Source organism: Entelurus aequoreus, linkage group LG13 (genome assembly GCF_033978785.1).
Source record: "Entelurus aequoreus isolate RoL-2023_Sb linkage group LG13, RoL_Eaeq_v1.1, whole genome shotgun sequence".
Taxonomy (NCBI): domain Eukaryota; kingdom Metazoa; phylum Chordata; class Actinopteri; order Syngnathiformes; family Syngnathidae; genus Entelurus; species Entelurus aequoreus.
Genome location: NC_084743.1, coordinates 45,040,820 through 45,103,901, shown reverse-complemented (window position 1 = coordinate 45,103,901; position 63,082 = coordinate 45,040,820). Strand labels below are relative to the sequence as shown.

General features: G+C 43.2%; 2 protein-coding genes and 1 pseudogene across 2 annotated transcripts; 2 read left to right on the top strand and 1 right to left on the bottom strand.

The window, feature by feature from the left end:
* LOC133664066 (5S ribosomal RNA) overlaps nucleotides 1-36 on the bottom strand; it is a 119-nt pseudogene extending 83 nt beyond the window's left edge.
* Nucleotides 37-33,367: 33,331 nt separating this feature from the next.
* Nucleotides 33,368-35,789, top strand: LOC133663021 (uncharacterized). Its single transcript, XM_062067202.1, has 4 exons — nucleotides 33,368-33,547; nucleotides 33,653-34,258; nucleotides 35,596-35,721; nucleotides 35,769-35,789. Exons 1-4 carry the CDS (start codon nucleotides 33,467-33,469, stop codon nucleotides 35,787-35,789), a joined length of 834 nt encoding a protein of 277 aa, XP_061923186.1. The 5' UTR covers nucleotides 33,368-33,466.
* A 96-nt stretch (nucleotides 35,790-35,885) lies between these two features.
* LOC133663868 (uncharacterized) lies at nucleotides 35,886-38,446 on the top strand. The gene is made up of 2 exons (XM_062068581.1): nucleotides 35,886-36,511; nucleotides 36,798-38,446. The coding sequence occupies exons 1-2, from the start codon at nucleotides 36,230-36,232 to the stop codon at nucleotides 37,857-37,859; spliced, it is 1,344 nt and encodes a 447-aa protein (XP_061924565.1). The 5' UTR covers nucleotides 35,886-36,229; the 3' UTR covers nucleotides 37,860-38,446.
* The last annotated feature ends 24,636 nt before the right edge of the window (nucleotides 38,447-63,082 follow it).

Sequence of the window (63,082 nt, the reverse complement as noted above, 5' to 3'; positions counted from 1 at the left end):
GAGATCGGGCGTGCTCAGGGTAGTATGGCCTTAAGCCGAGAAATTGGCCTCAAAATCAGATTTATAAATGTGACAAGCTGGTTGACAGGACCTTTCTGCAATGAGCAACGTGAAACAAAAATCACTGCTTGTTTTCTCAGCCTGTCTAACTCTTTGGACTTTTGCACCACTGTTAGCACTGAAGCGCCTTGAGGCACATGTGTCACTGTTGGCGATACTGTAAATCTTGCTATCAATCCCAAACCGAGTCAAAACTAAACAAACACGTTTTGGGTAGAGAGCAGCGTTTTGTTTGGATGAGCAATACGTAGCTGTATTGTCAAGTATGGCAAGTACCTATAGACGTTGTGACAAAAGCAAAAGGGGGCAAGAGCGCCCTATGCTGTGAGCGTCGCCAAAAGCTTACAGCAACTGGTATTCCCAAGCAGTCACCCATCCGAGTACTAACCAGGCCCGACCCAGCTTAGCTTCCAAGATCTGACGAGATCGGGCGGGCGATACTACAAATCTTGCTATTAATCCCAAACCGAGTCAAAACTAAACAAACATGTTTTGGGTGGAGAGCAGCGTTTTGTTTGGCAATATAGTGTATCTTGAAGGACATTTATACTGAGTTTCATTATATGTCAAATTCTAATAATCTGTCAGTAGTTAACATGGAAAATAAATACTTCTGGACTTGCAAATGACAGCCAAGGGACTTCATGTTAGATCCAGCAAGAATAAGTTGACAATGTAAAAAGGAGGTAAGTAAGGTCACTGGCATCTAGTTGGAGCTTTGAAATGATTCATATACACTACATGAGCAGTTTGAAAGTTGAATTAGCAAATGAGTGAATCATTGGTTCCATTATGTGTAATGTAAAACATTCGGAGTGCATGAAGTAAAAGTTTTGTACTGGCTTTTGAAAGACACAAAATATTTGATTTAGCTCATTAGTGGGTTCAATGTGGTGTAAAAATACACAAACATGACACCATCAATAAACTACATGTGAGATTTGGGGAAGAGACCAATAATGTGGTCAGGTGCTTTAAAAGCACCGGTTGGGACTTTAGTAACCATAATGTAATGTTTACAAAATATTAAATTTTTCTCATTTTGAAACAAATTAAATATCAGTACATCATTGTAACAATTAGGCTAATCCAATCCATAGTTTATTCTAATTATTTCAGTGTAGTGATGAATAAAATGTCATCTACATACTGATAGATTTCTTTACATCAAATTTTGTTTGCATTAATTAATCCCATTGATCATATTTTACTTATTTCTATACATTTATTTTCAGCAGTTTTTAAATTTTTTGTATTGACGTATTGTCTCTCCAGCTTCACTTTGGTTTAATACACGCTTTACTTCCGTTGACGTCACCTTGTAGCGGCGTCATTAACTTTAAAGGGGCGCGAATTATTGTGGGCAGGGCCGCAGCTAGATATACTTGAACGTGGGCGATGACAAGTAAGCTAGCTAGATGATGCCAACTATGCTAATTAGAGAGTTTGTTTCGGCGGTCTTAATTGCAACTCAGTGTGGCGTTTAGGCAAGAGAATCAGCGAGTACCTGCTCCTTAAGCAAGCGTTCAACACATTTTTTTAGACCTCTTCGAGTGGGTTTACATAATTCACCCACAAAACTTTTTTTATTGTTGGAAATTTCTAGGACGGGTCGGACAGGTTTTGAGGGGACAGATTTCCGGTGTTGTGTGGCGTTGCTGAGGTTGCCAACCGTCCCTTGAAAAACGGAATTGTCCTGTATTTAGAAACAAAAGTATGCGTTCCGTATTGAGTTGTCAAGGGAAGCACTTTGTCCCGTATTTTTATTAACTGACCAACAGAGTCAATTAATTTGTGTTCATGTCCCAGAGTTGGTTCACCCTGTATAGAGGAAAAATATTAATTTGTGACATCACACACAGAGCAGTTTCGCTACAGCAGCCAACACGCACCAAACAGGCATCTTGTCAGTACAGCAGATAACTAAAGTAAGAGTATAAAAGTTCAAATACAATTGCTCTGGTGTCTATGGTTCCAATAAGCGCAATATTTACATGAGCTTGCTATTTTTGTCACTTGATGCAGTTGGTCCTAGGTCAAGCACACGTCATTCAATGAGGATATTACACATTCACCTTACACCCTTTGATGGGCAAAGAAATAGGGCTTGTGTCATTTCTTCCAGATTAGTGAGCTATGAGTGTGTGTAATGCTATTTAATGACAAATTAAATAATTTCCTTTAATAATTAAGAAAAATTTAAATGTTGCCAGTCAACAAAATAGATATCTCACCTCTCTTTTTGTCAGAGTAGTTCTCATAGTGATGAAAGTTGGAGACCAGGGGCCGTACTTATCAAGCTTCTTAGAGTGCCATTTTACACTTAAGTCCTGAAAATTTGCAAAATTTAGTCCTACTCTCAAACTTAAGAATAAAAGCTTTTTATCAACGTTCTTAAGTCTAAGAATCACTCCTACTCTCCACGATATTTAAGAGACCTTCAGAGGTGTCTTAAGTGGTTAGGAGTTGCCAGCAGGGGATGGCACTGAGGCGAGAGAGACGTGCGCGAACGTTCAGGGAACGGAACAATGTTTTGTTTTTTTTGATGACAAGCAGCTGATCAAACGGTATCGTTTAGACAGAGCGGATACTATTTTTGTCACAGATTTAATACTTTTCGATTCCTTGTTGATTTCTGCATGTGTCTGCAGTGGGCTAGTATATATAGAGCCACCCACACCAGTTTCAAATTAGTTGCCTAATTAATGAATTGGAAAGAAAATGTTATGACAGTAGCGTATGTGTGTGGCCGTGAGGTGAGTGACGTCAGTGAGTGTGTGGGCGATAGAAGAGAGGGAGCGGTAGCGTGAGTACCGGCGGGGACTAGTTTGTTTTGTATTATTTTGTAGTTTATTGTCAAAATATACACTCCCATTGTCCACTTAAATATTTCCAAGATATTTCTTTATTCTTAGACAACGGATTCCCTTCCGTGATTGGTCATTTCTATGGACACAGAAATGACGTCACCTAAAATTCCGTTTACGGCACATAGTAATGTCGTAATTCAGCTCTGAGTGTGACACTTAAGATTCAGTCCTACACTTCGCTGAAAGTGTGAGTAAGACGTTTGATAACTAACTTTTAAGTGCAGCTTTCAGCGAATAATGTATTTACTCTTAAGTCAACTCTTAGCAGACTTCTTAGGAGTAATTCTAAGAAGCTTGATAAGTACGGCCCCTGGGGCCGTATTTATCAAGCGTCTTAGAGTGCCATTTTACACTTAAGTCCTGAAAATTTGCAAAATTTAGTCCTACTCTCAAACTTAAGAATAAAAGCTTTTTATCAACGTTCTTAAGTCTAAGAATCACTCCTACTCTCCACGATATTTAAGAGACCTTCAGAGGTGTCTTAAGTGGTTAGGAGTTGCCAGCAGGGGATGGCACTGAGGCGAGAGACGTGCGCGAACGTTCATCTTTGTTTGATGACGAGCAGCTGATCAAACGGTATCGTTTAGACAGAGCAGGTATTATTTTTGTCACAGATTTAATAATTTTCGATTCCTTGTTGATTTCTGCATGTGGCTGCAGTGGACTAGTATATATAGAGCCACCCACACCAGTTTCAAATTAGTTGCCTAATTAATGAATTGGAAAGAAAATGTTATGAGTGTAGCGTATGTGTGTGTCACACACATACGCTAGGTTACAGCATGTGAGGTGAGTGACGTCAGTGAGTGTGTGGGCGAGAGAGAGAGGGAGCAGTATTGTGAGTGCGAGCGGGGACTAGTTTGTTTTGTGTTGGATTGGCTGTGTGCAAGCAATCAATAAAGCAAGATTTGCAACTAATCGCCGGACTCATCATTCACTCTAAAGTCGTCCGCTGTGGAGACCCACTGTCGGGTAAAGTGAAGGGGTTGCCCCGAGCATACATCCTAGAGAAGTGTCTCCCCTGCCTCTTTGATTACGGTCTGGGAGCAGGAAGCAGGAAAGGTGCAACAAAAAGGAAACATTTATTTTTGATTCATTGCCAATATTGTTTGTTTGTTTTGTATTATTTTGTAGTTTATTGTCAAAATATACACTCCCATTGTCCACTTAAATATTTCTAAGATATTTCTTTATTCTTAGACAAGGGATTCCCTTCCGTGATTGGTCATTTCTATGGACACAGAAATGACTTCACCTAAAATTCCGTTTACAGCACATAGTAATGTCGTAATTCAGCTCTGAGTGTGACACTTAAGACTCAGTCCTACACTTCGCTGAAAGTGTGAGTAAGACGCTTGATAACTAACTTTTAAGTGCAGCTTTCAGCGAAGAATTTATTTACTCTTAAGTCAACTCTTAGCAGACTTCTTAGGAGTAATTCTAAGAAGCTTGATAAGTACGGGGCCGTACTTATCAAGCTTCTTAGAATTTTTTTTTTTGATGACGAGCAGCTGATCAAACGGTATCGTTTAGACAGAGCGGATATTATTTTTGTCACAGATTTAATACTTTTCGATTCCTTGTTGATTTCTGCATGTGTCTGCAGTGGGCTAGTATATATAGAGCCACCCACACCAGTTTCAAATTAGTTGCCTAATTAATGAATTGGAAAGAAAATGTTATGACAGTAGCGTATGTGTGTGGCCGTGAGGTGAGTGACGTCAGTGAGTGTGTGGGCGATAGAAGAGAGGGAGCGGTAGCGTGAGTGCCGGCGGAGACTAGTTTGTTTTGTATTATTTTGTAGTTTATTGTCAAAATATACACTCCCATTGTCCACTTAAATATTTCCAAGATATTTCTTTATTCTTAGACAACGGATTCCCTTCCGTGATTGGTCATTTCTATGGACACAGAAATGACGTCACCTAAAATTCCGTTTACGGCACATAGTAATGTCGTAATTCAGCTCTGAGTGTGACATTTAAGATTCAGTCCTACACTTCGCTGAAAGTGTGAGTAAGACGCTTGATAACTAACTTTTAAGTGCAGCTTTCAGCGAACAATTTATTTACTCTTAAGTCAACTCTTAGCAGACTTCTTAGGAGTAATTCTAAGAAGCTTGATAAGTACGGCCCCTACAAAATAATACAAAACAAACTAGTCCCCGCCGGCACTCACGCTACCGCTCCCTCTCTTCTATCGCCCACACACTCACTGACGTCACTCACCTCACGGCCACACACATACGCTACTGTCATAACATTTTCTTTCCAATTCATTAATTAGGCAACTAATTTGAAACTGGTGTGGGTGGCTCTATATATACTAGCCCACTGCAGACACATGCAGAAATCAACAAGGAATCGAAAAGTATTAAATCTGTGACAAAAATAATATCCGCTCTGTCTAAACGATACCGTTTGATCAGCTGCTCGTCATCAAAAAAAACAAAAACATTGTTCCGTTCCCTGAACGTTCGCGCACGTCTCTCTCGCCTCAGTGCTATCCCCTGCTGGCAACTCCTAACCACTTAAGACACCTCTGAAGGTCTCTTAAATATCGTGGAGAGTAGGAGTGATTCTTAGACTTAAGAACGTTGATAAAAAGCTTTTATTCTTAAGTTTGAGAGTAGGACTAAATTTCGCAAATTCTCAGGACTTAAGTGTAAAATGGCACACTAAGAAGCTTGATAAGTACTTATCAAGCTTCTTAGAGATTCAGTCCTACACTTAAGATTCAGTCCTACACTTCGCTGAAAGTGTGAGTAAGACGCTTGATAACTAACTTTTAAGTGCAGCTTTCAGCGAACAATTTATTTACTCTTAAGTCAACTCTTAGCAGACTTCTTAGGAGTAATTCTAAGAAGCTTGATAAGTACGGCCCCACGATATTTAAGAGACCTTCAGAGGTGTCTTAAGTGGTTAGGAGTTGCCAGCAGGGGATGGCACTGAGGCGAGAGACGTGCGCGAACGTTCATCTTTGTTTGATGACGAGCAGCTGATCAAACGGTATCGTTTAGACAGAGCAGGTATTATTTTTGTCACAGATTTAATAATTTTCGATTCCTTGTTGATTTCTGCAAATGGCTGCAGTGGACTAGTATATATAGAGCCACCCACACCAGTTTCAAATTAGTTGCCTAATTAATGAATTTGAAAGAAAATGTTATGAGAGTAGCGTATGTGTGTGGCACACACATACGCTTGGTTACAGCATGTGAGGTGAGTGACGTCAGTGAGTGTGTGGGCGAGAGAAGAGAGGGAGCGGTATTGTAAATGCGAGCGGGGACTAGTTTGTTTTGTGTTGGATTGGCTGTGTGCAAGCAATCAATAAAGCAAGATTTGCAACTAATCGCCGGACTCATCATTCACTCTAAAGTCGTCCGCTGTGGAGACCCACTGCCGGGTAAAGTGAAGGGTGTTGCCCCGAGCATACATCCTGGAGAAGTGTCTCCCCTGCCTCTTTGTTACGGTCTGGAAGCAGGAAGCAGGAAAGGTGCAACAAAAAGGAAACATTTATTTTTGATTCACTGCCAATATTGTTTGTTTGTTTTGTATTATTTTGTAGTTTATTGTCAAAATATACACTCCCATTGTCCACTTAAATATTTCTAAGATATTTCTTTATTCTTAGACAAGGGATTCCCTTCCGTGATTGGTAATTTCTATGGACACAGAAATTACGTCACCTAAAATTCCGTTTACGGCACATAGTAATGTCTTAATTCAGCTCTGAGTGTGACACTTAAGATTCAGTCCTACACTTCGCTGAAAGTGTGAGTAAGACGCTTGATAACTAACTTTTAAGTGCAGCTTTCAGCAAAGAATTTATTTACTCTTAAGTCAACTCTTAGCAGACTTCTTAGGAGTAATTCTAAGAAGCTTGATAAGTACGGCCCCTGGGGCCGTATTTATCAAGCGTCTTAGAGTGCCATTTTACACTTAAGTCCTGAGAATTTGCGAAATTTAGTCCTACTCTCAAACTTAAGAATAAAAGCTATTTATCAACTTTCTTAAGTCTAAGAATCACTCCTACTCTCCACGATATTTAAGAGACCTTCAGACGTGTCTTAAGTGGTTAGGAGTTGCCAGCGGGGGATGGCACTGAGGCGAGAGAGACGTGTGCGAATGTTCAGGGAGCGGAAGGATGTCCTGGCTTTGTTTGATGACGAGCAGCTGATCAAACGATATCGTTTAGACAGAGCGAGTATTATTTTTGTCACAGATTTAATAATTTTCGATTCCTTGTTGATTTCTGCATGTGGCTGCAGTGGGCTGGTATATATAGAGCCACCCACACCAGTTTCAAATTAGTTGCCTAATTAATGAATTGGAAAGAAAATGTTATGAGAGTAGCGTATGTGTGTGTGTGGCCCTTTAATAGGTGACAGCATGTGAGGTGGGTGACGTCAGTGAGTGTGTGGGCAAGAGAAGAGAGGGAGTGTGGGCGGGGACTAGTTTGTTTTGTGCTGGATTGGCTGTGTGCAAGCAATCAATAAAGCAAGATTTGCAACTAATCGCCGGACTCATCATTCACCATAAAGCCGTCCGCTGTGGAGACCCACTGCCGGGTAAAGTGAAGGGTGTTGCCCCGACCATACATCGGCCCTGGAGAAGTGTCTCCCCTGCGCTCTTCGACTACGGTCTGGGAGCAGGAAGCAGGAAAGGTGCAACAAAAAGGAAACATTTATTTTTGATTCATTGCCAATATTGTTTGTTTTGTATTATTTTGTAGTTTATTGTATATTTTGACAATAAACTACAAAATAATACAAAACAAACTAATATTGGCAACGAATCAAAAATAAATGTTTCCTTTTCTTTCCAATTCATTAAATAGGAAACTAATTTCAAACTGGTGTGGGTGGCTCTATATATATACTAGCCCACTGCAGCCACATGCAGAAATCAACATGGAATCGAAAAGAAAACCAAACTGGCGAGCGTAGGAGACACTGTTGTTAGTAGAACTAGTCGAGGAAAGGAAGGTCATCAGTTCAGCCCGACGCTTACCAGCCATGACAAAAAACAGGCATGGGAAGACATATCAAATCAACTAACCGCCTCTCAAACCTTCAGCCATCGGTCACCAGCTGACTGTGAGAAAAAGTGGTATAACGTTCTCTCGAAAAGCAGAAGTGAAATCGCAGCTTTCAAGGCCTGCTCCATGCGCACTGGTATGTAGTGCTACTTTTTCATTTGCTTGCATGCCACCTTATTCGCTCATATCTAATTAATTCATTTGTATATTCTTACGCAGGCGGAGGACCACCTGGCAAAGATTTGAGCGCAGTTGCAGAAGTTGTGCAGCGCATTCTTGGAGAGGATAACCCCAGCATCTCTGGGTTGGACGGCGGCCAGGATCCAGCTGAGATGAAGCTTGAGTTGCTTTCAAAAGGGTGAGTTCACAAATTATTGCTGTTGCAACCCTATAGGGATATTGCGCTGCAGCCTAGGTGCGTTTTGGTGAGAGATACGTGCGTGATTGTTGTTGGATATGTAGGCTACTGTTAAGTAAATATCTAAAATGTGTTTGTTCACGTCATAACAACAACAACAACAACAACAACAACAACAGGACCATTTCTGATATTTCAGCCATATTCTTTATGTTTCAGTTTGGATCGAGATGCATTAGAGTCTCCTGTGTCCCCGAGCATCTCCGACGCACACTCTCCCTCTGCCTTTGACGCGGTGCAGCCAGGCCCAAGCACTTTGTGTGAGGCAACAGGCAACAATCAAGTGGTGGGTGAAAAAGAAGAAATCAACTTAAGTTTATCACATCTTGAGCATGCCGTCTCTTTTGTTTTTCAGGCCGAGGTGAGTGATCGCGACTCAGCAGAGGAGACGGATGATCTGCAGGCACTGCGGAGACAAAGAATTAAGCTGCAAATTAAAGTGCTGCAGCTCCAAGAGGAGTACTACAGCTTGGCTTTAAAAAAATGAAAAGATACAGAGTGACTAATAAAATTAATTGATAAAAGCCACTGTATCGATGATTTATTGTTCTTACCCAAAGTGGAGGTTGGCGAAGTGTTGTCTGAAGGCTGCCCCATCACATGGATGGATGTTGCCAGGGACGCTCGCGTCTCCATCTCCTCCCTCATCGTCATCAGCGTCTGCTGGTGGGAGTGGGACATTGCGCTCCTTACAAACGTTGCGCAGTATTGCACATGCCATAATGATACGGCACACTCTGTCTGGAGTGTGCCGTATTTCTGAATGCAGTACATGAAATCTGCGTTTCCACTGGCCAATCCCCCTCTCCACCACACTTCGTGTGCTTTTGTGTGCCCTGTGATAAGAATGAACCCTCCTATTAAACCATATATGATGTATATGTTTTTAATTTAAAACAATTAGGCATTTTGTTTGGCTTACCTATTATAGTTAATTTGTGCTCGTGTCTGTGGCATCTGAAAAGAATATCCTTTATCCCCAATTAGGTGACATCCAGGTGGCACAATGTGCCTCTCAAAAAGCTGCTTCAGACCACTTTCATTTAGTATCCGTGCGTCATGGGTGGACCCAGGCCACTTGGGTACCACATCCAAGATTTTATAGTCTGCATCGAACACTACTTGCGTGTTGATGCTGTGGTACCTCTTCCTATTAACAAACACACTCTTGTCCACACTTGGAGCGATGATCCTTACATGTGTACCATCGATTGCCCCGACCACTCCAGGGAAGCCAGCTACCTGCATGAATGCAGTTTGCTTCTGCTGAATTATCCGGGGTGTAGTTGGAAAGTCAATGAAACACATGACGAGGTGAGGAGCAGTAAGGGCCATTATTGTTTCCATAACAATTCTGCTTACTGATGGTTGTGATGGCTCCAAATCATCAGCGTTACCTGTTGCATTTTCCCAGTGGCGAGACATCGAAGCATTGTGATGACCTTTAGTTCTGCTGTGAATGCTCTGCTGCGTGAATTTGCTGATGAGATGACGCCCCTTATTAAATCTGTGACAAAAATTATACTCGCTCTGTCTAAACGATACCGTTTGATCAGCTGCTCGTCATCAAACAAAGCCAGGACATCCTTCCGCTCCCTGAACGTTCGCGCACGTCTCTCTCGCCTCAGTGCCATCCCCTGCTGGCAACTCCTAACCACTTAGGACACCTCTGAAGGTCTCTTAAATATCGTGGAGAGTAGGAGTGATTCTTAGACTTAAGACAGTTGATAAATAGCTTTTATTCTTAAGTTTGAGATTAGGACTAAATTTTGCAAATTCTCAGGACTTAAGTGTAAAATGGCACTCTAAGACGCTTTATAAATACGGCCCCTGCTCTATCATAAAGCTGCACACTGAATTTAGTCTGTTTTAAGTTGAGCAGGATAGACTTCTGTTAAGCAGGAAATATTTCAATTGAAGACAAAATATTGTATTCTGTTAATTTAGTGATTTTTCACATAAAATGTTAAACAATTAGTTTCCCATGTATTCATATGAATTCAAAACCTTGCATCTAATTGAATTCTTGTTGGAGTCAAATAATATAAAAATATGTAAATTGTCAGACATCAGGTCATACAATCCACAATGGTTGAATGGAAGAAACTCTTTAATATCTTACACAAGAGTCCAGTTGCCTCCATTCAACCTTTGTGGATAGTTTAAAACTAATTTCCCAGAAATATAAAAATGCCAAAAAAATTAGGTCGACCTATTATAAGGTGTCCCTTATTCTTTTTTCAGGGAGTTGGCAACCCTAGTCAATGCGCTGAGAAGCCATGAAAGTATAGATACTGCTCGATTGCTGATAAGAAAACAAAGTCTGAACATCGTTAACACAATTAGCTCCATCTTTTGGCACTCCTTTCTCGATGACCATGCTCTCACGATACAATGTTTCATTTAAAAACGTGGACATGAAATTTTGACACAAAAGTTAACGTTTAAAAAACGCAGATTTCCGCAAATCCACAGACATTTCCACTGAAATTTGGTATTCATCCAATACAAAGTAGGTAGAGGAGCAGGCTGATTTTCAGGATAATCATATTTATAACTTTAATCACAATTATGATCAGACAAAAACACAGGAGGCGGTGTAACAATATCAATTAAATATTTCCTTCTTTGCTCTGATATTTTCCTAAGTTTGTAAACAATTAAAATGTTGTGTTTGGGTTGCACGGTTTAGCAGTTGTTGATTCTTAATGCAGGTAAAATGATCATTTATTCTCCAAATGCAAAGCAAAATAACGCAGAAGGTTGTGCCACTGTGAACCTTGAGGCTAAATTAGTATAGCAAAATATAGACAATTGAAATAGTAGCCCACATCAACAGTCACATGTAGCGAACAAGACTGCCAAACTGAATGAACAGTGAGGCAGGTATATATAGCTCTCTGATTAGTGATCAAGAGCAGGTGAGCATCTTGACCAGTAATCAGAGGCAGGTGCAAGGAATCTGTGTCCATGGAAACTAACTTAACTAAAGAGGGTGCTTAAAACAGAAATAGACAATAAACTAAGGATAATAAAAACTAAACATAACTTGACCCGGGCAACACAAAAAGATGACTAAAGATTTTATGATATCAATATCAATCTAATCACTTTAGTATCAACTATTTACTAATACTATACTTGCTATTGTTATTTTTGATATTTGTATTGATCCACCCAACTCTGTTAACATGCAAGAGTTTTACCTCCGCTTAGCATGATTTATTCTAGGATTGGGCAATTAATCGAATTTCAAAATATACATTTACAAAATAAATGTTGTTTTCGCTCAGAATATTATTCAAAAAGCTCTATCGTTGGACTATTTAAAATATTTTATATCTTAAAACCCTAAAACAAATATTAACATACATAATATTAACAAATTGACGAAAGGCACATCATACCCCAGAGTCAACTTGTCAGGTACTTTGGCCCTCTTAAAACCGCTCTGGCCTGACAATCTTCCTTGAACTTGGCCTCCTTAATGTCTTCTCAATCAGAAAAGGTATCACATTGCGAGTAACCCGCATGGCTGCGGCGATTGTGACGTAGTGATGGGATCGGCAGTTCTTTTGACTGTACTGAATCACTAGAATCAGTTCCTTAAATTGATTCGTTCAAAAAATTTGTTTACTGACAGTGACTGACAACGCCACACGGTGGCCGCAGTTCATTACGTGTACCGAATCTCTTCTGCAGTTCTTTTGACGGTACGGATCACTAGAATCAGTGACTGACAACGCCACACGGTGGCCAGTTCAGTACGTGTACCGAATCTCTTCTGCAGTTCTTTTGACAGTACGGATCACTAGAATCAGTGACTGACAACGCCACACGGTGGCCAGTTCAATACGTGTACCGAATCTCTTCTGCAGTTCTTTTGACAGTACGGATCACTAGAATCAGTGACTGACAACGCCACACGGTGGCCAGTACAGTACGTGTACCGAATCACTTCTGCAGCAGCAGTACAGTTTAATTGCAAATCAGCATTATTATAATGATGATGATAGCTACTAAACAACAACAACAACAACAACAGTTGCAGTAGAATGGATAATAATAATAATAATAATATGAATCAGAATTGATCCCCAAGGAGAAATTTATTTTTGTTACAATAACTGTGTAAATAATAGCCTATGTATGTTTACATACATTAGTTATTATTTTTATTTTAAATCTTCTCAAAACAGCCTGCCCTACACGTTACCCTCCGCCCCTCCCCCTCGCGTCACTGCTGCTCAGCCTGCACTGATTTTCTTTAACTTTATGTGTTGAGATAATGGGGACGTGTGTTTGTTTTCATGTGGCTTGAGTCAACATTAGCCGTTAGCTTGGAGAATGAATGGAGAACAAATGCCAATGGCATGAAACATATCCCCGCGACGGGGGGAGAATCACTCGCGGCATTGGGGCAAGCAGAGCAGAGAGCGAGAGCGTTGACGTTCACTGAGTGATTCATGTCGTTAATCCGCGGTGAACGAATCGTTCGCTCAGTCCCTCCCCCCGCCCTCTCATTGGCTGTGTCGTTCACCGACGTCGAGGGTTCAGTGAGTCACAGAATGCGCCAGTTCCACTCATACCGGCATGGTCGCGGCGGAGCTCAACTGAACTGAGAAAGGAACGAATCAGTTCATGAAGTGATTCGGTTCAGTACGTTCACTCAAATGATTCGTTCTTTCGAACGAATCGTTCGCGAACGACACAACACTATTGTGACGCCAAGATGCAGGAAACAGGAGAACGACGTGCAGGTAAGAGTCTTTATTATACTCAAACAAGGAGGAGAAGTCATGCATCCAGCAAAACGTCCCTAACATAGTCAATCCTCGAGCTCTGACGAACAGGCGAGGCAGGCATAAATAGCCACCTGATTGGCAACTGCAACCAGGTGTGCCAAACTGCCAATCAGGGACAGGTGAAGGGAAACGAGCGCTCAGGGAGACATGCAGGGAAGAGGAACAAAAATAAGAGCACAGACAGGAAACAAACACCAAACAAGGAACCACTTCCAGAAGTGAAGTGACAGATCGTCACACACATCTCAGGACATTAGCTGTAAGACAATAGCATTAAAATCAGGTATGAATAATTTGACAAAAAGACGTGTGTTTATAGGGCTGGCCGATACAACTGAACACTTTATTATGATATGTTTTTATATTGGTCGATATCGATAATTATTGACATTTTTATGACTTATGGAAAATATGGACCTGGAGAAAAACATAATAAATAAAAATAAATAAACATTTTCATTTCAAATGTAACCTTCCTGATTATATTTCCCTCAGCTATCAAGGGAGAAAGGAAATTAAATATCAATACCAGCATGGAAAACAATCAATCAATGTAAACTAAATTCTCAAATCACAAACATTTAAAAATAACCCTTTTAAGGGTGAAAATACAAGGAATATGCAAGAAATGCTTAATAAAGTGTAACAAAATAGTGCAATGTGTGAAAATGTAAACTTAGAGAAACCTGAGAAGAACAAGTATTTGCAGGTTTAGTGCCAGGAAGTTACCGTATATATTTTCCGGACCATAGAGCGCACCGCCGATGAGAGGGTCTATTCATGCCTATTTTCATACAAAAGGCGCACCGGGGTAATTTTATGATTTTTTTCTACATTTAAAACACTTCCTTGGTGGTCTACATACCATGTAATAGTGGTTCTTTGGTCAAAATGTTGCATAAATTATGTTTTGCAGACCATCTTCAAGTCACTTTCTGACCTTCGCTTCAGGATGCGCCGTTTTGTTGGCGGCAATGTTCCCTCTAATTGTTCATGTGTGTGAGCAAACACAAAAACTCCCTGAGCATTCAGTGGAGCACATGTGAGCAACATCACACGTGGCAATACCAGCAGCACACCTGTCTCAAACCAATCTTTTATAATAACACTCAAATGACATTTTGTAATATTAGTGATTTGGCCCACTTGTAATGAAAATAAAAGAAATCTTGTTTTTCATAAGCTATGGATTAGTATTGTACAGTATGTCTGGGTGGGGGTCCTGCTTTGGAAATCATTTGTACCCCTTTCAGAGATCACATTTAGTTCTCCTTAAACATCCTCATGTTGCACAATGAAATGTAAGCATAGGATGAAGTGTGCATTCCTGTAACTTTCTCTAGTAACAGCATTCCATGATTAATATCAATAAATTAACATTAATAATAAATGACAGTAGAATAAGCACACGTATGACTGAGGAGTCATAGTGTGGTGTTTGAGTTGTCCGACTTTTTGTGTGGCCATAAACGCACTAGTGGCTTGGTGCGATACGTGTTGGTGACAGATGACAAGTCGGTTTTGGCCTGGTTTGTACGGCAGAAAATGACTAGTTTTTCGAGATAGAAGTTTTTTACTCGTGTTTTGGTGTGGTTATGGCCGAATATAAACAGTTTTGCTCAATAAAGTGATCGATATAATTCCTGTCCTCGAAGCATCTCGATAGACATTACAATAATTGAACGGTGTTCAATTGAATGGTGTTGACGAACACCGTTAGGGCCGCTTGTTGTCACTGTCACTCAGAGTCGCATTGCAAAATTACACAGAATAAATTTGTTTATTTTGTTTAGAATTCAGATGGGATATATTTGCTGTGCGCAGAGGACGCTTGAGCAGTGCGCAATTGCGCAGGTGCGCACCTTAGAGGGAACGTTGGTTGGCGGTATTATTTACGTGGCTCCGCTTCGACAGCGTCTTCTCCCCGTCATCTAGCGTGCGAGGACGGGAGTCGAAGAAGCGTCAAAAGATGGAGCTAACTGTTTAATGACATTCAGACTTTATTTAGGTCAACAACAGAGCAGAATCTCCTCATCCCTGGCTCATTAGTGCAACAACTCCAAAAATGAGTCCCGTAAAAAACTGTCCGGCTGAAAGTCTCTAATAACTAAAGTTCCGTGGGTGAATTATGTAAACCCACTACACAGGCAGTTTTTAGCGTTTTCATAGCAAGCCTACTGACGGATATAAATTAGAACTGTATGCTACTTTATATTAGAAATGCCAACAGGGGAGGATGAATGCCCCATAACAAGAAGATAGAGAAAAAGAAGAATACAACACGGACTCCAATGGCGGACGTGCGCAAATTTTCAGGACTTATGCAGATCCCAAATACACATCAGCAGGTATCAGAAGGTAAGAAAAATTGATTTTGCATAATATTGCAAAACAAAACGGTAGATGATGTGTCTGCTTACGGGTGCCATTTTGCGGTCCTTATACACACACCATAATAATACTTGTATGTCTGACTACGGTAGCCGTAATGCGCCAACAATCCATCAAGCGGTGCGGCTTCTTAGCTTACCAAAATTGTACTAACACTTTTTACAGATTTTTTGGCACCGTGTTTAATGTTCTATATTCTCAATGGAACATTTAAAGTTTTGGTGTTGTTTAAAGGCCTACTGAAATGATTTTGTTTTATTTAAACGGGAATAGCAGATCCATTCTATGTGTCATACTTGATCATTTCGCGATATTGCCATATTTTTGCTGAAAGGATTTAGTAGAGAAAATCGACGATAAAGTTCGCAACTTTTGCTCGCTGATAAAAAAAAGCCTTGCCTGTACCGGAAGTAGCGTGACGTCACAGGAGCTAGTATTCCTCACAATTCCCCATTGTTTACAATGGAGCGAGAGAGATTCGGACCGAGAAAGTGACGATTACCCCATTAATTTGAGCGAGGATGAAAGATTCGTAGATGAGGAACGTTACAGTGAAGGACTTGAGAGGCAGTGATGGACGTATCTTTTTTCGCTCTGACCGTAACTTAGGTACAAGCTGGCTCATTGGATTCCACACTCTCCTTTTTCTATTGTGGATCACGGATTTGTATTTTAAACCACCTCGGATACTATATCCTCTTGAAAATGAGAGTCGAGAACGCGAAATGGACATTCAGTGCCTTTTATCTCCACGACAATACATCGGCGAAATGCTTTAGCTATGAGCTAATGTGATAGCATCGTGCTTTAAGTGCATATAGAAACAAAAAAAATAAACCCCTGACTGGAAGGATAGATAGAAAATCAACAATACTATTAAACCGTGGACATGTAAATACATGGTTAATGCTTTCCAGGCTGGCGAAGGTTAACAATGCTGTGCTAACGACGCCATTGAAGCTAACTTAGCAACTTAGCAACCGGACCGCACAGAGCTATGCTAAAAACATTAGCTCTCCACCTACGCCAGCCAGCCCTCATCTGCTCATCAACACCCGTGCTCACCTGCGTTCCAGCGATTGGCAGAAGGACGAAGGACTTCACCCGATGCGTTTGGCGGCCCGGAGACGTAGGAAGTCAAGGTGAAGTCGGCAGCTAGCGCGTCTGCTCTCCAACAAAGTCCTCCTGGTTGTGTTGCTGTAGTCCGCTGCTAATACACCGATCCCACCTACAACTGTCTTCTTTGCAGCCTTCATTGTTCATTAAACAAATTGCAAAAGATGTCCAGAATTCTGTTGAATTATGAAATGAAAACAGAGCTTTTTGTATAGGATTCTACGGGGTACCATAACTTCCGTTACTCTGACTTCGTCACCCGCATACGTCATCATACCGCGACGTTTCAGCCGGATATTTCCCGGGAAATTTTAAATGTCACTTTATAAGTTAACCCGGCCGTATTGGCATGTGTTGCAATGTTAAGATTTCATCATTGATATATAAACTATCAGACTGCGTGGTCGGTAGTAGTGGGTTTCAGTAGGCCTTTAATGGCGTCATATTGCCATCTACACATATCTCTTAGATGTGACTACCATCTACTGGTCACACTTATCATTACACCATGTACCAAATAAAATTGCTTCGACATCGATAATCACAACAATAAATATTTGGTTGGTTTATTTAGCTCTTTACCTTCAAAACTAGAGATAACACTGGAGTGTTATTGGAACCGGGGTTGTGTTACAGCCCTTGCATTGCAAAAGTTGCTCCGAGCCTGCATGGTGAGTGGTTTGATACCTCACATGACCCCTGAGCTCCAGGTTTGTATTAAAAAAGGGTCTTCAAAGTTGCCTGGCGAGGCCGTACTGGCACGCAGACAGTTTCTGGCCCTAGACCGCGACAGATCTAAGGTTGGAAAAAAATTATGAAAATTGCAAAATATACAAAAATAGGCTTCCAAGAAGACACAAACATTTGTGAGTTCTTGGAAAAAGTAGTGGGGAGAGAACAGGCAGAAGAAGAGTGTTTTGGCTTTACTATAGCCGTGTCACTTTGCCTGTTGAGCTGAGGCAGACGCTTTAAAAGCAGTCTACATGTTGAGAAGCAGTGCCCGATACATGCCTAAAGATTTGAGACCTCTCATAGAAAGTAATGAGGAAAAGTGTGAAGTGAAGTGAATTATATTTATATAGCGCTTTTCTCTAGTGACTTAAAGCGCTTTACATAGTGACACCCAATATCTAAGTTACATATAAACCAGTGTGGGTGGCACTGGGAGCAGGTGGGTAAAGTGTCTTGCCCAAGGACACAACGGCAGTAACTAGGATGGCGGATGCGGGGATCGAACCTGCAACCCTCAAGTTGCTGGCACGGCCGCTCTACCAACCGAGCTATACCGCCCTAAAACAATTAGGAAATGAGTATGTGGGCCTTCTTTTTTGAGCGTTGGCAAAACGATGTCATTAGAGGTTTTATTTCGTGCCACACACTCTATAAGCAGTACACGTGTTGAGGCGCACTCCCTGATGTGATCTTGACAATTAGAGAGCTCTAGGGCAAAGGTTCTGTGTCATATTGCAGAAACGGAGACATAACTTGTCTCTGGTCAAAGGTCACCATCCTTCATTCAGCCGCCCTGCAGGCACCCTTTGACCGAAGGCAGCCCACATTTTACACATAGGTTGTGCCTGGACTCCTCTGTGAGACGATGGTGAAAAAAAGACAGGCCAACGACATCGGAAAATGTTCTCTCAAAACCTCTTTCAAGAAACTCTTCTAACCTTGGAGTCGAACAATGTCTTTAGTGGCTGTTTTGAGAAAGTGCCAACAAGTTGTGTATGTTGTTTAAGGCTTTAGGACGAGTCGTTTAACGCCAGTTTGGTGTCGGTGGGACTTGTACTTTTTGATTGGCGGGCTGTTAAGCGGGGAACTTGGCCATTTTCAAAATGTTGCCAGACGGACACATATTGAAGAAGTTGGTTTAAAATCGGTACAAAAGTCCAAATGAAGGTCCCAAACAAGATTTTTGAGGTCAAGAGTCTCTATGTGTTTTTGTTAGTTACATAGCTTTAGCAACATGCTATTAAGCGGCAACAAACATTTCTTTAATTGGTCTCCTCTCCATGTGTCTCCGATGTCTGAAGCTGCCAAAGATCTGGCGTCGTGCCAAGGTGATCACTCTGATGAAGCCAAACAAGCCTAGTGATGACCCTAAGGGATACCAAACCATCTCACTGCTGTGTGTTCCATATAAGATCTTGGACAGAAGTTCAGTGACTATCGGATTAAACAAGAACAAACATTTGTGGACTTTGCCAGAGAGTTAAGCGTTCGTTTTGACAGGTGGCGCAAAGCGAGCAAAGTCACTGATTTTAACTCTCTTCGAGAACTTGTCCTACTGGTGGCTTTTAAAAAGTGTGCTCCAGAACGATGTGTGGTGTACCTAAATGAGCAAAAGGTTACCACAGTGAGAGATGCATCAGTTGTTGCTGATGAGTATGTTCTGACACATAAAACTGTGTTTGTGCCATCTCCTGAGGAGCCTCCTGTCGCTCAATCCTTTTACCCATCACAAGCCAAATCTGGAGATGTGTCTCCGACTCGTGCTAAAGAAGAACGAGAGTGCTTTTATTGTCATAGAAAAGGTCACTTGGTTGCAAACTGTTATGCTGCAAATAAACATGCTAAGCCTACAGCACTTGTCCAAACTCTGGACCCAGCAGTTGGGTGGTCGGGGAGCAGCTCGACTGGTTATGAGCCTTTCCTGTTGGAGGGCGTTGTGTCAATGGGTGGGGAACCTGAAACCTAAAAGCGGGTCCAGGTATTGCGTGACACTGGTGCATCACAGTCATTCTTACGGGCAGGGGTCCTTCCCTTAACTGATGCATCAGCTTGTGGGGCTGATATTCTGGTGCAGGGAATTGAAATGGGAATTGTTAGGGCACCATTGCACGAAGTGCAGTTACGCTCCGATTTAGCAGCGGGTCGTTACAAGCTAGCAGTGCGTACTGTGCTTCCAGTTCCTGGTGATATTCCTGCAATATCATTCTAGGAAATGATATTGCGGGTGGCAAGGTGTATCCTGCCCCTGAGGTTTTAGATAAACCGGAAGTGTCGCCATTGTCTCCCCCTGATATTTTCCCTGCCTGTGTGCTTACCAGAGCACAAGCCCGTAAGACGAATGAAGTAGACTTGTCCGATTCCTTTCTCGTCATGCCCTTGACAAACGACATTACTGTACCTGAGAGCATGGCTAGAGAACAAAAGGAATGGTTATTGGAAATTCCTTCAGTAAACCTGCCAATTATACGAGCACAGCTTATTGCTGCTCAGAAAACTGACCCCTCGCTTAAACAGTGTTTTAAGTTAGTGGGACCAACTGGACAATTAAAGAACTGTGATGTGGTGTTCTTTCTGGACAATGATTTATTAATGAGGAAGTGGTCTTCACCTGTTGGTAATAAAATTGGCTGGGAAGAGGTTGTCCAGGTAGTTATACCTACCCCCTTCCACCAGCAGGTGTTGGCATTAGCCCATGAAAACCCTTGGTCTGGTCACTTGGGAATAACTAAAACCTATAGAAGGCTGTTGCAGCATTTCTTCTGCCTCAGTTAAAGTCATCTGTGACTAAGTATTGTAAGTCTTGTCGTGTGTCAAGTAACGGGCAAACCCAACCAGGTCGTTCCCCCTGCCCCACTTCATCCGATACCAGTAATGGAGGAGCCATTTACTCATGTAATTGTTGATTGTGAGGGACCGTCACCAAAAAGCAAGACGGGGCTTCAGTATCTGCTAACCCTTATGTCATACTTGCCAACCCTCCCGTTTTTAGCGGGAGAATCCCGATATTCAGCGCCTCTCCCGACAACCTCCCGACAGAGATTTTCTCCCGACAAACTCCCGGTATTCAGCCGGAGCTGGAGGCCACGCCCCCCCCAAAAAAAGTCTGCCGCAGCTGCGATTGGACCTGACCAGTACTGGAGTACCAATTGCTTGCCAGGGAAGATCTTCCCCAGGAAGCAAGGATTGACCGGTTTTGGGCCATGCTAGGGAGAGATGGAAGATTCCACACTCTCGTGCATTTGATGAAAGCACTTTTGTGCGTGCCACACAGCAATGCATCATCAGAGAGGGTGTTCAGCATGGTTAGAAAAATAGTGACAGAGAATAGAAAGAGGATGGACAATTCAACCCTTAACAAAGCATTGTACTTTCAAGTACAACAATGAGTAGATGAGTGTTGTGTGTGTATATGTGTAAATAAATGAACACTAAAATTCAAGTATTTCTTTTATTTATATATATAATAAAATATATATATATATATATATATATATATATATATATATATATATATATATATATATATATATACCTAGAATTCACTGAAAGTCAAGTATTTATATATATATAAATATATATATATAGCTAGAATTCACTGAAAGTCAAGTATTTATATATATATACATATATATATAGCTAGAATTCACTGAAAGTCAAGTATTTTTATATATATATATATATATATATATATATATATATATATATATATATATATATATATATATATATATATATATATATATATATATATGAAATATTTGTGTTGGTGAATTCAAGCTGTAAATATACTCTCCTCTTAACCACGCCCCCCGCCCCAACCACGCCCCCCCACCTCCCGATATTGGAGGTCTCAAGGTTGGCAAGTATGCCTTATGTGTGCAACTACACGTTTCCCAGAAGCTATTCCTTTGTGTGCAATTAATACTAAGGCAGTGGTGAGGGCATTGGTAAAGTTATTTTCCACTTTTGGGTTTCCTAAGTCTATTCAAACTGATAAAGGATCATATTTTCTCTCAAAATTGTTTAAGCAAATTGTTGCTTCGCTAGGAATTCAGCACAGGATTTCCTCTGCATATCACCCTGAGTCCCAAGGGTGCTGGAACGATGGCACCAAACCCTGAAATCAGTGTTACGAAAGTTCTGTTTAGAAACTGGAAGAAGTTGGGATGAGGGGGTGCCTTTTGCTTTGTTTGCGTTAAGAGAGACAGTGCAAGAGTCTCTTGGTTTCAGTCCAGCCCGATTGGTATTTGGTCACACTGTACGTGGTCCACTCAAGGTTCTTAAGGAACAGTTATGTGATTCAACGATAAAATGCCCTACTGTGTTGGCTTATGTAACTCAGTTTCGCAAGCGTATACAGGCAGCCTGCACTCTTGCCCAAGAAGGACTGGCTTCTCCTCAGGCAGCAATGAAAAGAAAATATGATCGTACGGCAGTGGCCAGATCATTTGCGGTCGGTGATCAAGTATTAGTGTTGCTGCCTGTGGAGGGCGCTGCGCTGTCAGCTTGTTTTTCTGGCCCATATCTTGTGGAGAAAAAAATAAGTGACACAAACAATGTTCTTAAAACTCCTGACCGCAGACGTCACACACGGTATGTCACGTTAACATGCTGAAACTCTACCATGCCAGAGATAAATAAATAAATGATAAATGGGTTATACTTGTATAGCGCTTTTCTACCTTCAAGATCATCCGTTGGAGCCCAGTGGTCTTTCCGTTTCGCCGGTGGCACTCACTTCTGTGGTTGGCTCTAATCAATCAATGGATGAAGATGGTGTTCATTTACCACTTACCCCACAACAAAGTGGGAGGTTATTAAATGCGACCTTCTTATTAGATTTAGATGCTCATTTAACTCACTTGCCTGAGGAGCAGAGAGGCAAACTGGTTGCACTCATTACTCATTACTATTCCACACTCTTTGGAGATATGTGATGGGACACAAGTAGGGGATTTGATTTTTATTATTATGTTTCATTGCCATGCATGTCTTAGAGTGTTTTTATTGCTGTGGATTTTAATTTCATGTTTTTACACTTTGTGGAATTTGATTGTATTTATAATTGCCTTTTTTTACACTTTGTGGAATTTGATTGTGTTTTTAATTGCATGTTTTTACTCCTTGTGGACTTTGCTGGTATTTTAAGACGTTGCCCCTTTTAGCTTGTTGCCCCTGACAACCCAGTACATGTCACTTTGCCCAATTGAACGGCACCTGAAATCAGACGCACCTGTGGAGCATTAGGACTGCACACATTTAAAAGGAGAGAACCGGCAAGGCAGGAGAGGATCGACAGGCTTGACAAGGGCGACCGGGTGAACGCACGCAGGCTGGGAAGGAATCCCCAGGACTACACAGCAGACCCCGCAGGCTACCGGAGCGAACCCCCAGAAGCCCACAACACGCAGGGGCAGAGGAAACTCTGCCTCCGAAGTAAGTGTTGTGCATTGTGGATCTGTGGGGGTGTTCAACTGCCTTGGGCTGTGGGCTTGCGGCTTGTGCGTTGTGCGCTGGCTGTGTGGTTCTGTGAGCAGGAGCGATCGGGACCCAGAGACCTGCGGTGACCCCCTGGAGCGACCAAGAGGCGGAGCGAGACGGGACGAGTACGGCCATGTAGGTCCCACGAGAGACTGGTGAGGAGGGTGGGCGTACCCAATACTTCTACGCGGAACTACAGCAGTGGCAGTGGAAATCCTGCCTTGCGTGTAAGTGTGACGTCAGCCCGGAGAGTGTCCCCGTGTTTTTAATTGATTTTATCCGCGTGGCCTGCCTCCGTTCTAATTCTGTGTGCAGGAGGACGCCATGGAAGTGGGCGGAGCCGGGGACACTGACCCACTACGCCTGTCGCGGCTGTACCCTCACCTATAATATTGTTTACCAATTGGTATTTTTAGTGTTATCAACTTGACTGTTTTTTTTATTTGTATTGTAATAAATTGTGAACGAGCATAATTATCTTTCCTTATTTTGGGACGGTTGCTCTCACTACATTGGGTTATTAATATTTATATTGGTTTTAAGCAAAATTGTATTAGATTTTAATATTCTACCACTCAGGTCCATTACTTTTCTGGCGTTACCAGCAGGATACATATTGTGAGAGCACTGCTTCCAATAAGGACAAGATGATGATGCCGGTGTATCCTGGCGCACCTTGGCTGCCCAGATTTAAAGGGCATGGTGATGATCTCAAGTATTCTGAGTGGAAGGAGCAGATTAAAGGGCTCCTGGGCAGTCAGGATATACCAGAGGCACAAAAAGTAGCCATTTTGTTGGGAGCGCTTACGGGTGAAGCGAAGCTTCAAATTTCGGTTTTAGATACGGACGAGAAGGATAATACTCGGAAAATGTTTACTTATTTAAATTCTTTATATGGGGATCAAACTCCAACACCGGTCTTGAGGGCACAGTTTTTTAACTGCGCACAAAAACCTGACGAAAATGTACAATCATACATTTTGAGGCTCCGCGAACTTGATTGTAGACTTTAACAGGGTGATAATGATGATTCCCCCTCCGACAGTGCCCTGCTAGAGCAACTGCTGCTTGGATTTCGAGCCCAAGCTCTGAGGGTGTATGTACGACGCAATCCAGACCAAGACTTCACTGTTCTCCGCACAGAAGCTCTACTATTGGACTCCGAATACAGCTCAACGCCATCCGAGGTAACCTGCTCGGCAGTCAAACAATTTGCTCCCCGAGAACAACAACAAGAAAATTGGAAAGAGCAGTTAAAGCGGGAGATCATGGAGGACGTTAAGGGATATATGAAGGGACTCGCTCAGGAGATTATTGCTGAACTAAAACTAGTCATACAGCCTCCCCCAGCTTGTCCAAACACAGCGATCTCGTCGGAGATCTTCCGGCAGCGGCATGTAGCCTACAATGAACGTGACGAGCAAGGTAGGCCCATCTGCCGTAACTGTAGAAAGGGGGGGGGGGGCATATAGCCAGGTATTGTAGCACTGCAACTACACATGCACCGGATTTAAACTAGATGTCCCTGCCGCAGAGGTCCGAGTTGCAGGGCTCGCCACCCCGCCAACATCATCCAGGGCCCCAGAAACATTTGTAGATCAATGCCCCACAATACAAATAGACACTGGAGGCACTATTCTGCCAGGACTTTTAGACAACGGGTCCCAAGTGATGCTAATGTCCGAAAGCCTATTTAATGCTCACTTTACCGAAGCTAAGCTCGGAAGGACCCCTACCCTGTTTCGTCTAAGAGCAACTAATGGCCTGGAAATCCCCTATATTGGCTATGCTGTTCTTGATTTTGAGGTAGAGGGTGTTAATGTTCCCGAAAGAGGTGTAGTCATTGTTGCGGATCGAAACTGTACACACCACTTCATAATAGGCATGAATGTAATCGTGGGTTGTTGGGATGCCGTTTTTAAATGTCCTAAGATCTATACCCTTCGGCATCTTCAAAAGCAGAAGGTGTGGAGGGAAGCTTTTTCTACATGTTCCCGTATAGAAGCTGTTGCTGCTGAAGATGGCTTGCTAGGCCACGTGAGACTGGCTTCGAAGACTAGTATTACAATTCCCCCAAAGAAGGAGATGTTGATGTGGGAGCGTGCCAAGAGTGGGCCTCGTGGGGCCAACTACTGCGCCCTGGTGGAGGCTATGCCTGGTGCAGTCGGCGTGGCAAAATCACTGGTCGTGGTGAACAGAGGTAGGCTGCCCCTCCGTGTTTATAACCCCCATTCCTACAGTATTTCCTTAAAACGATTTGAGAAGCTAGGGCAGCTGTTCTGTGTTGATGATAGCGATGTGCATGGAGCTGAGGATCTGTGTTTGTCTCTAGTAGAGGAGGGTGTGGTAGAAGTGTCACTCACTGATGCCACAGCCCAAACCAATCCAGAACTGTCTCCAGATGTTAGGGATGTGAGTGATAGGCCGGATCTGTCTGAGCAGCAACAGGTGCAGCTACGCGCCCTGCTGGCGAAGTGGGAGAAGGTGTTTGCACAACATGAGGAGGACTTTGGAAGGACCAGTGTTGTGCAGTACAGGATCCTGACTGGAGATTCCGCCCTTACCATGGAGAGATACCGACCCATCCCGCCCCTGTTGTATAAGGAAGTGAAGACACTGCTTTCAGGTATGCTTGAACAGAGAGTGATATAGGAAAGCTGCAGTCCCTGGGCAGCGCCTATAGTGTTAGTCCGCAAAAAGGATGGGAGTTGGGGCTTTTGTGTAGACTACAGGAGGTTAAACTCAGTCACACATAAAGATGCCTTTCCGTTGCCCCGAATCGAAGAGACTAGGGCTGCGAATCTTTGGATGTCCCACGATTCGATTCAATATCGATTCTTAGTATTATGACAGTAGGGTATGTGTGTGTGGCCCTTTAATAGGTGACAGCATGTGAGGTGAGTGACGTCAGTGAGTGTGTGGGCGAGAGAAGAGAGGGAGCGGTAGCGTGAGTGCGGGCGGGGACTAGTTTGTTTTTGTGTAGGATGGACTCATCATTCACCCTAAAGTCGTCCGCTGTGGAGACCCACTGCCAGGTAAAGGAAAGGGTGTTGCCCCGAGCATACATCGGCCCTGGAGAAGTGTCTCCCCTGCGCTCTTCGACTACGGTCTGGGAGAAGGAAGCAGGAAAGGTGCAACATTGGCGACCACGAAGGGACACTCTCACATAAATGGAACGGCAGTGGTGAGCAAAGGACGATAAAATAAACTGCAGAGGTGAAAGCAAGCAGAAGAATAAGCCGAGAAGCTAATTGTTTACCTGCGTAAACTAGCCAAGATGGCGGATGCTAGCTGTCGTAGCCCGTGCGGTGCCGGCTATTCAAAGTCCAACCCGTTCGTGACGATGAACGACGGTGATGTGGAAGGGGAAACAGACTATGTGAGCGAAGAAAATGCAAGTTGTTATGGCATTTCTAGCCTGTCATATTGTGCGGATGAGCCTGCTGGAGTGAAGAATGCAGTGGCCGAGGTGCCACGTGAGCTCATTCGACCCAGTTCTCAAGCACAAACCCTTTCATAAAGTCCGGGGAGGACAGTGGCTGTCATCAACGCGACGTGGCTGACATTAAAAGTAACTCACGTTTTCACAAACACCAACCAGACAACATTATTCCACCACCTGCTGCTATTGCAACGCCACATTCAAATCCCTTTTCCCGGGCACACCAGGAGAGTTATATCCACAGCACTACCCAGACATGTGGCCCCCCAGCCCTCACTTGCCTCTGCCTGGACACAACATGCCCTTCTGCATCTAAAGACATTATTATGGACATTTGCCTGGGCCAGGGCACAGTCAGAGTGTCAAGCTAATGGGCTCTCTTCGCAAAAGTGAGCAGCCGGGATTACAAGGAGCCAAGCCATGCTCTGCTCTACATCAGCCTTCTTCAGAGAGTGAGGATGCCTATGATCCAAGGGAGAGAGTCCCCACCTTGAGACCCGGCCAGTATGATGGAACTACACCCTAGAAGGAGTTCCTGCACCGGTTTGAGAGTTGTGCTGAAGCTAACTACTGGTCCGTGAAGACAATGGCTGTTCAGCTGAAGTTCTGCCTGGTGGGTGCAGCTGAGGCCATCATCCACAGAAACCCCAGATCAGCCCAGTGGGGCTACTGCCGCCTGGTGGAGGAGATGGAAACGGCATATGGTCCCTCTTCACAGCATGCAGCTGCAGTGGCTATTGAATTAAGGCAACGTACCCGCAAACCGGGTGAAGCTCTTCATGTTTTGAGAGACGACATCTATGAGGGGGTGTCAGTAGCCTATAGCAACAGGACTGATGCTGAGCAGGATGCTATAGGAGTTGAAGTGTTCATTAATGCTCTGGGGGATGTGACACTGTACAGAAGCTCTTAGAGCAGCACCCCCAGACACTAGCCCAAGCATTTGACATTGCCCGTCGTTATGAAACCACAAGGCGAGCAGCATCATATGTGGCCGGCCTCATGCACCATGGAGCTTGTGACATAGCTGAACGCAGACCTCGTGCTGCCCTAATAAGAGAGGGTACAGAGGAGGAGGAATTAGGGCCTGCTACAGCGCCCCCATCAGCTGGTTTTAAGCATGAGTCCCCCAGCTGCAGTCACACACAATATAAAGGGAGGAGCCATAAAGACACTAAATGGGATGAGGTGCGGTGTCATAACTGTTCAGGCCTGGGTCACATGAAAAGAAATTGCCCCTCACCAAGAAAAACAGCCAGAGCTCAAGCTTCAACCATGTTCCCCCAAAGCTCAAAGTCTGCTATACTTCACCTTAAAGCACAAGGTCATGAAATGAGCATTCACATGGTTGTGTATGGGTTAGAAGTGTGTGCTGTTTTGGACAGTGGAGCGCGGAAAAGTGTTTTTCCTCTGCGTCATTATGACGCTATCCATCTGGATGTCCGTCCTCCACTTCAGTTGTCCGCCCTGGAGACTCTGATCAGTGTTGGGCCTGGCGATATACCTGTGCTTGGTGAAGCTCACATACCTGTCCTGATCAACAACCGTCAGGTGAGCATCTGCTTCCTGGTTGCTGATATAGCTGGGGACGAGGCCCTCCTGGGCCGCCCATTCCTAACCCAAGCTCAGGCCCGTCTCGACTTTGGAAATCATCGGATCGTGCTTTTCGGGGAAGAAGTACCTTATTTTGACTCCACAAATAAACCAAAGGCGCACGCAGTGAGAGTGGCCCGGATTGTGGTGCTGGAGGCTGGGCAGGAGTATGTGGTAAAAGGCAATATCCACCTTAAAGATCCCATTAAAGGAGAATTAATGCTGAGCCTCACTAAAGGCTTCGTTGAAAAGCACAGACTGTTAGTGGCCCGAACCTAGTGGACGTTCACCCCCATATAACCATGCCCCTTCGCATCTTCAATCCCGGCAGCAGTGCCGTAACCATCAGAAAGGGGGCCATGGTGGGGTTCCTCCAACCAGCAAAGGTTATTCAGTCTGCAAACACTGTGGACTACAAACAGCCTGAACAGGCTGCCAACAACCCTCCCTCTGTTCCCCAGCACCTACAAGATCTCTATGCCGAGAGCGCTACTGAACTTAACAAAGAGGAGCAACTGCAGCTAGCGCAGCTGCTGTGTACTTAAAGCAACGTGTTCTCCACCGGATTCGCTGACCTGGGCAGGACCACCCTTGTTCAACATGACATTGTAACCTTGCCAGGCGTCCCGGTCAAACAACCACCACGCCGATTGGCGTCAGAGAAGCAACAGGATGCTGACCAACAGATACAACAGAGCCTGGAGGCGCGCCGCAGCAACAGCAGCTGGGCTTCACCCATAGTGATGGTGCGTAAAAAAGATGGAACGTACCGTCTCTGTATAGACTATAGAGCACTTAATGACTGCACAGTTAAAGACGCATATCCTCTTCCCCGCATCCAGGATATGCTGGACACCCTCTCTGCTGCCAAGTGGTTCAGCACACTGGACCTTGCGGCGGGTTACTGGCAAGTTGAACTGACCCCGAGAGCACGCAAAGCAGCAGCCTTCTGCACCGAAAATGGACTGTTTGAATGGAATGTCATGCCATTTGGACTGTGTAATGCTCCAGCGACATTTCAGCGCTTGATGGACCGTGTGCTGGCTGGCATGCAGTGGGAGACCTGCCTTGTATATCTGGATGACATCATTGTTCTGGACAGCAACGCGCCACAGATGTTGCAGCGCCTGGGGCAGGTTTTCAGTCGCCTCCACCAGGCTAAACTGAAACTAAAACCGTCAAAATGCTGCCTCTTCCGCCGCCAAGTGGCCTACCTGGGTCACATTGTCTCAGAGAACGGTGTGGCTACTGACCAAGGCAAAGTCTGGAAGGTGCAGGAGTGGCAAACACCATCGTCGCTCAAAGATGTCCGCCGTTTTGTTGGCCTCGCGTCTTACTATCGTAGGTTCATTAAAAACTTTGCCTGTATTGCAGAGCCTCTCCATGCCCTGACCAAGAAACATGTCCAGTTTCGTTAGTCTGAGGAATGCCAGGTGGCATTTGATGATCTCAAAAGTCGGCTAATAATGGCGCCGATCCTGGTGTATCCGCTTGACCAGGGCGACATGATACTGGACACAGACGCCAGCGACGTCGACGTCGGCATCGGCGCTGTCCTCTCGCAAGTTCAACAAGGCGTGGAACGTGTGCTCGCCTATGGGAGCCACAAGCTGTCCAAAACTGAACAAAATTACTGCACTACCCGGAGAGATCTGCTAGCCGTGGTGGATTATACATCCCACTTCCGCCAGTATCTCCTGGGGAGGCGTTTGACTGTTCGCACCGATCACAGTAGCCTCCGGTGGCTCATTAGAATGAAGGAACCTGAGGGACAACTCGCCAGGTGGCTCGAAAGACTCGGCGAATACAACTTTGAGATCGTCCATCGCCCTGGCCAGCTTCACGGCAACGCAGACAGCCTCTCCCGGAGACCTTGCTGTCAGTCCTGCCCTTGTAAGCTCCAGAACCCTTCTATTCCTCAGTTGACTTGTACTCTGACATCAACCAGGCGATGCTGAGTCCAGTGGGGGTAGACAAGGCCCCGCCAGCTGACTGGGATAACTTAAAAGTCCCCAGAGAAAATATTGCTGGGTGACAGTCTCACCATGCAGCCCAGCCACAAAAACGTATTGGAGTCAGTGGAAACGCCTCTACATCAAAGACGGTATACTAGTGAGACGGTTCTATTGCCTGGACGACACCCAATTATATCCACAAGTGGTGCTGCCCCGCATTTTCCGGGCCGACATCATGAGACAGATGCATGACGGACAGGTTGGTGGACACTTTGGGGTTGAGCGCACTGTAGCACGGCTGCAGACTTCTGGTACAGAATGCGGGAGGATGTCGCTCTGTGGTGTAATACCTGCACCAGCTGCGCATCAAAAGACAGGCCACGGAAGACACCACAAGCCCCCATGGGTACCGTTCGAGTCGGAGCCCTTATGGAACGCATTGCTTTGGATATTATGGGACCGTTGAATGAAACTGAGCGCAAAAACAGATATGTATTAGTGATACAGGACTATTTTACAAAATGGGTCGAAGCTTTTCCCATTCCTTATGAACAAGCCGTAACTGTGGCTGAAGTGCTTGCCTCTGAGTGGGTGTGTCGCTATGGAGCCCCACAGACACTGCACAGTGATCAAGGTAGGAACTTTGAGTCGGAGGTGTTCCAAGATATGTGCGTGCTGTTTGGAATCGACACAACACACACAACTCCTTTTCGTCCTCAATCTGACGGACAGGTTGAAAGGTTCAACGCCACTCTACAAAAGATCCTGGCCACGACAGCCGAGCGTTGCCACTGTGACTGGGATTTAATGATTCCCTACGCTGTCATGGCTTACAGGGCAACAAAGCACAGTTCAACTGGTTTCACTCCAAACTACATGATGTTTGGCCGGGAAGTGAGCGAGCCAGTGGACCTGGTATCCGGCCTGCCACCGGACCCTGAACCAGCTCCCTCGGGCCTGGCCTTTGTCCAGCACCTTCGAGAGCGACTAGAGCTGGCGCACCAAATCACCAGAGATGCTCTCGGAGAATCTTTAAAACGTGCAAAGATACAATATGACAAGAACTGCTACCGCACACATTACAACATTGGTGATGCTGTGTGGTACCTCATCAAAAGAACAAGGCAATCCAAGAACAAAGTGAGGAAGTTCCTCCCGTCTTACGAGGGGCCATTCTTCGTGTTGGGTCAGTTGGACGACCTGGTCTATCGAATCCAGAAAGGGCCGAGAACTAAGGTAAAGGTAGTTCACCACGATCAGCTAAAGCCTTATCGCTGCCGTGACCCACTGGACAACACCTGGGTCCTGGAGCAAGCACAGAGCTGGACACCAATGGAGGTGTCACCCCCGGACGATGTCGATCCTGCTGACTCTTTACTGGGTCTGTGTAACGCAGGTGTCAAATTCATACCTTTTTGAATTTGACCGGTGTGCTCTTGCCTGCTATTTACTCTTTGAGCGCTGTGCGTGCTTCCTGGTCACGTGACCGCCGCGGTCCAATTGGCTGGGCTTATAAGCCGGTAGCAGACAGACCGATTGTATGCTCGAGGTAGGGTTTTATTCTTGTTTTCACCTGTAATATTGTGCTGACTGAGTATAAACTAAAATGCCTACTTTGTAACTTTATAGAGCCGACTACCAGCGCCAGAGTTTTTTTCTCATTAAGCTGTGTGTGACGGTAGAAGAGTTGGTGAGTCCATATTTATGAACATAGCACCTTTAGCATTTATCTTTCTTCGATTGTTTTCATTGCAACAGTCTTTGTAGCATATTCTCAATCGTCCATATACAAGGTTTATGATTTAAACCTTTGATAACTATTTGTGTATTGAATGTACTATTAAATGTGTTTTGATAATAAGCACGTTTAGTGCACTGATTGTTTTGTATAGGTCATATTTATGCTGCTAATAGTTATTTTGGCATTTTATTGCATATTGTGATTCTGACATGTATTGATTTATATTGTACAATATTGAGCAAAGAACTAGAACATATTCTGGATACTTTATAATACAATTAGTGTTATTTAAAGAAGAAATTTTGTGTACACATGGATTTATAAGAATGTTCCTGGCTCTTACACAGGCCAGGCTTCTTTTTTTTTTTTGATGGCGAGCTAAAGAAAGAAGAATCTAGTCCAAGGACTGGTTTTGGAAGATTTAACCCAGGAACCACCACCTGTTCTGTCTGGGCGGGTAGGAGGCTCTCGAGCCGACCCTTTACATTTTTTTCCCCCATCTTTAACCAGCAGTACATGGATTGTACTGCCATCCTTTTTTTTCCACGAACTCTAAGTCTGAACTGAGCTTTATTCAGATCCAGAGACATTAATTAATGAAATTTGAATTGCGTATATATGTATATAGTCACTGTTGTTTTCCAGATTACTTTCCTGTTGAATGGCCATTCAACATATTGTGTGTGTATATATCTGCTGTCCCTCACAAATTGTTTAATACACGGTGTTAACCAACCTGCAATTTGAGCTTTGCCTTCTCTCTCCAAGTCGAAACCCTAGTCTTTTGTTCCTAGCCCATAAAACCCCATATTTATTGCATTGATTGTAGCACGGATTGGTTACATCTGCCTCAGCTCTTTTCTGGCGCCGACGCTGATGACAGCTGCAGCTTCCCATCATCGGATACAGCCGTGGGTATTCATGTGGCTTCTCACCCTTCCACCACTCAGCTTGGCTCTCCCGTTCCGGTGGACTTAGAGGACAGTGGGGGTGGTGCAGCAGTGTCACATCCTCAGAACCCTCGTTCTCAAAGGCCCCACCGTAGGCGTAGATCACCAGCAAAGTTTGGTGAGTGGGTGGCTCACTGAGTGCCGAATTCATGTACAGTTGAAAAAAAAGGGGGGTTGCTTACTGCCTTATGTTTTGTATTTCCCTTTAAAAGGCAAAAAGGTTTTATAGGGTTTTTTTATTGTATGACCTGTTCAAGCTAATAGTATTTTTCTATACGTAAAAAAAAAAAAAGAGGCAACTTGAGATTGGTTGGTGTATGCACAATGCGTAATAGGCAATTGGTGTATGTTTCTGTGAATATTTGGAGTTATTACAGGGGACTCAGTTACGGAGCCCCTAAAGGGACATGGGATTTTTTTTTTTTTTAGACATGTATCTCGTGGCCACGAGAAAGTATCTCGTGGCCACGAGAAACTTTCTCGTGGCCACGAGAAACTTTTTATAAAAAAAAAAAATAAAAAAAAAAAAAATTTTTTTTTTTTTTTTTTTAATAAAAAGTTTCTCGTGCGCACGAGAAACTTTCTCGAGGCCACGAGAAACTTTCTCGAGGCCACGAGAAACTTTCTCGAGGCCACGAGAAACTTTCTCGAGGCCACGAGAAACTTTCTCGAGGCCACGAGAAACTTTCTCGAGGCCACGAGAAACTTTGGATGCGTGCGCACGAGAGAGCATATTGGATGCATGCGCGTGGTTTGAGGTGCGTGTTAAAATGGCAGTTTAGAAGTTAATTCGGCTCTATTTCCAACAAAAACGTTCCCTCCCCCATAATCTCCCGTTGCTCAGCAGTTTTGCTCCCTTTTATTAAAAAAAGATGGCTGCAGTAGATTTATTCATGTTCCTTCAAATGCGGAATATACCTGAAAGTGTCATCAACAAACTAAAAGAAGACAAGGTGAGGATATTTTTTAACTATTATATAAAGTAAAAAATTGCCTACTTTTAATGTTGCTATTTTACTGTAGAAAATACCATTTAGCAAAAGTTTTGCTTTTTACAGATCGACACCAATGTCATAGGCATTATGACAGATAAGGAGTTAAGCAAGTATATCGAAAGATATGGGGATCGACTTGCGCTCAGAGCATTTTGCCGTCAAAGAACTGTGACAAACGAAGAGTCGGGAGGAGCAGAGACAGTGAAGTCCTCCCTCATGCAGAAATTAAGAGACAGGTTAAGAACTCCTAACACTGGCATACAAGGCACCGCTACTGGCCAAAAAAATGCAGCCAAAATCACCCGGCGGGTTGAAATGGGATGGCTCCACTTTGAGAGTGGAATGTATCACCAGGTTAGAACGAGAAAAGGAGGAGGAACACGGAATCTGTCCGTCCAGAAATCAGTGACTATGGGTGAACTGTTGGAGACAGGCAAATGCTTGTTTTTTGCAAATGGGCATTCATCAAAAGGACTGATGGAAGACTTCGAGTTTGACATTTGTGATTACAGTCACAGTCCTGTGCCCCGGGAAGTCACGGTGGGCCAGCTGTACGAACAGACTAAACTAAAAATGCTACGCATCTACACAGCCACCAAGTCTAACAAGATTATACTTCTCTCTGATGAATCATCGGACTTCGAGCCAACACAGAAAAGGCCACTGAAGGTAATTTATCCTCTGCCACATTTGTGATATCAATACATATGCTACTGTAGGTATTCCATTTATATTGATTGCATGCGTCGCCAGGCTCTGCTTTTTATCCATAGACTTATCAGATTTATTTTTTTATTATCTATAGCAGGGGTGTCAAAAGTGTGGCCCGCAGGCCATTTGCGGACCACAGCTAATGTTTTAAAGGCCCACGGCACATTCTAAAAATACTATTAAAATAAACAAAAACATAACAAAAGTGGAATGAAAAAGCTTAGAGGTGAAATGTCATTTAGAAAAAGTTGCAATGGTGACTAATAAAACAAAGATGTTTCTTTCTTTAAAACTGTCATTGCTCAAAACATAATATTCAATCAAAATTAATGTTATTATGAATTATTGACCTATCCAAGGCAGCTGAGATAGGCTCCAGCACCCCCCGTGATCCAGAAAGGGACAAGCGGTAGAAAATGGATGGATGGATGGATGTTTGCCATAAAAAAACATAGTTTTCTTTGACAAAAAGGGTATAGAACAAACAAACAAAACAACATTAAAAAAACTTAGAAATGAGGGATACATCTGAAGTTAATGTAGACTAGAGATTTAAGCGTAAATAAAAAATGTATGTATGCCCTGGCACACCATCATCATCATTTCATGACCCAAGCAAAAAAGTTTTTACACTTTTATACTGAAATAAATACACCTACGACTTATTAAATAATAATACAGAAAACAATAAAGTTTGAATCCATGAAGGAAAGAAGAAAGTGAATGAATGTTTATAACTGAATACATTTACATATGCATTAAAATGTGTTTTCTTTTGTATTATTTTTTTAATGAATTAAGTAACGTTTATAACAACCTTTTTCCAAAACACAATATACAATATGTCATCTGAGAAACTGACATTGTAAAAAAAAAAATTAATTTCAGTAGGCCATTAAGGGCTTGAAATTCAAATAGCTTTCAAATGACAAAACTTCAACTCACGCACAGGATAATACATACATTTGTAATTTGTTTTGAAAAGCTTACAAAAAAGTGGAACCCCAAAAATTTAGTGTGGGACCCCATTTTGAAAATTCTTAGCGCCAACACTGATTATGGTTGTGTACCACACCTGTCTCATATGCACAGGTATGATGGATATGATGTTGATACATATTTATTGTTCTCAAATATTAGCCAATTTAATAAGTTTCACCTTTGCTTTCTTACCTGTGCTGCTATTCAATGTGACCTGTACTTTCACAGATGTCATTTATTTTTTAGGATAAATCTATTGTCTTATTTCTATGTCAAGTCTATAAGCTCACAATTTGCTGCTCACCTTTTTATAGGCTAGGACAATGAAGACACGATCCTTGAGGAACAAGACCAGGAGACTCAATCAAGTGGATCATCCAGAGAGCTCCTCTGATTTAGATCTGGCTCCCAGTGGCTCAATGCAGCAAAACCATCAACAAGTAAGCACTTGTATTGCATTTTTATGGAACCAGTCTGTGCTAAACAGTACATAACTTGTGTTGTCTGAAGATTTTATTGTACCAAAATGTTCAGTATTCTTTAAAATTCAAACATATTTTTATAGTTATAGTTTTCTGTAGTGTCATTTAAATCAAATCTGCGCTGAGCTATATTTATTATAAATCACAGGTGAAATATATGAGGACACAGAAATGGCCTTTAAGAAACCATAATTTATAGTTTTAAATCTGCAGTTAAGATGGAAATCTGCGAACGCTTTGAGTTTAATCCTACATTAAGTAAAAATGCATACACCAAATAATTTACTCAGGTGCAGAGTGTTATAGTCACATGAATATACATAGCAGCTTGGATGAGATTATTCAAACTATAGATAATATAATAATTACACAAATAATAATACATTTGTTTGTTTTCTTGGTTTTTATATTAAATTATCAATAGAGAGGAGAGACAATCAGCCATTCAAGATCAGCAACTCCTGAGATGGGTAACACAGAGCTCCTGCATCCACGACCTACTGAGGATGTTGGCAGTCATACTCAGCAGTCAACAAGAAGGCATGGATCTGAAGATGACTGTTTAACGCCTGTGCCAAATCAAGATGCAGACCTGTTGTTAAGTGATGTCTCAGATTCCGCTCTTAATCCTGCCATTCCACAATCTCTTGAGGACTCTGAAGTGAAGTTTGGACCCACTGTTGGTGATGATAGTGATACTCAAGACACCACTCTTCCCTGGAATCCAGATGACTTGAGCAGCATGCAGGTACAATGTAGCACTAACGTTTTACAGTCCTGTAAAATTATTACATTTTACATTTATAAAATGTACAAAAACTGTAACGTTACCATCCGAAAATCTTTCACCCTAAGCTTATGTTTTTAGATTAATTTTTCATCCAAACATTCCAAATCTCATTTGCCACAACATTATCACCATTTTTGCATGCTAATTGATACATTGATTGTCAAAATCTTTGATTATTTTCTGTTCACTGAAGGATTAATCAATCAATAATCACACCTAATTACCTTTTTAAAATATCTTGCAGCATTCTACAATCAATGATGGTCCTGTATCATCAAGCAGTCTTCCAGCATCACCAGATCCATTTGACCAAGAAATCCTTATTTTGAAATTAAGACGAGTAAACATAGTTGATGATGTCCTTAATGTCTTCATGGATCCAAAAGTACTGAATGCTAGTCTAAGAATGGAGTTTACAAATGAGAAAGCTATGGACAGTGATGGTGTGTCAAGAGAGGCGTACTCTGCATTCTGGGACCACTTCTTGGACCAGTGTGAGGGGGAAGATGAACGAGTACCCAGGCTACGACCAGACTATTCTGAGAAGAAATGGCAAGCTCTCGGAAGAGTGTGGTTGAAAGGATACCTGGACCACAAAATCCTACCAATCAGACTGTCACCAGCCTTTGTTCTTGCTTGTTGTAAAGGAGTTAGCTCAGTGGATGAAGAACTATTGATGATGTCATTTGCCAGATTTCTTTCAGAGAATGAGCGTGTGTCGCTTGAAAAAGCACTACAGGGTACCATTGATGAAACTGTTGAGGAGGACTTACTTGATGTCTTCTCCAGAATGGGCTCACACTGCCTTCCCCCTAAAAACAATTTACGGGCTGCTATTTTAACAATGGCACACAAAGCTCTTCTTCAAGAGCCAAAGTTCATAATTGATTGTTTCCACTCCAGTGTTCATAATGCTATGCCAATGCTCATAACCAAAGACAACATAATGGAGCTATATGAATCTAAGAGGCCAACTAACAAGAAAGTGGCCCAGATGATAAAACCATCATTTGAAAGCCTAAATCCACAAGAGCAGACTGCTCTTAACCACCTGCTACGGTATGTGAGAAGCATCGACCAAAGAAAATTGGAGATCTTCTTACGCTTCTGCACAGGATCTACTGTGCTGTGCAAAGACACAATTGAAGTAATTTTTAACACATTGTGTGGTTTAAGTCGCAGGCCTGTAGCACACACGTGTGGAGCAGTTCTTGAGTTACCATGCACTTACAGCACATACCCTGAGTTTCGCAAAGAATTTGATAATGTCTTGTCTGGCGACTGCTTCACAATGGATATTGTGTAGTGAATGGAAAGCACATCTATCTTCTACACTGAGGTTATTATGGCATTTGTCTGATGCAAAACTGTTTCTACAGATTTCCATTTATTGTTCTTATTAAAACAGAGACCGTTTACATTTCTTAAATTGTTTTATTTTCTTATTTTTTCTTTAAATTGTTAGTACATTGAGATTCAATTTTTTTCCACAAGACAGTTTAAGTTTAATAATTTTGATAAGTCAGCAGGGTCTGTTCTCATAGGTGAAAGTCCCCTTTTGTACAAATATTACATTTTCTCATGTGCATCTTTTATACAATTGTGACTCTGAATGATGTTCAGAATTTTTGTCATCATTCAACAAAGAAATTCCTGTTCAATGCAAGTACAATACATTTCATATGGTTGTTAAGTTCTGTTGATTTCCTCTTTCATGTCCTGCTTTGTTTCTCTTTGTAGTCAGTGTGGATATAGTGACATATCAATCCTATTTGCACCTCAGTTTTGCTGCAAAATGTTCTTAATGTTTGTGGCATAGCACTGTTCAAGTGTAGTCAGTGTGGACATGTTGTAGCCCTGAATAATCTGAATAAAATTTAATCTCAAATTAGAGAGCAGATGTTATCTCATTCCTCAGGTGCAGGTACAGATCCAATGCTTGATAAGCATCAGCTGGAAGATGCAGCCGTGACTCTGCCATCAGAATGTTGCAGATGTTGTAGATGTCTGTGTCACATGGCACTGCTGGTCGAAATGTGCAGTTACTCTGACACAACTGTACATCAGCTCTCTCCACTGGGGAAATGCAATCACAAGTTGTGTAGAGTTCTGGGAACATGTACATGATTCGGGGGCGACCACTGGGCACCCTGTCATTCTTTGATGGTCTGATGACATGTGCATCCCACACATTGATGGTCTCGTCTAATTCATCCTGGAAAAATAGTACAGAGAGAAAGAAAAGTAAATTAATATGCAATTTGTTATTCTCATCATGTGCTCTTTAATTTAGTTATGAGATGACTTGAAAAAATCTATGTTAAATCTTGAGGTTTTTGATAAAGTTAGGAGAAAATGAGTGGAAAAGGGCAAGCATAAATACATAAATTAATAAACATAAATGAATAAAACAGTGTTTGCTGCCCACTATGCTTGTACTGGGGGGGGGGGGGGACAGGACAGATTAGGGCTACCAAATCCCCCCCCCCCCCCCCCCCCCCGACACTGATGATGAATTAATATGGTATCGTAGGACACCAATAACAGTAATTAAGAAGACACATGGACATGATGCTAATATTCACACCCACTGTCTGCTCATGGAAGGATGTTAAAAGAAAAAAACGAACATTTGTGGGCCTCAATTTAGGATGAAAATGTTGTAATTCAGTAGTTTTTCCATTAGATGGCACTGTTGTACTGTTGATTCATTCCATCTCTGCAGACTGCTTGGAAAAAATAGATAAAACAATGCATTGTCGCTTACCTGAATGAAGCTCATAAAGCAGAACTGAATTAGACCTCGGTCCAAGTATGTACCACCGAACAAACCACGGTCCTTCAGGTCAGTGAACATAGAGATGTAGAATTCCATTGATTCTCTTCTGAGGAAACCCCACCAACTCTCTATGCGCTGATTTGCTGTGCTTGCCCCTTCAATGTAGCTGTCAATACCAGAGCCGTCATGAATGTTGCGACGGAGAAAACGCTGAAAGTCTCAGACTTTAACATTTTCAGTGCCCCGATCGCCCCTGACAATCCTCGGACAACCACCAAATTTCTTCACTGCCTCCATATAGTAGCCTCCAATGACTGTTGGGTCACTGTTGGTCGTAAATGCATTCATCCAGATAATTTTCCGTGAAAATCCGTCAATACAGCCGTTTATACAGATACCAAATGGTTTCAGTTTGTCATAAGAGTCAAAGTGCCAAATATAATTGGGCCCTTTTGCGAAATAGTTTCGACGATGGAGCCGTCTCCTTCCTCTGAGTTCAACACCCCTCGGGTCAAGTTCTTTAATAATTAAGCGCACCTCTTCTTTCTTGACGTGTAATCCATCCTCCTTGCATTTAGTGTACATCCACCTATATCCACACAGCTGGCCACTTGTTTGTAACTGCTGGTGAATGAAATCTACCACGCGATCCAAAGAGGTGTATCCTTTGCGCCGAAACAGACTACATGCCTTCATAATTCGTTTTAAATGTCTTTCAGACACAATATAGCGATGACGACTAGCAAGCAAAGCAGCAATGTCCTTACAGTGAAGTCCGAGTTGGAAATAGAGCCGAATTAACTCCTGCACTGCCATTTTAACACGCACCTCAAACCACGCGCTCTCTCGTGCGCACGCATCAAATGTTTTCTCGTGGCCTCGAGAAAGTTTCTCGTGGCCTCGAGAAAGTTTCTCGTGGCCTCGAGAAAGTTTCTCGTGCGCACGAGAAACTTTTTATTAAAAAAAAAAAAAAATTTTTTTTTTTTTTTTTTTTTATAAAAAGTTTCTCGTGGCCACGAGAAAGTTTCTCGTGGCCACGAGATACTTTCTCGTGGCCACGAGATACATGTCTAAAAAAAAAAAAATTCCCATGTCCCTTTAGGGGCTCCGTACTCAGTTACCGTTACACTTAAAAATGCTAATTGCTTCTCCTCCCAAATTGTAGCCTGAATATTGGACATGCTAATGTTTTTTTTAGGGCTGTTTCGTAATGCGTGCACTAAACACATGGGCTGTTGAATTGTTGCAATTGCACTACAAGCTACATTATTGCACCCCCTTTAAGTTGACTCCTACTAGTCATGCTGCATTCTTTCAATTGTATTGAATGTATCAATCAATCAATCAATGTTTATTTATATAGCCCTAAATCACAAGTGTCTCAAAGGGCTGCACAAGCCACAACGACATCCTCGGTACAGAGCCCACATACGGGCATGGAAAAAATCACCCCAGTGGGACGTCGATGTGAATGACTATGAGAATCACTTTGAGTGACCGCATATGTGGGTAACCCCCCCCATCTAGGGGCGACCAAAAGCAATGGATGTCGAGTGGGTCTGACATAATATTGTGAAAGTCCAGTCCACAGTGTATATGAAACAGTATGTCTGTATGAAAATGTTAATGCTTATTACTATGCTGGAGTGAAATTGTGTTTTAATTGTCATCCAGAGTGGGGGTAGTGTTATGAGAGTAGCGTATGTGTGTGTGTGGCCCTTTAATAGGTGACAGCATGTGAGGTGAGTGATGTCAGTGAGTGTGTGGGCGAGAGAAGAGAGAGAGCGGTAGCGTGAGTGTGGGCGGGGACTAGTTTGTTTTTGTGTTGGATTGGCTGTGTGCAAGCAATCAATAAAGCAAGATTTGCAACTAATCGCCGGACTCATCATTCACCCTAAAGTCGTCCGCTGTGGAGACCCACTGCCGGGTAAAGTGAAGGGTGTTGCCCCGAGCATACATCGGCCCTGGAGAAGTGTCTCCCCTGCGCTCTTCGACTACGGTCTGGGAGCAGGAAGCAGGAAAGGTGCAACATTAGGGTCACGATTCGATTATAAATTTATTTTTTCGATTCAACGCGATTCTCGATTCAAAAACTATATTTTTCCGATTCAAAACAATTCTCTATTCATTCAATACATAGAATTTCAGCAGGATCTACCCCAGTCTGCTGACATGTAAGCAGAGTAGTAGATTTTTGTAAAAAGCTTTTATAATTGTAAAGGAAAATGTTTTATCAACTGATTGCAATAATGTAAATTTGTTTTAACTATTAAATGAACCAAAAATATGACTTATTTTATCTTTGTGAAAATATTAGACACAATGTGTTGTCAAGGTTATGAGATGTGATGCAAGTGTAAGCCACTGTGACACTATTGTTCATTTTTATTTTTATTTATTTATTTTTTTTAATAAATGTCTAATGATAATGTCAATGAGGAATTTTTAATCACTGCTATGTTGAAATTGTTACTAATATTGATATTGTTGTTGATAATATTCATTTTTGTTTTACTACTTTTGGATTGTTCTGTCGTGTTTGTGTCTCCTCTCAATTGCTCTGTTTATTGCTGTTCTGAGTGTTGCTGGGTCGGGTTTGGTTTTGGAATTTGATTGCATTGTTATGGTATTGCTGTGTATTATTTTGTTGGATTGATTAATAAAAAATAAAATAAAAAATAAATAAAATAAAAAATAGATTTTTCAAAAAATGAGAATCGATACTGAATCGTACAACGTGAGAATCGCGATTTGAATTCGAATCGATTTTTCCCACACCCCTAGAAGAGACCCTTGCTGGCCTGAGCAAATCTGAATGATTTTCGACCTTAGACCTTGCTAGTGGGTATTGGCAAGTGGAGGTGCACCCGGGCGATCGTGAAAAGACGGCATTTACAACTCCCCTCGGACTGTTTGAGTGTGAACGCATGCCATTTGGTCTATGCAATGCACCTGCCACTTTCCAACGGCTTATGCAACATTGTTTGAATGGTCAAATAGCGGAATCATTGTTGGTTTATCTTGATGACATAATCATTTTTTCTGTTGATTTCCCTGCCCATCTACAGCACCTGGACCAGGTGTTTGAACGGTTGCAGCGACATGGACTTAAACTCAAGCTCTCTAAGTGCAAGCTCTTTCAGCGTGAGGTGAAATTCTTGGGACACGTGGTGGATCGGGATGGGGTGAGACCGGACCCAGGTAAAATTAAGGCAGTACAGGACTGGGCCGCGCAGACCACTGTCAAGGAGGTGAGAGCGTTTCTTGGATTGGCAGGCTATTACAGACGTTTTGTGGCTGGGTTTGCTAAAATAGCCCGTCCCCTAAATAGGCTCCTCACTGGCCGTCCCACCGACAAAAAGGCACAGACCCGCAAAATAGTGTGGACACCAGAGTGTCAGATGTCCTTTGAAGAGCTAAAAAGGCTTTAACATCTACACCCATCCTGGCGTATGCCCATTATGACCAGCCCTTTATAGTTTATACGGACGCAAGTAATCAGGGGCTTGGTGCCGTTTTGTCGCAAATCCAAGATGGAAGTGAACGTGTCGTTGCTTACACTAGTAGAAGCTTGCACCCTACAGAGCAGAATGATGCTAATTATAGTTCCTTTAAGCTCGAACTTCTGGCACTTAAATGGGCCGTGACAGAAGTTTAAAAAATATTTGATCAGTGCTCTATTTACCATCTTTACAGACAACAATCCTTTGGCCCACCTGCAGACTGCAAACTTGGGCGCGGTAGAACAACGCTGGGTGGCGCAACTAGCTTCCCTTGATTATATTGTAAAGTACCGTTCAGGGAAATCTAACGTCAATGCAGATGTGCTGTCCAGGTTTCCTCTCCCTGCAGAGGGAGAGGTAACGCCACAGAGTCATTAACCTACCATTGCAGCTGTCGAAGTGACTCTGGGTAGAGAGTGTGAAGAAGCTCAGACTTTGGACCCAGACATCCAAACTGTGAAGAGGTACGTGGAATGCACAAGATTCCCTAAACGTGCAGAACGCTTGTCTTTGTCTCAGCCTGTTCAGAGATTGCTGCGACGTTGGAGGAAGCTGGAGGTGAGGGATGGAGTGCTGTACCATGTGATCAAGACACACTGGAGGAGTGCCCTCAGATTGTGTGCCCAAGTACGAGGCGTGAGGAGGTCCGGAGGAGTATCCATGAGTCTGGAGCCCACTTTGGAACTGACAAGACCCTGGGCCGGATCCGGCAGCAGTTCTACAGGCCTGGTATGGGGGGGGAGGTACGACAGTTCCATCAGCACTGTCTTGCATGTAGCCTACAGAAGAGTCGGGTTGAACCCAGGGCTGCCCTCCACCCTATCTCAGCAACATTCCCGTTGGAGGTAATTGGGCTAGATTTTTTAACTTTAGGTCGCCCCACTGACCCTAGGCAAAACATTTTAGTAGCAACTGATTTGTTTACACTCTTTGCCTGGGCAATACCTACACACGACCAGACTGCACAAACAACTGTAAAAATGGTATGGAAATTCATAATACAGCAGTTTGGCTGTCCCGCACGCTTCCACTCAGATCGCGTCCCTAACTTTGCGATATGTACGGTATAGCAAAAAGTCGCACGACACCCTACCATCCAGCCGGCAACGGTAGGGTAGAGCGCTTTAACTAAATGTTACTCAACATGCTCCGAACATTAGAGGCAGAAAAACAAAACCGCTGGCCAGAGTACTTGCCAGAACTAGTCCATGCTTACAATAATACTACACATAGTGCTACGGGCTATGCCCCATCCTTCCTCATGTTTGGTAGGCACTTGCGGCTCCCGGTTGACGTGGGGTTAGGTATAAACCCGCGACAGGCGCGGTTTGATGTTCAGGGGTGAGTTGGGGACCACCAGAACCGACTCACTTTGGCATACAGCCTTGCTAGAGCAAAAGCAACATACACAGTCTCCCAACAAAAGCGGCAATTTGATAAGAGGGCTCATGCCTTGCCTTTGACCCCTGGTGAGCGAGTGTGGGTCAGAAACAGGCGACTGCAGGGAAAAGGCAAATTGGACACATGGTGGGACCCTGAACCCCACGTTATCTTGGACATTGTGGGAGAGACGGGGGTGGTTTATCAGGTGCGCCCTGAGAAGGGTGGTAGGGAACAGACTATCCACCGGAACGCCGGAACTGGGCCCCCTGTTGATCCTTCACTACCTCTGGAGGAACCACCCCCACAGGCTCAAAACTGTGAACTGCCTGTGTTTTATGGGCTTCTGTCCCACTCATAGGCTCAACTGGAGGCACCGGGTTCTGTGGAGCAACCCAGGCGCTCCACTCGGACAACCCAGGGACAGTTGCCTGCCCGCTATGTATAGTAGAGTGCCCCTGTTGCAGGGACTGACAACGATAAGGTATGGGGGGATGTAATGGGACATAAGTAGGGGATTTGATTTTTTTTATGTTTAATTGCCATGCATGTCTTTGTTTTTATTGCTGTGGATTTTAATTGCATGGTTGTATACTTTGTGGAATTTGATTGTATTTTTAATTGCATGTTTTTACACTTTGTGGAATTTGATTGTATTTTTAATTGCATGTTTTAACTGCTTGCTGGTATTTTAAGACGTTGCCCCTTTTAGCTTGTTGCCCCTGACAACCCAGTACATGTCACTTTGCCCAATTGAACGGCACCTGAAATCAGACGCACCTGTGGAGCATTAGGACTGCACACATTTAAAAGGAGAGAACAGGCAAGGCAGGGGAGGATCGGCAGGCTTGACAAGGGCGACCGGGTGAACGCACGCAGGCTGAGAAGGAATCCCCAGGACTACACAGCAGACCTCGCAGGCTACCGGAGCGAACCCCCAGAAGCTCACAACACGCAGGGGCAGAGGAAACTCTGCCTCCGAAGTAAGTGGCGTGCATTGTGAATCTGTGGGGGTGTTCAACTGCCTTGGGCTGTGGGCTTGCGGCTCGTGCGTTGTGCGCTGGCTGTGTGGTTCTGTGAGCAGGAGCGATCGGGACCCAGAGACCTGCGGTGACCCCCTGGAGCGACCAAGAGGCGGAGCGAGACGGGAGGAGTACGGCCATGTAGGTCCCACGAGAGACTGGCGAGGAGGGTGGGCGTACCCAATACTACGCGGAACTACAGCAGAGGCAGGGTTTCCTTGCGTGTAAGTGTGACGTCAGCCCGGAGATCGTCTCTGTGTTTTTAATTGATTTTATCCCCGTGGCCTGCCTCCGTTCTAATTCTGTGTGCAGGAGGACGCCGTGGAAGTGGGCGGAGCCAGGACACTGACCCACTACGCATGTTGCGGCTGTACCCTCACCTATAATATTGTTTACCAATTGGTATTTTTAGTGTTATCAACTTGACTGTTTTTTTAATTTGTATTGTAATAAATTGTGAACGAGCATAATTATCTTTCCTTATTTTGGGACGGTTGCTCTCACTACATTGGGTTTTTAATATTTATATTGGTTTTAAGCAACATTTTATTTGATTTCAATATTCTACCACTCGGGTCCATTACAGATATGCCTAGCAGAACGTTGATATTGACGCATGACATTGTTTTATCCAAACCTACTCCGATTTGTCAACATCCCTATAGGGTTAATGCAACCAAACAAAAGGAGGTGGAATATTTGTTGAAGCATAAGCTAGCGCGGCCCAGTTCCAGCCCTTGGAGTTCGCCCTGCTTACTAGTACCAAAGCCAGATGGTACTTACTGGTTTTGTACTGATTTTAGAAAAGTAAATGCAGTTACAGTGCCTGACTCGTATCCCCTTCCCTTAATGCAGGACTGTGTCAATAACATAGGTTAAGCTCAGTTTGTCAGCAAGTTAGATTTGCTGAAAGGTTATTGGCAAGTACCATTAACCTCTCATGCTTCTGATATTTCTGCGTTTGTGACTCCTGACAACTTTTTACAGTAAGGCAAGGCAAGGCAAGGCAAGGCAAGGCAACTTTATTTGTATAGCGCTTTTCATACACAAGGCAGACTCAAAGTGCTTCACAGACAACAAAGTACGATGTTTTAGCGTTCGGAATGCGAAACGCACCTGCCACCTTTCAAAGGTGTTCCAAATTGTAAAGCCTATCTCGATGACTTAGTGGTGTATACCCACACATGGTCTAAACACATACGCATCTTGGAAATGTTTTTTGACAAGTTACACTCTGCTACATTAACGGTGAATTTAGCAAAATGTGAATTTGGAAAAGCAACCGAAACTTACCTGGGTAAACAGGTTGAAGCACGATATGGTACGTCCCGTTGAGGCCAAAATAGCGGCCATCTCTGAATTTCCTGCCCCTACGTCAAGCGTGAAATCCGCAGATTTCTCGGTACGGCTGGCTACTACCGTAGTTTCTGTAAGAATTTCTCCACTGTTGTGGCCCCTCTAACGAACTTGTAAGTTCCTCCCGCTTGTTTAACTGGTCCTTGGAGTGTCAGAAGGCTTTTGACAGCTGTAAAGCTTTGCTCTGCACTGCTCCAGTTTTGGCTGCTCCCAACTTTGCCCAGCCTTTCAAAATAGAGGTTGACGCGAGTGCATTAGGGGCCGGTGCTGTGTTTCTGCAGGAAAGTGCGGATGGGATTGATCACCCCGTTTGTTTCTTTTCAAGGAAGTTCACTAAACCCCAAATAAATGATAAATGATAAATGGGTTATACTTGTATAGCGCTTTTCTACCTTCAAGGTACTCAAAGCGCTTTGACAGTATTTCCACATTCACCCATTCACACACACATTCACACTGATGGCGGGAGCTGCCATGCAAGGCGCTAACCAGCAGCCATCAGGGGCAAGGGTGAAGTGTCTTGCCCAAGGACACAACGGACGTGACTAGGATGGTAGAAGGTGGGGATTGAACCCCAGTAACCAGCAACCCTCCGATTGCTGGCACGCACTCTACCAACTTCGCCACGCCGCCCCTGATACTACTCCACCATCGAAAAGGAAGCATTGGCATTATTATTAACCTTGCAGTACTTTGAAGTATATGTAGGATCTAGTTCTGTTCCTGTGATCGTTTACACAGATCACAACCCGTTAACATTTCTGCACCGAATGTATAATCAAAACCAAAGGCTGATGCGCTGGGCACTCATTGTGCAAAACTTTAATTTAGAAATTAAACACAAAAAAGGGTCAGAAAATGTAATGGCTGACACCTTGTCCCGAGTGTGGGTGAAATAGTGTATATATATATCAGTGACGTGCGGTGAGGTTAATGGCTGGTGAGGCACTGACTTCATCACAGTCAGATTTACAAACATATGAACCCTAAAGAGTATCTTATTCACCATGTGATTGGCAGCAGTTAACGGGTTATGTTTAAAAGCTCATACCAACATTCTTTGCACATACAAACTGTAGCACAAAAAAAAGCACATTTAATAAAAAAAACATTATTATGGTCTTACCTTTCTTGCTGGACATCCACACAGCCAGCCTTTGCGTGTGTACCATGCCGTTTTGACTTCTGTCCCGAAGTCAAAAGCAAACCTTTTAGCTCCGGCGTTGGTCTACCTTAAATTATTACCTCCTGCTTCGATTGAAAGTCCAGTTTAGAAAACTGTTTTATTTTACATATGTAATCCTCCATGTTTTTAATAAAAGTTCAGGCGAGAGGAAATAAACAATCGCTGCACTTGACTTGCTAATTGTTGCTTGTTCTCACTTCTTCTGCGGCCGAGGAATGATCTCTGGGATGACTACCGCCCTCTACCACCAGGAGGCCGGATTACTGCGAGCCTCAGCCAGTATGTCTTTTGCAGCAGTTTTATGAATGCTCAGCAAAAAAAATATGTTACACACATACAGTTGTTGACAAAATACACTGTACATTATATACCTCAGCTAACTAAACTATGCCATAGTTTAGTTAGCTGATATAAATCATATAGCAATACAGTCTCACTGCACAGCAGTTAGCCGAGTCATTGCGCACAATCCATGTTGAGGCACAACTGAGTGACGTGCCTCAACTGGCTGCTGATCACCGCACCGTCTCTTCTCAGTATTTGAACGGCAAATGTGAAAATAAAAATAAAAATAATCTAAAACTACTGAAGTTAAATTGAAAATAACTTTAGTATAATCACTGGATACATATAACAATTTAATTAATTTTTTTTTCATTTTACATTTTTTTTCTTTCCATGATGGCAGGTGAGGCCCCGCCTCCCCTGCCTCTACTGACTGCACGTCACTGATATATATATATATATATATATATATATATATATATATATATATATATATATATATATATATATATATATATATATATTTTTTTTTTTTATATATTGTGGAGTCTCACTCAAACACCGCCTGACAGGTAGGCACCTCACAGGGGAGGAGCCAGGGAATGGAGGCAGAGTGGAACACGGAAGACAACGCCCCAGCCTTGGCCGCATCATCAAGGGGCGGTACATTCCCCAGTACCGCTGGTACCAGTGCATCACCTCGGGGCGGCGCAGCAAGTCAGCCTCACAACAAGCGCTGCGGACATAGCAGACATACAGCAAACAGAAAAGCAAGGAAGCGGGCAAGCATGGAATTTAAGCAATAATTCAGCTGATCTAACAAAGAAAGCGGATATAACAAAATAAGCTTACCAGTGGGGTATGCTGGTGGCGAAGCACGCTGTTTTTACAAACTAAACAATGATGCCATTTTTAAAGCTACGTACATGGTCACCTGTCAGTGGTAGCCCCGCCCATCTTAAAGTCCCAGGTAAGTCCGCCATAAATACATATAGACATAACAAATACACATAATAAATCCAACACACATGCATTGCTGGACAGTGGGAGCGCTGTGACCCTGGTACACGCTGACCTGGCCGGACCCCTCAGCATGGACACCGTCCCAGTGACGTGTGTACATGGAGATGTCCGCCAGTATCCGGTGAGCCACATACACATTCAGACACCCCGAGGTGATGCACTGGTACCAGCTGGAGTGGTACCAAACCTCCCTGTCCCACTACTCATCGGGTCCGACTGCGTACTCTTTGGCCGTTACTGGAACCCGGGCTTCATCCCAGGTGCCGTTCCACGGCAGCGTCGCCGCTGCAACAATGGACTCAATAGTATGAGACCGCTTGAAGCCTGCCCCGCGTTTAGGCCCTCATCAGAGGCCCCACAGAGTGACAGTTCGGCTGAAGAGGAGCGACGGGAGAGCAGGAAGGAGGAGAAGGCAGAAGAGGAAGGGGACCCCTTTGTGGAGTTCCCCGTACCAGAAGAGAGCGTCAACCAAAAAACGAGCGAGTTTGCCACTGCCCAGTGGAATGATCAGAACCTCAGCTGGGCCTGACAGCAAGTCGTGGAAATTGACGGACAGAAATGTGAAGGAGTGAGTTCACCGTATTTTCTGATTAAAAATGGCCTTTTGTATAGAGGGGTGCTAACTAAGAGCGGGGACATAATTGAGCAACTGCCTAAGTCTCATATCTCCCGAGTGCTCTATCTTGCCCATACTCATCAGCTGGGAGCTCACCTCGGTGTACAAAAGACGTCTGACCGCATAATAACCCGCTTCTATTGGCCCGGTGTGAAACGAGCCATAGAAGACTTTTGCAAGGGCTGTCCCAAATGCCAAAAGAATGCACCGAGACCCACTTATCGAAACCCCTTGGTCCCGCTCCCCATCATCAGCACCCCGTGCTTACGTCTGGCAATGGACATCGTTGGACCACTCCCAAAGTCAGCCAGAGGACATCGCTACATACTGGTAATACTAGACTATGCCACCCGATATCCTGAGGCTGTACCATTACGCACAGCCTCAGCCAAAGCTATAGCACACAAACTGTTTATGATGTTTAGCCGAGTGGGAATTGCAGATGAGATTTTAACGTGTTTCATGTCACAAGTGCTAACCATGCTCTACAAATGGTTAAAAGTAAAACGCATACGAACCTCTGTGTATCTTTCTCAGACAGATGGCCTGGTGGAACGTTTCAACTATATGTTGAAAAATATGCTAAAAAAAGTAGCCGACGAAGATGGGAAAGACTGGGAACACCTTATTCTATGTGTCCTCTTTGCCATCAGAGAGGTGCCCCAGGCGTCCACTGGCTGCTCTCCATTTGAGCTAGTTTATGGCCGACGTCCCCGAGGCGTGCTGGACATTGCAAAAGAAACCTGGGAGAACCAACCCTCGCCACACCGCAGTGTGATTGACCATATCGCCCAACTACAAGCCCGGGCTCGCAAAATCTGGCCCATGGTAAGAGAACATATGGAAAAAGCCCAAAGAGAACAGGCAAGAACGTACAACCGAGGTACCACTCTCCGAGAGTTCCAGGTGGGGGAAAAAAGTGCTGGTATTAGTACTGTCCAGCGAATGCAAGTTCTTGACCAGATGGCAGGGGCCATACGAAATAATTGAGAGAATGGGGCCCGTCAACTACAGGGTAAACCAGCCAGGCCGACGGAAAGGTCACCAAGTTTACCATGTAAATATTTTGAAAAAATGACACGCGGCCGAGCCGCTGCCATCTGCTGCTTTTTTAACTGCACCCTCTCCCCAGACAACTACCCCGGTACCTATAGGAGAGGACCTCTCCCCGTCACAAAAGCAGGAGGTGAAGGAACTTCTGGGACGGAACCAGGACTGCCTCTCGGAACTGCCAGGAAGGACCAAGATGATCAACCATGATATTGAGACCAAACCAGGAAAGGTGATCCGACAAAGGCCCTACCGAATTCCAGAAGCCAGGCGGGCGGCTATAAAAGAGGAGGTAAAGAAAATGCTGGACCTTGGAGTAATAGAGGAATCCCATAGTCCATGGTCAAGCCCAATTATCATTGTTCCTAAACCCAACGGGTCCCTAAGATTCTGTAATGACTTTCGTAAATTGAATGAGATATCACTGTGTGACGCTTATCCCATGCCCAGAGTAGATGAGTTGATAGAGTGGCTTGGCCCTGCTCGCTTCGTCAGCACCTTGGACCTGACCAAGGGCTACTGGCAGGTGCCATTGACGGAAAGGGCGAAACCTAAAACGGCCTTCTCCACACCAGAGGGGGGCTATTCCAATATACCGTCTTGCCTTTCGGGATCCACGGGGCGCCGGCAACATTCCAGAGGATGATGGACAGAATTCTACGGCCCCACCAAGAATATGCAGCCGCCTACTTGGACGACATTGTGATTCATAGCACCAGCTGGTCTCTCCATCTCCAGCATCTCGACGCGGTCCTAGGAGCCCTTAGACGTGCAGGACTGACTGTCAATGCTAAAAAGTGCCGAGTGTGTCTGACTGAGACAGATTATCTCGGCTACACAATAGGAAGAGGCTGCGTGAAACCCCAAGCCCGCAAAGTGGAGCGCATCAAGGAATGGCCCCGCCCCTTGACGAAAAAGCAAGTAAAATCCTTTATTGGCCTGGTATCATATTATCAAAAATGTATTAAAAATGTCTCCACGATTGCAACACCGTTGTATGAATTGACAAGGAACAAACTTCCCCATCATGTCACCTGGACAGCTGAGGCCGAGACTGCCTTCCAGATGTTGAAGAAAGCCCTGTGTGAAGAACCGGTGTTGAAAGCCCCCGACTTCAGTCAGACGTTCATCCTCCACACTGACGCCTCAGGCACGGGCATTGGAGCCGTGCTCGCCCAGCTCGTGGACGGAGAAGAGCACCCAGTGACATTTATTAGTAGGAAGCTCCAGAGCCATGAGCAAAATTATGCCACAGTGGAAAAGGAGTGCTTGGCAGTAAAGTGGGCCATACACCACCTCCGCTACTACCTATGGTGTAGGACCTTCAACTTGGTGACAGACCACGCCCCCTTGAAGTGGATGTCCACAAATAAGGACCGAAACGATCGCGTCACACGCTGGTTCCTGGAACTCCAAAATTACCACTTCACAGTGGAATATCGGCCTGGGAAGGCGATCCCACATGCAGACGCCATGTCCTGGCTCTATGAAGAAGACAAAGAAGCTCCCGGACCGACCGGCGAGCTTAGGGGGGTATATGTGGAGTCTCACTCAAGCACCGCCTGACAGGTAGGCACCTCACAGGGGAGGAGCCAGGGAATGGAGGCAGAGTGGAACACGGAAGACAACGCCCCAGCCTTAGCCGCATCATCGAGGGGCGGTACATTCCCCAGTACCTGCTCAATCAGCCTGAAGTGGCACCAGCTGGGCGGCCAGGTGGGGCCCCGCTACAAACCCTTCTTAACTCTGCCTCATTCAGGTCTGGCTCTCCTCTGTGTCAAGGCAGGTGCATCAGGCAGTAAGTGAGACATCCACTATTTCCCCACTAAAGACATTACTGGTGAAATGTTTTACTTATGTTGTGTTTCTCTTGTTTTATAGGCAATGACCTATGACCTTTTAAAGAAGTGTGCTGTGTGAAGGACTGAGATCCCCAGATGGGAGATATTTATGTTTATTAATGGACACTTTAAGTTTGCTACTTCCACACCCTGCCCTTCTTAAAAAGACTTGTACAATAAATGCCCTTTTCAGCTTGCTGCAAAACCAAACCTGTGTCTTGGTGAGAATCAGGTACCACAATATCTATATATATATTTTTTTCAATTTACCCTTGGATATAGGGACTTGTTTGAATTAACAATTATGTTCATTTTTGTTGGTGGGTGTGTTACATTTCCACGTAGTTGTGGTTGGTTTGTTTTGTGTTTCTTCTATTGTTTGTACAGGTCACACTCATTCACTGCCTCTGCTGCCAATCAACCGGTTCCTGTTCCCAGCTGCTCCTCCTTTCACCTGTTAATCAGCCAGCCAATCCTGGTCCACCATTCATCCTCCCAGCCTGTTTAAAACCACCTGCTCACCACTGGATCAGGTGGAGCTGCGGCGATTTAAACTCAGATAACCGCCGTGGAAGTCCACCTGGCAGACTAGAGGTTTCCTGGTTGGGGTCGTGGAGAGAGGAAGGCGGAAGTAAACCAAGGAGCGGTGGCTAAACAAGTGAGAGTATCCAAATCTTCTTGGCGGTTGTGCATAAGCTGTTTTGTGACTGGATCGAGATGGAAGGGGATAGTGACGGGATGTATGAGGAAGGTATGGAAGTGGATAGGACTAGAGGGGAGAGAGGAAAGAAGTGGAGTGGAGGGCATGAAGGAAAATCGAGTGCTAAAAGAGTACACGAAGAAGATGAAGAAGTAGAAAAGAGGAAAAAGACTGGAAGATAATTACAGGATCATATATACATTTAAATCAAGACATAAGTTTAATGACACTGGTTAAGAGGTTAAAGAAGGACATCGGAGAGGTGGAGATAGCGAAGGTGCTAAGGGACGGACGACTTTTGATTAAATGCAAAAATGGAGAGCAAAAGAGTAAAGCAATGCGGTTGCAAAAACTGTGCAATAAAATAATAAAGGAAAAAATGGAAGTGGGAGAACGAAAGGGGGCAAGAGGAGTAGTGACAGGAATCCTAAGAGGTGAAAATTTAGAAGAATTGAAAAGACAAATAAAAGGGGGTACTGTCAAAATGATGACAACAATGATGGCATTCAGAAATGGAGAAAAGACGGAGAGCGAATCTGTACTAGTACAGTTTGTCGAGGAAGTCCTCCCGCAAAGAATTATGATTGGGTTTTTAAGCTTTTACGTTAGAGCTTACGTCCCACCCCCAGTACGCTGCTTCAAGTGCCAACGCTATGGGCACATAGCTAGTGTGTGTCATTCTAAGTTGAGATGTGGAAGGTGTGGAGGGGAGCATGAATATGGACAATGTGGAGATAATGAACTGGTCAAGTGTTGTAACTGGCGGGAATCACACAGCAGCGTATGGGGGATGTGTCATTAGGAAACAGGCAACATAAGTACAGCAAATCAGAGTAGAAAGAAATATTACATACGCAGAGGCAGTTAAAGTAAGAAATCAAGAAAGTGCAGAACAAGATAGAAGTGAGAATAGTTCAGAACGAGACAGAAGTGAGAATAGTTCAAGTAATAGAAAACAAGAGGCAGCAAATACAGGACTTTCCATGGACAAGCTAGTTGTGTTCATGGCATATGTAATAAACTGCACAGAACAGGCACGAAATAAAACTGAGAAGATCAAAATAATTGTCAAAGCAGCAGCAAAGTTCTTAAATTTAAAATAACTATCTTGGGAACAGGTACAAGGTGAACTACAGAGGATAGACGAGTCATGTTACCACAATCTAACGCCATGTTGATTGTTCAGTGGAATGCCAGAAGTTTAATAGCAAACGGACAGGAACTAAAGGGATATATTAGTAATAAGAAAAATAAACCACATATACTATGTATTCAAGAAACCTGGCTGAAGCCAAAATTGAGCTTTATAATAAAAGGATACATAAAAATACGTTAAGATAGGAATGATGGGCAAGGAGGAGGATGTGCCATATTTATTAAAGAAGACAGAAGAAAAACGAGAACTAGACATAGTAGAGGTAGAAGTATGGAATAATAAAGAAAAATACAAAGTGCTAAACTTCTATAATCCGTGCAAGAAATTACAAATTCATCAACTAGAAACAATAGTCGAGGACTGGAGTGGCAACATCATTTGGTCTGGTGACTTTAATGCACATAGCACAATGTGGGGTGAAAGGGATGACTGGAATGGGGAAACATTGGAAGCATTTTTGGAGGAAAAAGAACTGGTGTGTGTGAATGATGGGTCGGGAACAAGGTTAGATGTAGTTACGGGTAAAGAAACAGCAATAGATTTAACACTAGTGTCATAAGGGTTAGCAGGAAAGGTAGAGTGGGAAGTAAATAAAGACAGCACTATAGGAAGTGATCACTACCCAATCATCATTCACATAAACATAAACCAAAGGACAGAAAGCACTAAAATAGAAGGAAGATGGAAGTATAATCGCGGTGATTAGGGACAATTTAGGGAAAGTACTGACATGAAATTAAAGGAAGTGGATATAAATCAAGATATTGAACAACTGAATACAGATATTACAAAGTGCATAATGGAAGCAGCCAAAAAGAGCATACCAAGGAGTAGTATAGGGAAAAGAAGGAAGATAGTGCCGTGGTGGACACAAGCGTGCACAGACGCAATAAAAGAACGGAATAGAGCATTTAGAATATTGAGAAGAACACATAATTTCCAAGATATGATCCAATATAAAAGGCAACAAGCTAAAGTGAGGTACGTTATTAAAAAGACAAGAAAACACTATTGGAGAACGTTTTGTGAATCATTAAATAGAACTACTCCTTTAGGCCAAGTGTGGGGAATGATCAAGAAAATGTCAGGGATCAGAAATGAACATAAAAATCATGTGATGAAAGATGGGATACGGTGTGTGGTAGAAAATAAAGAAAAAGCAGAACTTTTAGCAAAGACATTTGTTAAAGTGCACAGTAATGATAATATGAGAAATGTAGAAAAACAAAAGAGAGAAGAAACAATTAGTTTAAATATTGGGGAAATGATGGAAGACAATGATAAGTTTTACCAACACTATAGATATGAAATTTTCTTTGAATTAAATGGTTCGAATATTGAAAAAGGTTAAAAATACAACATCAGGAAAAGACCAGGTGAGTTTTCAGATGATAAAAAACTTAAGTAGCATTGGCAAAGAAGTGGTCTTGAAATTATATAATAGGATATATGAAGAAGGAAAATCACCAGCAGAGTGGAAAGAAGCTGTAATAATTCCAATATGCAAACCAGGGAAAGACCCGGAAGAGGCAGGTAATTATAGGCCCATAGCATTGACCTCAAATTTGGGCAAAGTAATGGAAAAAAAGATTAATGAAAGACTAGTATATTATTTAGAGTCAAAAGAAATAATAAAAAACTACAAAAGGGGATTTCGCAAAGCAAGTAACACAAACGACCCAGCAATGCAGCTGGAAGAGGAAATTAGAAAGGGACAAATAAATAAAGAAAGTATAATTGCAGTATTTTTGGATGTAGAGAAAGCTTATGATTGTTGTGGAAACAGGGGTTGCTGATAAAACTAAATAAAATTGGGACTGGAGGGAAAATGTATAGATGGATAAAAGACTTCTTAACAAGTAGAACGATATTAGTAAATATAGAGAATGAATACAGCAGAGTATATGAAGTGGAAAATGGGACCCCGCAAGGGAGTATAATAAGTCCAGTATTATTTTCAATAATGATAAATGACGTTTTTAGTGAAGTAGAAGGGTTAGTGGATGTGGCACTGTTTGCTGATGATGGAGTGATGTGGAAGAGAGGTAGAAATACTAATCATATAGAAAAGAAGATTCAAAAAGCGGTAAATGTTCAAGAATGGGGAACGGCGTGGGGTTTAAGATTCTCTGTTGGAAAGACAAAAGTCATACATTTTACAAAGAGGAAAGTACAAAACAAGCTCCAAATTAAACCGTATGGAGAAAATATAGAAGAGGTACAAGTATTTAAATATTTGGGTATATGGTTTGATAAAAAATATTAACTGGTCTACCCACATCAGCAAAATAGTGGAGAAAAGTAAAAAGGTGTTAAATATAATGAGGGCTTTGAGGGGTAAAGATTGGGGGGCTGATAGGCAGACATTGAAAGCAATATATATCACTTTAATTCGATCTGTTATTGATTATGGATGCATTATTTATAAATCTGCTTCAAAAAGATTACTTGGGAAAATAGACAGGATCCAATCACAGGCTTTAAGGTTATGTTGTGGAGCTACTAAATCAACCCCAGTTGCAGCAGTACAAGTAGAGATGAATGAAAAACCTTTAGATATGAGGAGAGATCAACTGTCAGCAGTTTATTGGGCAAACTTAAAAGGGTCCAAGCAAGGACATCCAACCCATCAAGTGCTACTAAACTGCCAAGAAAAAGAGATGAAAAAAATTAATAGTTTCGGGTGGATAATGACATATGTAATAAACCTCAAATTGATAATATTAAAGTTAGCCCTACAGTACCAATCCCTGCAATACCACCGTGGATGTATGAAAACCCAAATGTAAACATGCAATTACTAAAGAATAGAAATTTAAATAGTTACCAGATAGAACAATGGATTGAGGAAACGTTTTTAGACAACATCATGGTGTACACAGATACATCAAAAACTATAAATAATAAGGTAGGAGCAGCAGCTGTTATCCCACAAGGAAACATAGTACTAAATAAAATAATTAGTGATAAGTTATCTGTTTTTACGGGAGAATTGGTAGCAGTTTATGTGGCAATTCATTGGATAGAGGAAAATAAAGCAAGAAAAGCAGTCGTGTGCTCGGACTCCAGCAGTGCATTGATTAGCATAAAAAACAGCATCAGAAACAAGACAAGATTTAGTTTATGAAATAGTTCAGGCAGTCTACAGAATAAATAAAGCGGGAGGTGTGGTAACATTTCTTTGGGTTCCTGCTCATGTAGGAGTTGAGGGGAACGAATTAGCTGATAAGTACGCAAAACAAGCAACCACTAAAACAGAAGTAAACATGGAGATTAAGCACAGTTAAGAAGAAGTGAAGAACATAATTAAGATAGAACACAATAAAAAAGTGGCAGGATAAGTGGAATAAGGAAACAAAAGGTAGTGAGTATTACAAAGTCCAGAGGAGAGTAGGTGTAATGAGAGGAGGCAATAGAAATAGGAAGGAAGAAGACATTATTACTAGAATGAGATTAGGACATACATATCTAAATAGTTCATTAAAATTGATAGGGAAACATACTACAGGACTGTGTGATTCTTGCCAACAGATACAAAGTGTAGGACATGTTTTAATACATTGTAGGAAATATAATAGAGAAAGGGAAATACTGGAAAGTAAGTTAACGAAAGAGAATATTAGGTTAGCAGTGGAAGATATATTAGGATTGTACTCAGAACACATAGGTTATAAAGCAATATACACATTTTTTAAAAACACTGGGTTAAATCAAAGAATATAGAGTAGGGATCCACCTCGGTCCACACTCCATTACAGTAGGTGGCGGTAATGCACACCACAAGGTTGCTTGCCAACCGCCATAAAAATCAAAAGAAGAAGAAGAAGAAGAAGAATGGATCAGATGGATTCTTTTTCTGACATGCTGTGTGGAGCTTTGAGAGACGCTACTTTGTCTTTGGCGCTACTTTATTTTGTAATAATTTTTGTTAAGCTCTTTGCTAAACTTGTGCCACCTGTTTTTTTTTGTCTTCATTTTTTTTACCTTTCAACTTTTGTAAGTATCTGCAGCCTAGTCTTGGGAAAGGTTAGACAGAGGCCTCTATAAGCTACACATGTAGGATTTGTTTGTGTATAGAGACACCAGGCTTAGTGGTGGCTGTCACTCTTGTATGTTTTGGACCCCCTCTTTGGCTAGAGTAGGTAAGTAGGTTTTTGGTTTGTGCTAATTAAATAGCTTTAGTTAGTCAGTTTACCTTTTCTTTTCTAGAGGAGTATTTTGGTATGTTTTGTTAATTTCTTTGACAGCACCTGTATTCCCAAGCTAGGCTAGTGTTGTGTCTTGTTGTAACACCCCCCCCCCCCCATGGTTACTTTTCCTTTTCAATAACACTAATGTTGTGTTCACTACTGCATTGAGTTAAGCATACAGTTAGTTCAGTTACAATGTACAGCCTCTAGGTGGCGTAGCGAGTCAGACGGAGGAGATGCGGTGAGGTGAGGAGAGAAGAAGAATGTAATGTAGGTAAATACAGGTACGTGAATAAAGATGCTGACGGGAAAGTAACGCGTTCGTGTTGGTTATTACTACACACCCAACATAACAAGTGGCGACGAGGATAAAGAAAAAAAAAAGAATGGCTTTACTCGGTTTACAACCGCCCTCTGCGTTCCTGGAGTGCCCGGGAGAGCCGAAGATTACGTTCGAGGATTGGAGGAAGCTATTCGACAACTTCTTGCTAGCAATCGGAGGTCAAGAATTTTCCACGGAGAGGAAAAGAGCCCTGCTGATTCACTGTCTGGGAACAGAAGGACAAAGGTTGTACAATACCTTGCCGCTTACTGAGGATACCTACAGTGGTAGCTTACTGGCTTTGCAAACATTCTTCACCCCGAAAGTCAACGTGGTCGCCGAGAGGTACCGTTTTCGGCAGCGCGCTCAAGCTATGGGTGAGTCAACGGATCACTATGTGGCAGCGCTGCGTGAGCTAGTGAAAACGTGCAATTTCAGTGCAATGGAAAATGAAATGATACGTGATCAGATAGTGGAGAAAACGTGTGTGCCTCATATACGTGAAAGACTGTTGTTAGAACCCGAGCTAACTCTTGATAAGGCACTTACACTAGCCAGACGAATTGAAATTGCCGTTGCTGATGCAAAAACGTTCACTGAGAGTGGAACGAAGCTAGTCTCTGCAGTCTACAGACAGGGAAATAAGAAGGCAGGACACCCCAAAGACAAGTATAAGCACAAAGGGGGAAAACGGAATGATGCCATTCAACAATGTTACAGATGTGGCTCTGCTGATCACCTTGCTAACGACCAGTCATGCCCAGCTAAAGATGTTAAATGCAAAACATGTGGGAAGATAGGCCACTATTCCAGAGTGTGCAATTCTTCTAGTAAATCAGTCAATGAAGTGAGTTTGCCTGAAGTGACTGTCCTCAATGTTGACAATAAGACTGATATACAAGGAAAACTAATTGGAACTTTCACTCTGGCTACATCACCTACAAGTACACATACAAGTGACATAGTTGACACAGGATCTGCTGTCTCAATACTACCCGAAAAACTGTACAGAGAAAACTTCAGCACAAGTAAACTAAGCCCACCTACAGTAAAACTGTTGACGTACTCAAGACAGAACCTAAACGTTTTTGGACGTCTTAAAGCGACAGTAACATACCAACAGAGGACTGCAACTGGATTTTTCAACATTGTAAAGTCTGGTTCACCCCTCATTAGGCTAGATCTATGTGAAGACCTCAACATAGAGATTAAAGGAGGAAAGTTGGTGGCACCAACAGTGGATTGTGCCATGCTTTCACAGTTTCCTAAACTCCCTGAAACTACAACCACGTTGGACATTGGACATGCCAAAGGTTTTGTACATAAGGTGCAGATACGCACAGATGTTAAACCAGTGCAACAAAAACTCAGACACCTGCCGCTTTCAGTACGTGATACCGTCACAGCAGAGCTGAAGGAACTGGAAAAACAGGGAATCATAGAGGGAGTTGATTCATCCAAATGGGTTTCCCCTATTGTAGCCACTCGGAGGAAGAACGGGAAAATCCGCATGTGTGTGGATATGAGGGAACCTAACAAGGCAGTGGTCCCTGACAGCCATCCATTACCACTGATCGAGGACGTACTTGCTGAGCTGCGTGGGTCAAAGATGTACTCTACCTTGGATCTGAAAAGCGCATATCATCAACTGGAACTGCATGAGGAGAGCAGAAATCTCACTGCTTTCATTACACATGAAGGATTGTACAGATACAGCAGAGTTCCTTATGGACTAATTTCAGCTCCTGCAGCATTCCAGAAAATGATGACAAAAATACTCAGTGGATTAAAGGGGGTTAAGTGTTACCTAGATGATGTCATAATCTATGGGCCCTCACAGGAAGAACATGACGCTAACCTGAAAGCTGTAATGAACCGTATTCAGGAAGCGGGTCTGCAGCTCAACAAGGAAAAATGCCTCTTCAGTCAGACTACACTGACATTCCTAGGCCACAGACTCTCACCTGAAGGCTTACAGCCAAGCGATGGCCATGTGACTGCAATACTGAATGCGCCTGCTCCTACCGATGCAGCCACCCTGCGCTCATTCCTGGGTTTAAGTGCATGGTATAGCAAATTTATACCTAACTACGCCAGCCTGGTCGAGCCAATGAGAGCTCTGTTGCGGAAGAATACAATTTTCAAGTGGAATGATGCAGCACAAAAGAGCTTTGATCAAGTCAAAAACATGGTTGTCAACAGCCCAGCACTGACACTGTTTGACCTAAACAAACCAACAGTGGTCTCAACTGACGCTTCTGATTATGGACTTGGAGCTGTTTTGACACAGGTGAATGAGGCAGGAGAGGAGCACACAATCGCTTTCGCCTCCCGCAGTTTATCAGATGCTGAAAGAAAGTACTCTATAGTTGAAAAAGAGGCTCTCGCATGCGTCTGGGCTGCTGAAAAGTGGCGTGTGTGGCTCCGGGGAAGGAAGTTTCTGTTACGCACTGACCATCAAGCTCTAACTACACTTCTGACTACCAAGGGAAATAATCGAGCAGTACAGAGCTGGAACACTGAACAGCGTCGCCGACTGCTTATCCAGACTACCACTCCCTGCGACAAACAAAGATTATACTGAGACCGTGGAGTCAGTCGCAACAATACTGGACGACATTCAAGCAGTCACTCAAGCGGACTTCAAAGCGGAGAGTAACTTGTGCCCTGTGCTGACCAAACTTCGCGCACAGCTACAAAAGCCTTGGCCAAGACAAAAAAAAGTGCTTGACAATGACCTACAGCCATACTACCTGATACGTGACGAACTGGAAATTTTGGATGACTGCGTGGTCAGAGGCACTCACCGTCTCGTGGTTCCAGGGTCACTACAGAAAAGGCTCTTAGACATTGCACATGAGACTCATCAGGGCATTGTCAGAACAAAACAACGCCTCAGAGAACTATACTGGTGGCCTAAAATGGATGCACAAGTTGAATCACTCATCAAAGACTGTACTACATGCAGACAAAATGACAAGTCAGTTACTACCTATAATGCCCCACTCCAACCTGTGCCTTTGCCCGATGCCGCATGGGAAAAAGTGTCAACCGACATCGTTGGTCCTTTTGAATCTGCACCAAGAGACTGCAGATATGCTGTAACGCTTGTGGACTACTTCAGTAAATGGCCGGAAGTAGCTTTTGTGGCACAGATTGATACTGCAACAATCATCCAGTTCCTCATAGCAACCTTTTCACGGGAAGGTAATCCAAAAGAGTTAGTGAGTGACAATGGTACTCAGTTCACATCAGCTGAATTCGAAAATTTCCTAAAACAAAGAGAATTGTGCACCTGAAATCATCTCTATAATATTACCGTGCAAATGGAGAAGTTGAGAGGTTCAACAGAGTGCTCAAAGACTGCCTCCAGACTGCTTCTATACAAGGGACACCCTGGAAGCCATTCACAAGGTCCTTTCTTATAGATTACAGAGCTACTCCACACTCAACCACTGGAGTGAGCCCCTCACAGCTGCTTCATGGAAGACAAATGAGAACAAAACTCCAAATCATGGATGTGACTCCTGTCCACGTAAATAAGAATGTGGTGCGTGAATGAGTTAAAAAGTTAAAGAGGTTCATTTAGCCTACTAATGTGTATTTATAAATAGTTGATTTATATAGGCTAGTAAGGTAAAGTTTTGTACCTGACAAGTTTCGGCTAGCCGAAACTTGTCAGGTACAAAACTTTACCTTACTAGCCTATATAAATCAACTATTTATAAATGAGTTAAAAAGATACAGGAATACGCAAAACTGTACACAGACAGGAAGAGGAGTGCAAAGAAGACATCCTTCAACCCTGGTGATCAGGTCAGGATTCGGAAGCCATGGAAGGTAAAGAAAGGAGAACAAAAGTTCACACAGCCAAGAACTGTGGTGCGGAAGAAAAGCCCATACACCTACCTGTTGGATGATGGTAGAGTCTGGAATGCATCACACCTTTCTGTACTACCACAAGTGACCACTGTGGACAATGACACTGTACAGACCGAACCTAAACAAGAGACAAATGTGAACAGTAAACCTGAGAGGTGTAGGCAACCGCCTAACTGGACTAAGGACTATGCCATGTACTAAAGAAGTTGCATAAATATGCATGTTGCTGGTTGTAAAG

Excerpts from the sequence above, each read along its gene's own strand:
- LOC133663021 (XM_062067202.1), top strand. The coding sequence starts at position 33,467 with ATGGCTGCAGTAGATTTATTCATGTTCCTTCAAATGCGGAATATACCT. Across the intron at positions 33,548-33,652 it reads ACAAACTAAAAGAAGACAAG|ATCGACACCAATGTCATAGG; the intron begins GTGAGGATATTT and ends TGCTTTTTACAG. Across the intron at positions 34,259-35,595 it reads CACAGAAAAGGCCACTGAAG|GCTAGGACAATGAAGACACG; the intron begins GTAATTTATCCT and ends ACCTTTTTATAG.
- LOC133663868 (XM_062068581.1), top strand. The coding sequence starts at position 36,230 with ATGGGTAACACAGAGCTCCTGCATCCACGACCTACTGAGGATGTTGGC. Across the intron at positions 36,512-36,797 it reads ATGACTTGAGCAGCATGCAG|CATTCTACAATCAATGATGG; the intron begins GTACAATGTAGC and ends AATATCTTGCAG.